Source organism: Pseudophryne corroboree, chromosome 6 (genome assembly GCF_028390025.1).
Source record: "Pseudophryne corroboree isolate aPseCor3 chromosome 6, aPseCor3.hap2, whole genome shotgun sequence".
NCBI classification, from domain to species: domain Eukaryota; kingdom Metazoa; phylum Chordata; class Amphibia; order Anura; family Myobatrachidae; genus Pseudophryne; species Pseudophryne corroboree.
This window is the reverse complement of record NC_086449.1, coordinates 779748694-779820782: the sequence shown is the minus strand read 5'-3', so window position 1 is coordinate 779820782 and position 72089 is coordinate 779748694. Positions and strand designations below refer to the sequence as shown.

The 72089-nt window shown below is 46.1% G+C and overlaps 1 long non-coding RNA gene across 1 annotated transcript; it reads left to right on the top strand.

The window, feature by feature from the left end:
- The first annotated feature begins 22014 nt into the window (after positions 1-22014).
- On the top strand, positions 22015-63967 carry LOC134935721 (uncharacterized). The gene is made up of 2 exons (XR_010180367.1): positions 22015-22406; positions 63738-63967. It is a non-coding gene; the product is annotated as an uncharacterized LOC134935721 (long non-coding RNA).
- The last annotated feature ends 8122 nt before the right edge of the window (positions 63968-72089 follow it).

The following is a 72089-nucleotide window of genomic DNA, read 5'->3' as shown; positions in this document are numbered from 1 at the left end:
GCTAGATGAGTAGGACTGGATTGGATCCGAGGATACTTGAATTGGCTGGAACCAAAGGAGACTTACCAGGCTGGTCCTGGAGCATTGCTGGACTGGCTAGAACTGAGACAGGCTGACCAGGCTGGGCCTGGAGTATTGCTGGACCGGCTGGAACCCCCTCTTCACGGGGCTGAACTGAGGCAGGAGCCCCCTCTTCACGGGGCTGAGCTGAGGCAGGAGCCCCCTCTTCACGGGGCTGAGCTGAGGCAGAAGCCCCCTCTTCACGGGGCTGAGCTGAGGCAGGAGCCCCCTCTTCACGGGGCTGAGCTGAGGCAGGAGCCCCCTCTTCACGGGGCTGAGCTGAGGCAGGAGCCCCCTCTTCACGGGGCTGAGCTGAGGCAGGAGCCCCCTCTTCACGGGGCTGAGCTGAGGCAGGAGCCCCCTCTTCACGGGGCTGAGCTGAGGCAGGAGCCCCCTCTTCACGGGGCTGGGCTGAGGCAAGAGCCCCCACTTCACGGGGCTGGGCTGAGGCAAGAGCCCCCACTTCACGAGGCTGGGCTGACGCAAGAGCCCCCACTTCACGGGGCTGGGCTGAGGCAAGAGCCCCCACTTCACGGGGCTGGGCTGAGGCAAGAGCCCCCACTTCACGGGGCTGGGCTGCACTCTGTAGACTCTCTGGCTGGGCAGCACTCTGTAGACTCTCTGGCTGGGCAGCACTCTGTAGACTCTCTGGCTGGGCAGCACTCTGTAGACTCCCTGGGGCTGGACCCTCTGAACCCCTCACTGGGGCTGGACGCTCTGAACCCCTCACTGGGGCTGGACGCTCTGAACCCCTCCCTGGGGCTGAAGGCACGGACGCCCCTCCTTGGGCTGTAGACACGGACGCCCCTCCTTGGGCTGTAGACACGGACACCCCTCCTTGGGCTGTAGACACGGACGCCCCTCCTTGGGCTGTAGACACGGACTCCTATGTGACTCTAAATGGCTTGAACATTCTTCTCTGGACACCCAACTTGGGATAAGGTCTTTTAATCACCGGACCCCAGTCATAAATTTGAGTCTCTTTCAGAGTAGCCTTCTTGATACCCCCGTCAGCAGTAGCAGGATCAGCTATTGTGGATGACTTGTAGACATGAGCACTAGGATACTGAGATTTGTCACCATTCCCTGGCTTGCGAAGAATGCAGTCTTTAACAAAATGACCGGAATTTCCACAGTAAAGACAGAGGTGTAGCTCCCTACGCCGCTGACGTTCAGCTTCAGAGAGCTTGGGCCGTGGATAGCTCTGATGAACAACTTTTCCTTGCACAGAGGAAGAGACTCTATTAACTGGATGGGACAAAACAGGATCAACAACGTTGGTAGTATTCCTGAAGAGAACAGGCATCACAGAAGAATACTAGACAAAAGTTCTTGTAACTGTAATAACATCTGGTAGAAAATCTGCAGTTGGTCAGGAGTCTTAGTGCAGAAGGTCAGAGAATCTCTGGGGAACGAATTCCGCTGCAGACACTGTGCCAATTGATGCTGAGTCGACTCCAAACCCTCCAAGCGTCCTGCAATATTGCTTAGGAGGTCCTGCGTCAGACAAACACTTTCGGCCGGGTCCATGGAGCCAGTTCCTACTGTCATGACTGTGGTTTTGTGAACCCAGTGTTAGTGCAGTCTGTGCGGGCAACTGGAGAACTATGTGAATATTAGGCTGGTCTATAGGAATCAGTGAGAAGAAGGAGCAATCCCTGACCGGGGATCGAACCCGGGCCTCAGCAGAGGAAGCCGTATACTGACCACTGGATCACCAGGGACTTTGATAGCAGGATGAATGTATAGGTGAGACTGTACTGGATATAGTGTCACAGGAGTAGGTGCTTATGTACTCGAGGTTACTGGCAAGATAGTAAGACGGACTGGTTACTGGTGAGACTGGGATGCAACTGTAATGCATGCTGGTACCGGATATAACTGGAAACGCAACTGAAAGTAGGATGATGACTGTGGCTATAACTCTAATACGAGGCTGAAGAACCCTGCGGCTGTGACGGTAGAACACTGCAGCTGTGGTTTCCAGTTGAGACTGTGAAACACTGCACCGTGCCTTTAAGATGAAACACTGCAACTGTGCCTTTAAGTGGAGATGGTGGAATACTGTACTGTGCCTTTAAGATGAAACACTGCAACTGTGCCTTTATGTGGAGATGGTGGAATACTGTACTGTGCCTTTAAGTTGAAACTCGTGGAAATACTGGATATCAATGGCAACACAAATGTAATCCAAACTGGGTAACGAACAGAGTTTTTACAGGAACTAAAATACAAGGGTTACCTTTAGGGAGCTCAGCTTCAAAGCTCACACAGAGCTGTGTGTGACACGAGGAACTGGCCCAGTTTCCAACTCAGTCTCCCGACTTATACTTCCTGGTCCTTGGTGATTGGTGAGCAGTGTCAGGTGATGCAGAGAGTCTCAGGCTGGCAGAGGATTGGACAGCTCTGGGTCAGGTGAACAGTCACTGTCATGTGAGTACTCTAGACTAGGCTGTGATGTGGAGTGAGGCCTAGCAGGCCGAGAGAACACTGAAGCCTCAACTTCTGCAAAAGATAGGATGCTGGCTTTTAGGCCTAAACTTCAGATTGCTGAATTCAAACTCACACAGGAGATCACCACAGGTGGAGCTCGTTAACTATTACCTTCCAGGCAGAGAACTCGGGAAACTCATGGTGCTGACAAGCTGTTTATCTCAGTGAGCAAAAAGGCACAGGATCCGGGACGGATGGCAGGGGTAAGTCACCAAATACGAGAACTACAGTCAGGATTGTGACAGTTACAAGGTGTTACACAGGTGAAATACACCCTACTAGTCTGCTGAACTCTCTGAATGTTCCAAAACTTTGCTTATTCTAATTTTGTTTTAAATTATAGCAGAAGTAAAACTTTTGTTTGCACAAAACGCTTCTAAATTGGACCAGTAAATGTAACTTCTTAATACTGCAGTATGTTGAAATCTAAATAGGATTATTGCTTTTTATGATTGATTTCCTGCAGCATACAATACAGTGCTGATATTGTGCAAACACAAATCTTTACATCTGTAAAGGCCTTAGTAACTCAAGATGCCAAACAGCTGAAACATAAATACCATTTTTGTCAGCACAACCTCCCGCTTATCAGATGCACACAGACCATGTTCATATCAGTAACGGGGATGAACTTTTTTTTATTTTATTTACGAGTTCATAGATTTTATTTTGTTTTCCTTAGTTATTGCTGCGAAGCAAACTGCAGGCCCCTCAGTGAGCCAGCTACATGCCAAAAAAAAAAAAGGACACAGTTGCTGCTTTAAGTCTTATTAGTTGCGGCAAGTCGTAAAAAACTGAAAGGGAGAGCAGTGCCAGGAGTTCTGCGTTTGGCACCAGGAGCCAAGAATGAGACTGAGCCAGAGAAAATACTGAATTACAAGAGCTGTATGAAGTGAACAAGATCTCAATCGTGATACACCAGTTGCTAGGTTCCCCCAGACGTTTAATAGCGCTTTTACTCAAAGGCAGCTTTTCTCCAGCTATCTTTTGCTAGTTTCCATTTGTTGTTTTGTTATTATGTTTTCCTGTTGACTAAAAGGATTATTTTTTTTATTGCTACAATTGTTGTATTTATAGGCCATCCAGGACCACACGTGTCAACTTTTAAATCTTACCCCCCTCACGGCATAACGCCACAAAGTTGCAAGACCGTGAAGAAGAATGGCATCATCGTGCCCCCATCCCACCCATTACGCTACGCATTGTTCGCAATGCAGGAGGGTGTCCTACTGTTTGGTTACAGCCAGTCAGAGCCCCCCAAAATTTGTGAGACCGTCAGAGGCAGCTTAAAAGAGGAGTCAGGGGCCTGTGTGCAGTTTGCGTGTAGGCCCCCTCCTCTCTCTTCCTCTGTAGTCAGAGGTGTTTCCATCGTGCCTGTCCAAATTTGCTGGATTATTCTCCTTATTTTGTCTTTTTCGCTGGAAGTCAACCAAGGCTGTTCCAGGAGAGTAATAAATGACCAGTTTGCAGCATTAATTATGCGGCTGACTTCAGGCCACACTTGCCTACTTTTGAAAAAGCATTTCAGGGAGATTGTGAAAGTAACACCTATCGGCTCGGACGTGTACTACTACATCTGAGAGGCGTGTCATAAAGATGACTTACATCTAAATGTAAATGAGCCCCAAAGTTAGTAAGATCTAATTGTTGAAGAAAAGACACTGATATTTTTCGGGATTTGTTTGTGTATTATGTTTTGCAAGAGGTTCCATATACTGTAAGTGGCCACGAGAAACCTTATTTAAAATGCATGTAGCCACAGGGATCATTGTGCCTTATAACCACTGATGAGCCCATTTAAATGTATGTATCTCTGATTTCTTTTGTTTCCCTAAGAATGTAGCAGCTGCATAATAGGGCTAAGGTGAAATCAGGGAGATTGCTGGTCTATTCAGGGAGTCAGGGAGTTCGCTACTATTTCAGGGAGTCTCCTGCAAAATAAGGGAGGGTAGGCAACTATGCTTCAGACTGATTAAAACACCGAGACACCATAAGCTGACTTCAGAGTGGTCCCTCCTTCAGCTTCATCCCCCGCCGCCACACTCACCTTCACTGGACTGCAGTGAGTCAACAATGCTTTTTTCCATTATAAAGTGACCGTTGGAGAAAGGACCCCAAGTGGACTCTCATTTACATCCCTGGGACATTTCTGGTAATTGGCTCTTGTACATGAGACTGGGAATCCATTCACCATAATTGGGACTCCTATTTCTTATTAACGATCACTTTTATAATAATTCACATTATTGACATCCGTTTTATATAAGAAGCTATAAAAGCATTGGAGAGATATAGATCTTTATATACTATTGGTTATATAATGAAACATTTATAATATCAATATCTATTTCTGATATTTCTTTATATTCTATGTTTTTTTCGTTAGTGTATTGTTCCATTATACCGGTGTATTAAATGTTTTATATTGTTGAATGTGTGTCTGGATCATATTTGTTCTGACACACCAGTACACAATTTATTAGAGCAATTCCACTCCTGGTTTACCATCTAGATTTAACTGATTTTTCAATTTGGGCCGCAGCAGACAAAAACACTTGTACTCGTCTTAATCTTTAAATGGAATACAGGTGTATGCATTTTATTTAATTGTACTTCTATTTTGTATTTGTTGTATTTAATTATATTTCACATGGTAAATGTGACTTGAACACGTATTACAAACAATGGGCCTAATTCAAGGTTGATTGCAAAACAACATTTTCCTCTAATGGGCAAAACCACACTGCACTGCAGGTGGGGCAGATGTAAGATGTGCACAGAGAGTTAGATTTTGGTGGGGTGTGTTCAAACGCCATTCCGGCGTCGGTCTCCTGAATGTAGACATTTTTAATGCGTCTCGGGAGATATGTTTTAAACTTTTGTAGAGAGGTAAAGTAAAGAGGTTGCCTATAGTAACCAATAAGCTTCTATCTATCAAATATCTAGAGCAGTCTTTGAAATGACAGAAGCGGATTGGTTGGCTATGGGTAACTTCCTTACTTTATCTCTCTTGAAGCTTTGACGCATCCCCCCCCCCCCCCCCTTAAGCTGTTTTATATTTTTATGTTGTGATGTTTTCAATGCAGCATTCTTGCTAAGAAAAGCGTTATTTGCAATTGTGTATAGGTATTTTAGTGGAATAATATGTAAACAAATTCACAAACATAAAAATTGTTGCAAAAAAAAGACAAATGACCCGTTCGCGCGCTGCGGTTCATCACAGCGGTGCTAACAGGTCGGTTCTGCGCATGCACAGCGGATGCAATGCGCAGGCGTGTCATTGCTCAGCAACGGGAGTCGCTGGGCAACAACCCCAGGAACGAAGGAAGCGGTTGCAGTGCGGATCGCAAGAAGATTGACAGCCGGGCGTCTACTCACCGTTTTCTGGGCGTGGAGATCCGAACATAGGCGTGTCGAGGCATTTGGAGGGCGGATGTCTGACGTCAATTCCGGGACCTTCATCGCTGGATTCATCGCACAGGGTAAGTAACTGCAGGTCTAGTCTTGTTCTGCACAAAACTTTTTTAGCATAGCAGGGCTGCACAAGCGATCACAACCCTGCTATGCTAAAATACACTCCCCCATAGGCGACGTCTAGTTGATCGCACGAGCAGCAAAAGTTTCTACGTGCAATCAACTTGGAATGACCCCCAAAGAGCAATGACGAATGCTCTGGCGCTTGATGGGTTAATCCAACAAAGGAAACATTTTATTCCACCGACTGACGTTGCATTTTATTTTTCATGGTGCGTTTCACTGGAAAGTGCCTGAGCATTTCTTTTCCATTGTGCAGGCATATGGATGTAAAAAATAAACTCTTGGACGCCTGCCATTGTGATTCTCTCAGAACTGCTTTATGCAGCATAGAACATTAGGCTGACTACAACAGAGAGTTTTCTTGCTTGTCAGACACTTGTAAAAGTAATGCGTGTGTATCTGTTGCTTAGTGATCCTTAATTGTTCACTCATTATGTATGTATAATTAATTATGTATGTATAACTGCATTATTTCAGTTATACAGACACACATCTATTCTTTCGTAAATTTGCGCTTTCATACAGGCAAGAAAACCCAACAGAGCTGGCCTGCTGTCATTTATACATAATGTCTGGGGCAGATGTATTGACCTGGTGAAGGCATAAGGAAGTGATAAACCAGTGATAAATGCAAGGTGATAAACGCACCAGCCAATCAGTTCCAGTATGTAAATTTACAGTTAGAAGCTGATTGGCTGGTGTGTTTATCACCTTGCACATATCACTGGTTTATCACTTCCTTATGCCGTCTCCAGGCTTTATACATCTACTGTTCCAATTCAGTTGGGACAATCCTGCATCACGGAACCCCTGAAAGGGGCAGGGCTTGTGTGAAATTCGGTGATGTTTCATCCCAAAGCTGCTGTTTTTGGGCTGATTGGGGTTGGGATTAGTGAGTTCATGGGTGGGGCTTATCTTGCACAAGTTTGCTTGTGTGATTGTTGGTAGTGTGTGTAGACTGAATCCCCTTCTTATTTTTTTTTACTAAGAACCTTATCTTGACTCATTTCTTATTAGCATTATGCATACACTTGTAAGCAGAGGCTACAGATGTAGGTATGTACTCAGGTAGAGATATGAATTGATAGTGCAGGTACCCATCGGGTATATAAGTATTCATAGTTTCTGCAGCTGGTACCTCTTGTTTCATTCAAATATTATATATTAATTTTATAGGCTAGTATATATATCATATAGTAAAAAAAAAATCAACATCCGCAGGGATCTTGTTAGATGAAACGCATAAGGTCTGGTTCCCCTCCCTTCGGGCTTGTTATAATTTGGATGTCACTTATATTTGGAACTTTTACTTTAGACTTTTTTATTGGGACATTCATTGGACTAATTCCTGCTGGATATATGTGCACAACTGAATCAGGAGACCTACCTTACACTCAGATAAGCCTATTTTTTGTTTTACTTTATGTGTCTTAACCACTGTTTTTATTTTGGATTAGAGTACTATTTATACTTATGCACTGTTGGGATGTTTCTTTCTACCATATGAATCCAACTTGAAAACAAGAAAAATTACAAGAACATCACTGAGGAACACTGTAAAAATACACTGACATGCTGTTACTCATCTGCTTTCTGGTACGCAGTCCAATGTACAAATGCGCCCACTAATATATCTTACACATTATTACACTATTGTGTACTTTCTTTGTCTTTTATACTTTATTGAGTAGGATTAAGGTTCCTGTGACCAATAGGATTAAGTACCAAAGGAACACCAGAAATCTACAAACCATTACCTAATCAGGTAAGCCGGTTTTTATGATATTTCTGGTATGTAAGCACTTGTCACATTTTTTTTACTAAACGTGTGTATGAATATATACACTTTCCGTCCATTTTTGGTTGCAAAAACAGCCCTCGTAGGTTTCTATGCTTGCGAAATTTGCCATGCAATGCTTCCGGAGCTTGGCCCCAAAAGTTACTGCCATCTTTAAATGGCATTAGCCATTGTAGCTTGTGAGCTACATTGCGCCAACATTTTTCAGCACAGAGAGCCGAAGGATATTTGTTTTTTATTGCCACTATATGCAGTGATAAAAATGATAATTTTTAGCACCAATTCCTGAATATTGATAAATATGCCCTGTGGAAACAGAGGAGCTAGAATTTAATACTGTCTTAGTATAATTAAAATCCAAAAAGAAGCATGTGGTTGATTTTTATAGACAGTAGCATATGTTAAAGGTATGTGGAGTAGTAAGGGACTACTACTGTATATTACCAGGGTAACGTTTTACCCACTGGGAGACTTTGAGAAGTCTCCTCTTTAGCGTCTCTTAGTGTTTGCCAACAGTGTTGCAAGTTGGAAATAAATTTACCTAAAGATTAAGGACCTGATGACTTTGTAAATTGAGGTAATAAAAACACAATAACACTTTCGGGCACAAGGCTGTCAAAAATAGTCTTACTCAGTGTTTTTGTACTTTACAAAATAAACGAAATAACATTAAAAGCCTGACAAAGCCAGGGCATTATATATCACACAATGATGGGACAGTGATGGGAAAATTGGAATGGTGCTCTGAAAGTCCTTTGAACTGAAGAACATATAGTCATTATTTAAATGAGCCTCAGAACATAAGTGAATTGTTGTTTAGAGTATGGGAAGTGGGAAGTGAAATCAATTTGTAAATGTAAGTAATTTCACAGCACACAGCGCAACATCATGTTCAGATACCAGTCCAATACATACAATGTTTTCAAGACAATTATTGAAAACCATTACACTAAGCAGAACATGATCTATAGTTAATTTATTTTGGATAAATTCTCTATTTTCCTCAGTTTGGTAATGACCTTAACATTCCGCTCACAGAACTGTGTCCAATTACTGTGTGCTGGTGAGTGCTTCCTTGAAAACGGCCGTCATGATATAATTAGAGACATTACACCTAATTGAACGTGATTGCCAGTTTTTCCAAAACACAGAGGTTTTGGCAGCACCCTGCCAGCGTATCATTTCCTACCCAGATGAGTAAATCAGCAAAATGCTTATTGCTTGAAGTGTCGCTACCGCTAACAGTGGTGCAGTGTTATCGTCTCAAAGAAAAAAGGTGACATTCCATTTTAAAGTCAATTCACCTATAGGGCCAGATGTACTAAGCATTGAAAAGGGATACATTTCACGGTGATGAAGTACCGACCAACCAGCTCCTAACTGTCACTGTAACATGGCAGTTAGGAACTGATTGGCTCGTACTTTATCGCCGTGAAATGTATCACTGTTTAAGGCTTATTACATCTCCCCCATAGAATGCATAAGTCGTTATACTACTAAAATTAAATTTCCACATCATGTTAATTTCTGAAGAGCAACAGTGCCCCCCCCCCCCCACCTTTCTTTTTCCATGATATATCATTGATATATCATGGAATTATCCATCTGCTTTTTTTAGTTTTCATCCGAGTGCAATCAGAGATTACTTTATGTGGCTCCTGTGCAGTTTGCAGATATTAGTGAGATCCCTACACATTTAGGTTTGTGTCGGATTAAGAATCACTGAACCACTGTCAGAGAATGCAATAATCCCTGCATAAGAACTCAGGTTGTAGTAAATTAAACAAACACATAAATAAGAGATAAAGTGTTCCTGGAGAGGTGGTGGGACTCCTTTCCTCCGCAACCTACCCCTCTCCTCCTACTAGGCGGAGCCAGATCCAGTGCTAAGGTGTTCGGCACCCACCTGCAAACTATAAATTTGTGCCCTACCTTCCATACTTTATAAAGGGACAATGGTCTTACAAGGAAGGGGTATGGTCACACCATAGTACCTCCAATTAAAATTACACCACACAGTAGCACAATCTTACTCGCATTACACCACATGTAGTGCCCCTGATTCATATTACACCACAAAGTAATGCCCCTTATTCACGTTACTTCACTCAATAGTGCCCCCTATACACATTATGCCATACAGTAGTAGTGCCCCTTACACATAATGCCCAGTTATAACAATTATACACACAATGCCCACAGCAGTGCCCTTTATACACATAATGCTCACAGTAGTAGTGACCCTTATTAACATCTCTGTCTCTCACATCTCAGCAGCTCACTGCCCGTGTCTCCAGCAGCTCCATGCCCTGTGTCTCTCCAGCAGCTCCATGCCCTGTGTTTCTCCAGCAGCTTCCCCGCCTTTGTGTCCCTACAGCCCCCTTTCATCTTGACTTCAGCATGCACAGAGCCTGCTCTTCTTCACTTCAGAGGCGATGACAGCATGACATCACATATACTGTGCCGTAAAAGGAAGCCACTGGGACCTGAGGAGGGGACAAATGCAGTCCGACAGACATAACATGTGTGAGTACCAGGAGGGGTGGGCCGCAGGTGGAGGAGGGCCATGGAGCCACCAGGACCTGTGGATCATCAATGTGGGTGACAAGGTGGACTTTTGTGTTGGAAATACTGTCTCGGGCCTTGGAGGAGGTGGAATTAGTTCTACCTACTGTTACAGGTGAGGGGACTCAGTTCAGTCTGGTTCCCCCAAACCTTAACCGTTGTTGACACCACAATGCCAACATTGTTGAAATGTTGACATTGAACATGTTGTCATCTGCAGAATGGGTTAGGTACTAGGGGGATGGTTAGGGGTTAAGCTACAGTAGAAGAGTGTTAGGGTTAGCGTTGGGTGGCAGGATAGATGAACGCATGGTTTTAAATTGTTTTAAATTAGTCTATAGTGGGTGGGCTCTTCTCATTTTTATGATGGGCAAGCAAATACCTCTCTAGATAATTAACAGAAGCCTCTCCAAGTGTGTCATATGATTTTGGAGAATTGAACGCTAGTGTTTCAGTTGTATGAGAGTTTTTTATTGTCTTGTGGCTTGACATCCATTCTTCGTCTGCCACCATACTAACGTTAACCTTCTACTAAAAATGAATTACAAATCTGAATTGAATTTACCTAAATAAATTTGACCTTAACTGGAAATGTCAACTCCTGTTGTATATGTCTTTATTATTTAGATAAGGTATTAATTAGATAAGTTATAGGTAGTGTAAATTTTAAGAAGGCCCATGCAAAGAACAGGTAACTGATAGGGAGTTTATGCACAGTAGAGATTGGCTGGTTGTACCTAGCGGCTTCAGGGCTGAAGTTCCCCAGCAAAACCCACAACCCCTATGAATGCCTCATATACAGTATGTTCCTATAAGTTCAGGGAAAATGTTAGAAAAAAATGACTAAAAGATTTTTGGAACAAAATTCTGCAGTGATAACAGTGGTAAGGAGATCAAGCAACTGTGGAATAAACACAGATCTGTGATGATAATAAGCCATTAGGCGGAATAGATTGCCTCACATCTACGTGGCATGGCCACAAAATAATGGGTGTATATATACCTTTAAACTTTCACAGTTTGGGACAAAATTGATGACCATAAAATACTGTAGGTAGAACGTTCCCTCAAATTGGGACAGTTGGGAGGTATGGTGAAAAGACCAAGGTTAACAGATGTCCACATTTCCTTAAGACCACTCCCATTTTTCAGGATCTGTCCTCAGGAAACGTCTGACTCCATAGTGATCGTCAGGAGCCAGATATTGTAGCTTATGTAAGGTGCACTGCATCAAACCTGCCTGCAATTCTCACTGGAGGTGACCAACCACCAGGAGCTTTTAGGTGGGGTTAAAATACATTTTCCCTAGCAGTGTTATATATAATACAGAAACATATTGTTCCATATAGACAATACAAAGAGCATTCTAGTGACCTCCATACAATACAGAGAACATCCTAATGAATACTGTACTAAATGAAAAGCATCATAGTGATACAATTCAGAGAACAACTAGTCACCAATAAACAATACAGAGACCAAACTTAGTTCTCAGGACCCAAACAGTCCACATTTTCTCCTCACAGAATCACAAGTGAAATAATCAGCTCCACCTGTAAATCTTTTGAAATGTGTCAGTGAGTAATTAATACACCTGTGCACCTGCTGTGTGACCTGCAAAACATGCACTGTGTGGGGTCCTGAGGACCGAGTTTGAGAACCACTGCTGTAATATATACACTAGATCCTAATGACCACCATATAATACAGAGCACATTTTAGTGACCTGCAAACAATAGAGACAGAATCTTTTTAAAAACCATACAATACAGAGAGCATCTTAGTGACCACCAAACAATACAAAGAGCATCCCAGTGACCAGCATAAAATACAGAGAGCATCCTCTTGTCAACTATACAATAGAGAGAAAAATAGCTCTGCAGCCCACGCTATGCAATGATAAACGAGAAATCAGAATCCACTCCAACAGTTTTATTCTAATTTACTGCGACTCCACCTGTCATTAAATGTTCACTGCAGACATATGGCATATGTAGGATTTATATAGGAGAATTTCTGTGGAATAATAATAAATGGTATTATCTCTTTGCAATGTATAGCTGGCAATAGGATTATCTTTGTAATGTATAGCTGCCAGTGGGGTTATGTTTATATAATGTATAGCCGGCAATGGGTTTGTCTCTGTGCAGTGTATGACTGCAATGGGGTTATCTCTGTGCAATATTTAGCTGCTAATAGGTTTATCTCTGTGCAATGTATAATTGACAATGGCATAATCTTTGTAAAATGTATTGCTGTCATTGGGGTTATCTCTGTGCAATGTATAGCAGGCAATGTCAATACTGTATCTCTGTGCAATGTATATCTGGCATTGTGGTTATATCTGTACAATGTATAGCTGGAAATGGGGTCAGCTCTGTGCTATTGATAGCTGACAATGGGATTATCCCTTTGCAGTAAGAGTAGGGTGCTGTAATTACCGTCAGGTCTCTGCTCTGACTCTCTTCTCAGAGCAGGTACTGGTGCATGGGGTGTAACAAGGTTTCTGACAGAGACTGCCAGCACTGGGACCAAGGAGCAGCTCCCTGACCTGAAACTGGATGCACCTGGGGGTAAATTTACTAAAATGGGAGTCCTATTTAAAATGGGATGTTGCCCATGGCAACCAATCCGATTCCAGGTATTATCTTCTAGAAGGTGCTAGATAAATGAGAAGTAGAATCCGATTGGCTGCTATGGGCAACATCCCACCTTAAATAGAACTCCCATTTTAGTAAATTTACCCCCTGGTATGACCATTGGGGTTGCTACGCCCACAGAAGAATCTAAATTTAAGCTCGGCCAATCAGCCACAGGCAGTGTTGGACTGGTGCATGAAGGGCCCATGTTTAGGGGTGTGGCCACTCTCCAGAGGCTTGGCTAATCATTAGAGGGTGCATGGTCTGGGCCCCTTGATATATTTATATAGTAAATACTGCTAGTGCATGCATGATAATGTACCAGATTAAAAACAGCAATGCACAATACAAAATACACTATAGCCCTGTGCAGTACAAGGTAACATATGTATAATGTATAATTTTAAGTGCACAGTCTAGAACTTGATAAACTTGATCACTAGAGGAGGAGGTGGGGGCCCATGCAGTGTGGTTCACTGGGGGGTTTTCCCCTGCACCCCTGTGGGCCAGTCCAGCACTGACCACAGGTATTTGAAAACTGGTGTTGCCAATGAGCTATCTAATCACATCTGGTGGATCAATCAGGACTTGCCACTGTAGGCCTGCATCATAACCTTGCACCCTCATTCCGGCTAATATTAACCAGAGTGAGTGTGGAAACAAAATAACAGGTTTGCCGGGGTAGAGGGAGGAAGGAAGACCTCCTGAAGACTACAAGCAAGAAGACCTTTGGGCGAGAGAGGAAAAGACACTGAATAGAAGAAAACAAGCCAGACAATGCAAGTAAAGGGAGAAGAACCCTTGTAAAGAAGAACCAGTGCTGCTGGCCAGGATGGGTCAACAGCAGAAGATCAAAGAGAAAGACGCAATGAGGAATTCCTGGTGCCAGAGGGATACTTTTGCAGAAGAGTTTATCCTTGCCCTGTCCTGCCACGATAACTACGCCAGACAGGGTAATAAGGCTCCATTGTGGAGCAACACTGGTCTCTGCTGGGAAGGGCCAATGGGCCTACTTCAGATCAGTTACTCAGACATGTGGGGGGACACCCAGCACAGGGCTAGACCGCCCCGCATGTCTGCCCCCCCCCCCCTGGCACAAGTACAAAAGCTGCGGCGATGCTTTTGTACTTGACGAGTAGCTCCCTACCTGCGCAGCTCCTGCACGCTGGCAGGGAGCTACCATCGCTATCTGGGTTGCAGCGGCAGCGTGTGTGCGTGTGACGTCACGCAGCCGCCGTGGCTTGCCCCCCGAACGCCTGCATTGCCTGGACTGTGTCCCCAAAACGGCGGCCAAGTGCCGCCAGCCCGCCGCCTCCCACCTATCGACCGCCTCTGAGTCGATCATTCGCCTGAGATGGCCATCGGCTGTCTGGCATGCGCTGGCGCACTGCGGCGCCGGTGTATGCGCAGTTCAGACCTGATCGGCTGCTGTGCGAAAACGCACAGCAGCGATCAGGTCTGAATTAGGACCAATGTCCTTCGGTGCCTGCTGAAGTCAGCCAGAGCAAGTGAGACCCCAGAGGAGCACCTGTATATATAATACCCCACAAGTCCACCAGCAGTTTGTCTTCATTGTTATTTAAGGGCAAGGTCATAGGACATACAGACTGTATAGTCAGACACCATGTATGTGACACTAATAGGCATTATGCCCTGTTCAATGTCCTCAGGGCTTTATATAATGGGGTTATAGGCCCTGGCATAGTAGCAGGCAGTAGCCCCTTACTTTAGGTTGTGTTAGGCTACCACACAGATCACTGGTCTCATAGAGAGCACTAACCCATGAGCACTTGTGCCTCAGGCCCCACTCTCTACTTTAAAGTAATGAAGTGAAGTAATGGCTCGACAGATTAAATAGGCCCCGGCCTTGTTTACATGCATCTATGTAGTAGGCATTAGTACTGCAGTGCTACACTTTGAGGCACAGTCAGGATGTGCCCCTTTTTTAATGGAATAAGTTCCTCTACAAGCACTGCTAGTATACTTTAACACAACGTCCTAGAACTTGTATCACCAGGCTAATCCTTTCCATCTACATAATAGCCCAGGGAGACACTTATCTGTCCACAGGACCTTCCGCAGTTTCCCTGAGTACCGGAAACAATTTCATTTCATAGAAAAAAGGACTGATTATGCCTGTTTGAAATAATCTCATAACTAGTATAGCCCCGTCATTCCATGGGTATAGGGTCTCCCCACCTCCCCCTACACTAGTAGTGTCTGCGCCATTTTTCGGCAGACTTTCGCCCCTTACGCTCCTCTGTCCTTTCCAGCAGTCCCTTCGCCACATTCCCCCACTGTGGGAGCAATTAGTATTGGAGCCATCGGCTGGCTACCAGAAGAGCCTCCACTGGCTTTGGTCGGCTCCCACAGGAGCGGGCCATTAGAGAAGGGGGACGACTTACTCCCACTCGAGCCTTCCCATGCACGTATTGCACATGTCAGAGACGAGATAAGATTCTAATCCTATGATTTTAAAAAGTATTGTTACACAATAAATATAATTTTTAATTTTGAGTTATAATAATTGTACATTTTTCTCCAGACCTTATGAATGAAGTGGAAAAATGTGCGCATATTTTTCATCATCAGTAAATGATGTCCACTTATCCGGTGAACGAAGTCGAAGTCCCAGCTCAAAATCTTCAGCCAACGGTAAATTGACCAGAGGTTTCACTCCGTGCAGCCAATGGTGAAAAAAACAATAGTTCAATGTGTCCAGCCAATGGTAACTCCACCGACAGCGCAAAATGTTCAGCCAACATTGAATCAGTGAAATGATCAAGCATAAGAAAATCACAGTAGGTCAAATGGATACGATGGACCTCGTCATCTGAAAGAACAGTGCTATTGAAGAACTTCTGAAAATAAAATAGGACATTTAGCAGAGACAGGAAATAGACAATGGAGCATTTTACATCATTCGTTGAACAAAATTGATTTATTTGAAGGCAAATAAAAGACTCCCTGTTACCTACTTCCAAGGGCAGCAACAGCTATTGTTCTCTTCTTCCCAATGCTGCAGCAATATTACCCTATATGCATGAGTCTGAGACGCATGCAATGCAGTCGAAATTACGGTTGCATACAGAGCTCGGAAGCTCCAAGTGACTATCTGCTGGTATGCTGTGTTGTACGCATCTACTGCCTTCAGGCCATGAGAGCAGCCATCATTGCTAGAAATGGTGCTTACTCCTACCCCATTCTAGGTGCAGAAGATGCGACAGAAAGTGGCATGCACAATATATACGCATGGCTCAGAATAAGGCGTAACTATGGCTACATGCTATATACACACACCAACGGAATGCTACTCTTATATGCAAGCACCCAGTTGTCATCGGTGAGAGGCAACCGAGATGAATATGACTTGGAACCGCTCATGGCTGCTCTAAGTGCATAAGTCGGCCGCGGTGCATGAGCGGTTTGGGAAAAACCGCTAGATACAGCCGCATTCAGCCTTGCAGGTGACTTAGAATCAGACCCATAATGCCTTCACCTGCCTATAAAATTCTTGACTATATCTATTACATTGGCCAAGGGGTTCAGTAGGATTTACCGGCAGTAGGGATGCCAGCCGTTAGTATACCGACAATGGCATCCCGTCCGCCAGTATGCCGACAGCGGGGCGAGCGCAAAGAGTCCTCTTGCGGGCTCACTGCACACGCCATGCTGCGGGTTCTGTAGCTCGCTGCGCTTGCCACAGGTTCTATTCCCCCTCTATGGGTGTTGTGGACACCTACGAGTGGGAATAGTCCTGCTGCGCCAGTATTACCGCTGCCGGAATTGCCAGCTGTCAGAATTCCGGCGTCGGTATCCTGAACACCGGGATCCCGACAGCCGGCAAACTGAATGTATACCTGGCCAAGATCAGGGAGCAAAGGTTACCAGAATGATGAGTCAGCGTTAGAGGTTGCCTGGCAACGCCAGCGTCATCATGTCAGCCAGGCAGGTTTGGAAACAGCACTTTTATTTTAAAAAGCAGCTGGTGAGCTACATTCTCATCCATCTCACTAACACAAACCAAAAGAAAAAACAATATATTATAAAATGTAAGGTATAGGTTATATATATTTTAAACCTTTTGAAAGGCAATTATTTTAATAATAAAAATGTACGTAATATATTTCTAATAATAATCACGATAATAATATTATATGAAAATACTGTACATGCACCTACTCGTGTCCATATACAGTACAGGAGTAGCAGGAGGAGGGGCCCAGTGTTATGGATCTTTGGGTGCAACAGGCCGATTATTTAAATCCACCCCAGAGGGTCGAGTCTTTGTTGTGTATTACTGGACACTAAGGCGTGGACATTAAGGTGTGTACACACTGTGAGATAAATCTGTAAGATTTTGACTATATAGTCAAATCTTAAGGAAAGTTAGTGGAAATCTCAAGGTGTTAGGCAGCTTGCGATACCAATTCATAGGCAAACGCAGGGGGGGTTTCCGGTTGCCTGGAAACCCCCTCCTCTTGACAAGTGGCTCAAATTATGACAATAGCAATGGTATATAATATGATTACTAAAGCTGCAACCACATCCTGCAGTGTAAGGGACAGAGCGGAGCTGCTAAACATGCCCAGTGGTAGCAGCTTCTTCTGCCAAGTTATCTGTGTGTGTGGATCTGAGCACTCAATCAGTGCACTAGACCAGAGAGCAGCTGCCAGAAAGAAGAGACAGGAGCCTTACCATAAGGTGGGAGAATCTGTGCTTAGAAAGTGCAGTGCTGGTTCTGTTTGCGTATTTATTTATTATAGTATGTTTAACCTTTTTCTGACCACTTATTTATATTATTTAAATGTGTTTGATACAGCCTATACTATAGAACATCTTTAGTGTTAAATATTAATACTTTATTCCATGTTCCGCAGATTGGGAGACTGTGGATTGCATTTGGAAACCCTCATCCAGAAATCCTGCGTTTGCCACTGAATTCGATCCTGATGCGCGCTCCTGTGGGATCGGTATCGTAAGGCTAGATAGACTGTGCAGGCAAGTCAATCTTGACTACCTAGTGTACTATCTAGTACAAAGTATAGTCAAAATTGGCACTTAGTCAAAATCATACATAGACAAAATCTCAAGTACAGATAGTCAAAATCTGTCCTATCTGTGCTCTGGGGGAGTTCAAGGGAAATCGCATAGTCAAAATCGGGCATAGCAAGGATCTCACCGTGTGTACACGCCTTTACCCAGTGAAGGTAAGACCAGGTGGCTTGGTTGGTTTGCAGCCGCCACTTCTCACCAGCAGGAGTTTTATTCTTCCAATCTGCAGGATAGGAGACACCCCACACCCCACTAACCATGTCTGTGCATATTATTCTTCAATTTTATGGCAGGGTGAAGTGTGCACCATCATTTTAAAAAGTTATCTCCTATAGCAGTTTATATATACTACTACCAAAACCTATTTACAGCAAGAACTTGATAAATGGTTTGGGCAGCCTGAGGCACAACATTTCTGCAACGTCTTGTTAGTGAAAGGGAACCTTTGTACACCAGGGTCAGTCTCTGAGGAGTTTTTGTTTTAATTTGTTGGTGCAATAATTTCTTACAATGTTTTTCCTCACATATATGGGGTAGATGTACGAAGCCTTGGAGAGAGAGTGGAGGGAGATAAACTTCCAACCAATCAGATCCTACTTGTCATTGTTCAAACACAATCTGTAACATGGCAGTTAGGAGCCAATTGGTCGATACTTTCTCTCTCTCCACTTTATCACTCTGCCAGGCTTAGTACATCTCGCCCATAAGAAGTAATGTCTCGAGCAGTGAAAAGAGTGGAGAAGTGGACCAGCTAAGACGTTGCCCAAAGCAACCAATCAGGATTGAGGAAGCATTTAAGTACATTCTATAAAATGGTCGGCAGCTGCTGATTGGTTACCATGGGCAACCTCTGCACTGCTCCACTTCTTGATAAATACAGCAACCCTATGGTTTCCGCTGTTCTTGGTTAAAGAACTCTTTATTTAGAGTTTCTTTTTTGGTTGAGTATTTACTATTCTATTTAGGGGGAGATGTACTAAGCAGTGATAAGAGTGGAGAAGTGAGCCACTGCATCAGCTGCTCTGTATACTTTTATATTAAGCAAATTATAAATGTAACATCAATGCTGATTGGTTGCAGCTTCTCCACTGGCTCACTTCTCTACTTTTATCACTGCTTAGTACATCTCCCCCTTAGTCTCAATGAGTGGAAAGTAATGAAGTCCGAGTTCGGAGGCCGTGCGGGATGCCGGTCGAACTCGGACATTTGTTTAAAGGGGCAATCATGCACAAGGCTAAACCGTGCCTTTACATGATTGCCCCTTTTATAAAAAATTTAAAGTTTGGCTGGCATCCCGCATAGCCGCCGAATTCGGAGTTCATTACCTCTCGCTCAATATCAGGGATTATTTTCTTATGTGCTTTATAATCCTTACCTACAATTGCAGTTTTTTTATTGGGGGCACATACTGTAAATCAATCACATTTTCATGAAGTATGCTTAGTAAATTAAATTAGGTATTTGTTAGAGCCTATTTGCAAACAGATTTTTAACCCCTTCCCCCCCATAAACGTGGAGAGCAGGAAAATAATTGGACAAATGTACCAGGTGAATCTAATTTAGCATGATACAGCGATAGACAGCAGTGTCTACAGTAGCAGGTTTACTACTCTTACCACCTGAGTTGCGTTTTATAGGCCGTGTTACAGCTCCGAGAAATTTGCTGCGAAGGGGACAAACCTTCAGGAACAAACACTTTGTTAGCGATTTGTCTGATTCCTGTATAAAGAGACCACCATTGCTGGATCTGCTCAGTAACAGCTGTGCACACCCAGGGAATTCATCTTGCCTCTAATCTTAACTGTTTTTCCGTTATAAAACCTTTTAAACGATTTCACCACTTGTATCTTGACTTTCTCTCCACTGCCTGAAGCTTGTCTAACTGGGCTGACAAGGAAGCTGCTGAACCATTACATCTCCCGCTGCTTCTCTCTGTGGGTTAAGTTTGACTAAATAGTCCAGATGACTTTTACATTTGGAAAACATTTTTATTTTCACTGTATGGCGCTGATTTTCAGGAGCGCAGTTACATTAAACACTGAATTGGTTCACAAGGAATTTTTAAATTAGTAAGTCATGCAATGTGGAAACAGTACACCAACATCGGTTATGAGAGTTATTTGTTCTCTCTCTCTCTCTCTATCTATCTATATATATATATATATTACGCACGCACGCACACACACACACACACACACACACACACACACACACACACACACACACACACACACACACACATCTGTCTGTATTACAGATGACATTTACAAAGACTGCTCCAGACAGTATTTTTTTTACTGTGAACCAAGAGACTCAAGGTAAGATTTTAAACACATAATTCACCATCAGGGCTGGATTAAAGTAGGGGCAATAGGGGTGGTCATCCCAGGGCCCCCACACCCTGTCCCCTACTGAATCAGATCTAGGACCCCGTTGCTTTACCACCGTCTCTCCTATCGATGGCAAAACCATTCGACAATGGTCTTAAACCATCAATGATTAGGAATCATCGATGGTTGATGGCCATCCCTAATATAATACACAGTCAGTCTCAAGGGAACTCAATTCCCATGAAACACTCACTGTCAGAGACCATTGCGATACTGTGAGTCACAGTATCCCAGGGAGCCGCGGGCGGAGAAGACTGAGGCGCTGACGGAGCTGCTGAGTGAGACACCATGTTATTTTGTGCCTCAGACAAGTTCAGCAGCGGCGGTGGTGGCAGCTTTTCCTTGCAAATTTTCTCCAGGTTGTCAAACTGCAAAAACAAAACAAAAGAGTCAATAATTAAAGCACATTGTTTTTATACCTTATGTGACATATTTATACCACCAGACAGGCGCATGAATGTATACCTGGCGCCCAGAAGCAAAGTAGGCAATGGGGCACAACACCCCCCTTGATTGATGGAGTAGAACAGGAAGGAATGTGCCAGTAATTCCATACCTCCCAACATGACCCTCTCCAGGAGGGACAGAATGCTCTGTTCCTGGACTTTTCTCTTAATTTATGATTGCCAGCACCTGTGCTGAAACACCTTTCTTATCCATTAACCTGTTCAACACAGGTGCCAGCAATCTTAAATTAAGAGAAAAGTCCAGAAGCAGAGCATTGTGTCCCTCCTGGAGAGGGACATGTTGGGAGGTATGTAATTCTGCCACTTTTGTATAATCTCCAGCCACCCCGCCACCCCCCCCCCCCCACCAGTTGTCTTCCAGAACCAGCCCCCTTCTGTATCCCCCTAGCCTGTAAGCCTGTAGCCCACAGACACTTACCATCTTTGGAGTCTTGTGGGCTGCTGCCCTCTTCTTTTCACGCCAGCATCTCCTCTATCATTGGTGCGACGCGTGTGACATCATGACGTCACACGCGCCGGGTCACAACAAGGCAAAAAACTTAATTGTACTTACAGGCAGCCGCCGGCAAGTGATAGGTCCAGCTAAAATCGCTGCCTGCGCCAATGCAGTGACCAGAAGTGCGCAGGCATAGGTAATAGATGGATCTCTCTGTGCCCCCCTCACACAGAGCCGGCGCTAGCCGCTCAGCAAAGGGATGCAGTGCAGGGAGGCGCCAAATTGAAGAGGCGCTCAGCCTCTCTCTGCTCTGCATCCCTGCTGCTGCCAGCTGCCGCTGCGCCTGTCACACTGGATGACAAGTAGCGGCGCTGGCAGCAATAGTGCGGCTCACCCCCCTTCTCCTCCCCAGAAAGCCTGCAGGCAGTGTGTGTGTGGCCTCAGCCTACACACAGCGCCGTTGCCACTGACATCCGGAGTTGCCTCGCGGGTTGGGGGCGTGGCCTAATAGCGGGACCCGTGGCCACGCCCCTTTGTAGGAAAAAACTTTTTAAAAAAAGTATTTTGCTGTACAGAGCAGGGTAAGTGTAGTCCCTGAGCCCCTCAGCCATGGTCAATTCGAGGGGGGAGTGTGATCACTGTGATCACAATCCGCCCACCCACCCATATAGGAACAATAACATTAGCAGCAGCCACTCTGCCCCACTGCAGCACAGCACACTGTGCAGCATGTGCTGTGCTGCCAACACGAGAGCTGCTGCTGCTGCCCAGTAAGGTGGGAGGGGGTTAGGAGTGCAGGGGACCAGGGCCCTTCCATCAGTGCCAGGCCCAAGTAATTAGTACCCGCTCCCTCCCCCTCTCTGGGTCACTGACAACATCCTACAGAGCCACTGGAGTAACGGAGCCTGTGAGAAACCGGAGAAGAAGGGAGAGGAGGAGCAGCGCCTGAGCCGGGACCTCCTGCAGGTACCGGGGCCGCATTGTGGAGGGAATGAAGGCTGTACCTGGCATAGGGGGTCATTCAGAGATGAACGCAGATCGGTGCATACGCAGCCGTATCTGCGTTCACCTCTGCACATGCTCAAGGCCGCCCAGCCGGACACTACTGTGTAGTGTAATGCGACTAATGGACACTACTGTGCAGTGTAATGTGACTGACGGACACTACTATGCAGTGTAATGTGACTGACGGACACTACTGTGCGGCATAATGTGACTGACGGACACTACTGTGCGGTGTAATGTGACTGACGGACACTACTGTGTGGTGTAATGTGACTGACGGATACTACTGTGCGGTGTAATGTGACTGACGGACACTACTGTGCGGTGTAATGTGACTAATGGACACTACTGTGCGGTGTAATGTGACTAGCGAACACTACTGTGCAGTGTGATGTGAATTGATACTGTTCTGTAGCCCCTATATTTTTGGCTCTTCCCCCTGCTGGGGGAAGTGGCATGTGTAAAAGGGTGCTCTACCTGGCGCAAAGTGTAAAAGGGAACTCTACCTGGCTCAGTGTGTAAAAGGGTGCTCTATCTGGAATAATGTGTGAGTGGCTCTACCTGGTGCAATATGTAAAATGGGGCTGTATCTGGCGTAATGAATATAAGGGGCACTACTTGTCGGAATGTATAGAAGTGGTACTATTGTGTGGTGTAATTTTGAATAATAGAGACTACTGTGCATCATAATTATTTTACGTTCCTATATTATAGGTAATTTTTTTATGACCGTATATTTATGGATCTTGAGGGGGGTGGGCACCAAAATGTCTAGTTACAGCTCTGAGGATCAGTCACATATGTATTTGTAGAAAGGCGCAAAATTGATAGGTTGCAGGAGGGCGCCGAACACCCTAGCACCGGCCCTGCCCTCACACCTGGCACTCGGTGGCCAATGAGTCCATGGCCTTCGGGAGTTCCGCCACTGCCACCAAATGTTTTTAAATAAACCTGCAATGAAAATCTTAGGCGTGATATGACTCCTGGCTTTAAGTAATAGGCTGATGCTCTACAGAACTGTAGAATATATTAAAGGAAGGTATCAGTGACATACCGTCAGGGTGGGCAGGTAAAGCAGAGCCTCAGCTGTCATACTCCAGTGTACACCGGCGTTTTGACTACAAAAATTATTACAATAATACAAAGAAGATATTTCTAACTTATAAATATCATCTTTATAGTATTTATATCATCTTTGTATAATTCTATAATCAAAACTCACCACCAAATCATATAGTGTGTGTGTGTGTGTGTGTGTGTGTGTGTGTGTGTGTGTGTGTGTGTGTGTGTGTGTGTGTACATTTGGCTCTGATACTAGCCGGTGCCTCCCTATCAATTGACCCCACTGCACGTCACTGCTAATAATGGATATCAATTTTAGAGAGTAGAGACGGGCAGGAATATGTTACAATTATGTGTGCCAGTATTGCCAATAGTGATTTTAAATCTCCCAATAATGTTGATGGAGCATTGGGGCTAGCAAAGGATTTAGGAGATGGACAAAAGGTAAAATGCATTTGTTAACATTTTGGCTGCAGTTAAAAAAACTTCTACCTGTTAGAGTGTGTAGCAGCAACATGTAAGTATGGGAGCTTTATTAGAGTGCTCTTATTAAACCATTACCATCATTTTTTTCACCACGTTTTACAGGTTGAGGGTCCCTTATCCAAAATTCAAAATCCCACATTTCTCTGACGTCCTAGTGGATGCTGGGAACTCAGAAAGGACCATGGGGAATAGCGGCTCCGCAGGAGACTGGGCACAACTAAAGAAAGCTTTTAGGTCACCTGGTGTGCACTGGCTCCTCCCACTATGACCCTCCTCCAAGCCTCAGTTAGATTTTGTGCCCGGCCGAGGTTGGATGCACACTAGGGGCTCTCCTGAGCTTCTAAAAAGAAAGTATATAATTAGGTTTTTTTATTTTACAGTGAGACCTGCTGGCAACAGGCTCACTGCAGCGAGGGACTAAGGGGAGAAGAAGCGAACCTACCTGCTTGCAGCTAGCTTGGGCTTCTTAGGCTACTGGACACCATTAGCTCCACAGGGATCGACCGCATGGAACTGGCCTTGGTGTTCGGTCCCGGAGCCGCGCCGCCGTCCCCCTTACAGAGCCAGAAGCAAGAAGAGGTCCGGAAAATCGGCGGCAGAAGACATCAGTCTTCACCAAGGTAGCGCACAGCACTGCAGCTGTGCGCCATTGCTCCTCATACACACTTCACACTCCGGTCACTGAGGGTGCAGGGCGCTAGGGGGGGGCGCCCTGAGCAGCAATAAAAACACCTTGGCTGGCAAAAATACCACAATATATAGCCCCAGAGGCTATATATGTGATAATTACCCCTGCCAGAATCCATAAAAAAGCGGGAGAATAGTCCGCGAAAAAGGGGCGGAGCTATCTCCTTCAGCACACTGGCGCCATTTCTCCCTCACAGCTCCGCTGGAAGGAAGCTCCCTGGCTCTCCCCTGCAGTCTACACTACAGAAAAGGGTAAAAAAAGAGAGGGGGGGCACTAAATTTAGGCGCAGTATATATAACAGCAGCTATAGGGGACATAATTCAGTTATACCCCTTTTACACTCGCAGGAAAATCCCGGGATATTGCACGTGAACGCGCATCATCCCGGGATTCTTCTCAGTGTAAATGGGTACATGGACAATTTCCCGGGACGAGCATCCCGGGATTTCATCCCAGGTCAAAAGCAGGGTTGGACCCGGGACCGTCCCGGGAAGCTGTGTAGTGTAAAAGGGTCCGTCCCGGGATTCACTATCCCGGGACTGTTAAAAGGACTTGGATTGGAGCTTTCTTGGGCTCAGAAAAGCTGATGTCATCTTTTCTGAGCCCAAGGCCATTTCTAATGACCTACTAATGCATTTGCAGGGATATCCCGGGATCAGTGTAAATGGGGCTGTCCCGGGTCGATCCCAGGTCTTAATGCAGTGTGAAAGGGGTCAGTCCCGGGAATGCATCCCGGGAAGCATCCCGGGAGTGACCCGGGAGTGCGAGTGTAAAAGTGGTATTAGTCCCTGCATTATATAGCGCTCTGGTGTGTGCTGGCATACTCTCACTCTGTCTCCCCAAAGGGCTTTTGTGGGTCCTGTCCTCTGTTAGAGCATTCCCTGTGTGTGTGCGGTGTGTCGGTACGGCTGTGTCGACATGTTTGATGAGGATAATGATGTGGAGGCGGAGCAGATGCCTATAGAAGGGATGTCACCCCCTGCGGGGCAGACACCTGAGTGGATGGACTTATGGAAGGAATTGCGTGCACGTGTCGACTCCTTACGCAAAAAATTTGACGACATGCCAAATGCGGGACAGCCGGCTTCTCAGCTCGTGCCTGTCCAGGAGTCTCAAAGGCCATCGGGGGCTCTAAAACGCCCGCTACCTCAGATGGCAGACGCGGATGTCGACACGGATACTGACACCAGTGTCGACGACGATGAGTCTAGTCTAATGTCCACTAAGGCCATTCGTTGCATGATTGAAGCAATGAAAGAGGTGTTACAAATTTCTGATATAAACCCAGGTACCACTAAAAAGGGTATTATGTTTGGGGAGAAAAAACTACCCGTAGTTTTTCCCCCATCAGAAGAATTAAATGAAGTGTGTGAAGAAGCGTGGGCTTTCCCTGATAAAAGATTGGTAATCTCTAAGAAGTTACTAATGACGTTCCCTTTCCCGCCAGAGGATAGGTCACGTTGGGAGACACCCCCTAGGGTGGATAAAGCGCTCACACGTTTGTCTAAAAAGGTGGCACTACCGTCTCCGGATACGGCCGCCCTCAAGGAACCTGCTGATAGAAAGCAGGAGGCGATCCTGAAGTCTGTATATACACACTCAGGCATTATACTTAGACCAGCTATTGCGTCAGCATGGATGTGCAGTGCTGCCGCTGCGTGGTCAGATTCCCTGTCAGAAAATATTGACACCCTAGACAGGGACACTATTCTGCTAACCATAGAGCATATAAAAGACTCAGTCTTATACATGAGAGATGCACAGAGGGAGATCTGCCGGCTGGCATCTAAAATAAGTGCATTGTCCATTTCTGCTAGGAGAGGCGTATGGACTCGCCAGTGGACAGGGGATGCAGATTCAAAAAGGCACATGGAAGTTTTGCCTTATAAGGGTGAGGAGTTATTTGGGGATGGTCTCTCGGACCTAGTTTCCACAGCAACTGCTGGGAAGTCAGCATTTTTACCCCATGTTCCCTCACAGCCTAAAAAGGCGCCGTTTTATCAGGTACAGTCCTTTCGGACTCAGAAAAACAGGCGTGGAAAAGGCGGGTCCTTTCTGTCCAGAGGCAGAGGTAGGGGAAAAAGGCTGCAACAAACAGCAGGTTCCCAGGAGCAAAAGTCCTCCCCCGCTTCTTCCAAGTCCGCCGCATGACGGTGGGGCTCCACAGGCGGAGCCAGGTACGGTGGGGGGCCGCCTCAAAAATTTCAGCGATCAGTGGGCTCGCTCACAGGTGGATCCCTGGATCCTGCAAATAGTATCTCAAGGGTACAAACTGGAATTCGAGGCGTCTCCACCCCACCGGTTCCTAAAATCTGCCTTGCCGATTACTCCTTCAGACAGGGAGGCTGTGCTAGCGGCAATTCACAAGCTGTATTCCCAGCAGGTGATAATCAAGGTGCCCCTACTTCAACAAGGACGGGGTTACTATTCCACACTGTTTGTGGTACCGAAACCGGACGGTTCGGTGAGACCCATTTTAAATTTGAAATCCTTGAACACATACATAAAAAAATCCAAGTTCAAGATGGAATCGCTCAGGGCGGTTATTGCAAGCCTGGACGAGGGGGATTACATGGTATCCCTGGACATCAAGGATGCTTACCTGCATGTCCCCATTTACTATCCTCACCAGGAGTACCTCAGATTTGTGGTACAGGATTGCCATTACCAATTCCAGACGCTGCCGTTTGGACTCTCCACGGCACCGAGGGTGTTTACCAAGGTAATGGCGGAAATGATGATACTCCTTCGAAGAAAGGGAGTTTTAATTATCCCGTACTTGGACGATCTCCTAATAAAGGCGAGGTCCAAGGAGCAGTTGTTGGTGGGAGTAGCACTATCTCAGGAGGTGCTACACCAGCACGGTTGGATTCTGAATATTCCAAAATCACAGCTGGTTCCGACGACACGTCTACTGTTCCTGGGGATGATTCTGGATACAGTCCAGAAAAAAGTGTTTCTCCCGGAGGAGAAAGCCAAGGAGCTGTCATCTCTAGTCAGAGACCTCCTGGAACCAAAACAGGTATCGGTGCATCACTGCACGCGGGTCCTGGGAAAGATGGTGGCTTCTTACGAAGCAATTCCTTTCGGCAGGTTCCATGCCAGAATCTTTCAGTGGGACCTGTTGGACCAATGGTCCGGATCGCATCTTCAGATGCATCGCCTAATAACCCTGTCTCCAAGAACCAGGGTGTCTCTGCTGTGGTGGCTGCAGAGTGCTCATCTTCTAGAGGGCCGCAGATTCGGCATACAGGACTGGGTCCTGGTGACCACGGATGCCAGCCTTCGAGGCTGGGGGGCCGTCACACAGGGAAGAAACTTCCAGGGACTATGGTCGAGTCAGGAGACTTCCCTACACATAAATATTCTGGAACTAAGGGCCATTTACAATGCCCTAAGTCAGGCAAAATCCCTGCTTCTACACCAGCCGGTACTGATCCAGTCAGACAACATCACGGCAGTCGCCCATGTAAATCGACAGGGCGGCACAAGAAGCAGGATGGCAATGGCAGAAGCCACAAGGATTCTCCGATGGGCGGAAAATCACGTACTAGCACTGTCAGCAGTGTTCATTCCGGGAGTGGACAACTGGGAAGCAGACTTTCTCAGCAGGCACGACCTCCACCCGGGAGAGTGGGGACTTCATCCAGAAGTCTTCACGCTGATTGTAAATCGATGGGAACGGCCACAGGTGGACATGATGGCGTCCCGCCTAAACAAAAAACTAGAGAGATATTGCGCCAGGTCAAGGGACCCTCAGACGATAGCTGTGGACGCTCTAGTGACACCGTGGGTGTACCAGTCAGTTTATGTGTTCCCTCCTCTGCCTCTCATACCAAGGGTACTGAGAATAATAAGAAAACGAGGAGTAAGAACAATACTCGTGGTTCCGGATTGGCCAAGACGAGCGTGGTACCCGGAACTTCAAGAGATGATCTCAGAGGACCCATGGCCTCTGCCGCTCAGACAGGACCTGCTGCAGCAGGGGCCCTGTCTGTTCCAAGACTTACCGCGGCTGCGTTTGACGGCATGGCGGTTGAACGCCGGATCCTGAAGGAAAAGGGCATTCCGGAGGAAGTCATTCCTACGCTGATTAAAGCCAGGAAAGATGTAACTGCAAAGCATTATCACCGCATATGGCGGAAGTATGTTGCTTGGTGTGAGGCCAAAAAGGCCCCAACAGAGGAATTTCAACTAGGTCGATTTCTGCATTTCCTACAAGCAGGAGTGACTATGGGCCTGAAATTAGGCTCCATTAAGGTACAGATCTCGGCTCTGTCGATTTTCTTCCAGAAAGAACTAGCTTCACTACCTGAAGTTCAGACGTTTGGGAAAGGAGTGCTGCATATTCAGCCCCCGTTTGTGCCTCCAGTGGCACCTTGGGATCTCAACGTGGTGTTGAGTTTCTTAAAATCACATTGGTTTGAGCCACTTAAAACCGTGGATCTAAAATATCTCACGTGGAAAGTGGTCATGTTATTGCCCTTTTCTTCAGCCAGGCGTGTGTCAGAATTGGCAGCTTTGTCATGTAAAAGCCCTTATCTGATTTTCCATATGGATAGGGCGGAATTGAGGACTCGTCCCCAGTTTCTCCTTAAGGTGGTATCAGCTTTTCACTTGAACCAACCTATTGTGGTGCCTGCGGCTACTAGGGACTTGGAGGATTCCAAGTTACTGGACGTAGTCAGGGCTTTGAAAATTTATGTTTCCAGGACGGCTAGAGTCAGGAAAACTGACTCGCTATTTATCCTGTATGCACCCAACAAACTGGGTGCTCCTGCTTCTAAGCAGACTATTGCTCGCTGGATTTGTAGCACAATTCAGCTGGCGCATTCTGCGGCTGGACTGCCGCATCCTAAATCAGTAAAAGCCCATTCCACAAGGAAGGTGGGCTCATCTTGGGCGGCTGCCCGAGGGGTCTCGGCTTTACAACTTTGCCGAGCTGCTACTTGGTCAGGGGCAAACACGTTTGCAAAATTCTACAAATTTGATACCCTGGCTGAGGAGGACCTTGAGTTCTCTCATTCGGTGCTGCAGAGTCATCCGCACTCTCCCGCCCGTTTGGGAGCTTTGGTATAATCCCCATGGTCCTTTCGGAGTTCCCAGCATCCACTAGGACGTCAGAGAAAATAAGATTTTACTCACCGGTAAATCTATTTCTCGTAGTCCGTAGTGGATGCTGGGCGCCCATCCCAAGTGCGGATTGTCTGCAATACTTGTACATAGTTATTGTTAACTAAAGGGTTATTGTTGAGCCATCTGTTGAGAGGCTCAGTTGTTTTCATACTGTTAAACTGGGTATAGTATCACGAGTTATACGGTGTGATTGGTGTGGCTGGTAGGAGTCTTACCCGGGATTCAAAATCCTTCCTTATTATGTCAGCTCGTCCGGGCACAGTGTCCTAACTGAGGCTTGGAGGAGGGTCATAGTGGGAGGAGCCAGTGCACACCAGGTGACCTAAAAGCTTTCTTTAGTTGTGCCCAGTCTCCTGCGGAGCCGCTATTCCCCATGGTCCTTTCGGAGTTCCCAGCATCCACTACGGACTACGAGAAATAGATTTACCGGTGAGTAAAATCTTATTTTTTGGGTCCTCTAATGAGGGTGGTCTTCTGTATGCCGGCGGTCGGGCTCCCGGCACTCAGTATACCGGCGCCGGGAGCCCGACAGCCGGCATACCGACACTTATTTTCCCTCGTGGGGGTCCACGACCCCCATAGAGGGAGAATAAAATAGTGTGGCGCGCGTAGCGCGCCACCGTGCCCGTAGCGTGGCGAGCGCAGCGAGCCCGCAAGGGGCTCATTTGCGCTCGCCACGCTGTCGGTAAGCCGGCGGTCGGGCTCCCGGCGCCGGGATGCTGGTCGCCGGGAGCCCGACCGCCGGCCAGCCGTAGTGAACCCCTCTAATGAGATAATGACATATATATATATATATATATATTATATTATGTGTATATAGTGATATATTATATAGATATATAATACTATATATATATATATATATATATATATATATATAAAAAAGAAGTTCCTTAATGTGCTCTTATTGTAAAATTATAAAACTATAGATTTAAAGTCAATTATTTTATGTAATGTAATTTGTTTTTTTTATGCAACACTACTCTCTTTGGGCAGCTTCAACACAGGAAAATGATCCCTTGCCGATAAGGATCAAAAGGAAGATAGATACACAGAATATATATCCCTATGGAGCGCTCTTATTTGTCAATATATTCAATTTGTTTTTAAGTTTTGTATAGATATAAAATGAGGATGACTTTATCTGTGTCACAACTGAGGGCCTGAGCTGACGGGAGGCAGCCTCAGTTGTAGGGGCTGAGATGTACCGGAACCTGGGAGGTTGTATCAGACCCCTGGACATGTAAGTAACATGAATAATAACTGCCCGAAGGCGTGACCACGACAACTTGGATAAAAGTCAATGATGTTTATTATGACAACTCCGCAACACAGCAGCAGTAAAAGAAAACGTAAAAGTCAGCAAAGAATAAATACAGTTCCTGGGTACTACAGGATGGCAGGAGCCACAGGGCACTGGTAGTGTGAGATAGTTCTTATGATCTTCTAGATGGAAAGTCCTTACCAGGCCCGACTGTAGCAATGGAGATAACCCAGGATTGTGCCAGCTGGTGTTCCAGGAAAAGCTGGGTTGCTGAAGATAAAACAGCTGCTGTGGATACTGGCTGGAACCAGACTGTTGTTAGCACGGAGTGGATACTGGCTGGAACCAGTTAAATAATAAATGAACTTGGGAGCGATGAAATATGAACTGAAATGTAGAACTTGAGAGCGGAGAAATAATAATACCGGTGGAGAGTGGTAAAGTGTAGAAAGGACACCGGCCCTTTAAGGGAAGCTGTACTCTGCTGGAAGCTGAGCTGGAAGCAGGTAATGTTGTAGCTGGAAACAGATGAATCCACAATGGATTGGAGAGTCAGGCTACACCGCAGGTGGAATGCTGGTGCGGGTCTCTATGGTGGAAGTCTTGAGACAGGAGCTGGAACCTGGAAGACAATCACAGGAGAGAGACAAACAGGAACTAGGTTTGACAACCAAAGCACTGACGCCTTCCTTGCTCAGGCACAGTGTATTTATACCTGCAGCAAGGAAGGGATTGGCTAGGCAATTATGCAGATTATCAATACTGAGAACAGATTGGTGGAAATGATCAGCTGACAGAATCCAAGATGGCTGCGCCCATGCAGACACTTGGAGGGAAGTTTGGTTTGTAATCCATGTGGTAATGAAAACAGTAATGGCGGCGCCGGCCACCGGAGACAGGAGGCGCCAGGCTGACAGATGCACATCCAACCACGCGGACACAGCGGAGGCCGCGGCTGACGTAATCGCCACTCAGACACTCTGCATGCAGAAGTTCAGGGACGGCGGCGGAGGCCGCGGGAGACGCCATGCCAGGTGTAATATGGCGTCCACTGTGACAGCGTCCCAGAGTGACAGGAGAGGATACAGGAATGTACACATCAGGATAACAGATGGAATCCGGTCCTGGAGCGCTGAGCCAGCCTTAGGAGGCATCTGATGGGTAAGAAATGGCGTCCAGATACCCGGATCTTGACAGCACCCCCCCCTTTAGGAGTGGCCCCAGGACACTTCTTTGGCTTTTGAGGAAACTTGGAATGGAATCTCCGGACCAAGGCAGGAGCATGGACATCAGAAGCATTGGTCCATGAACGTTCCTCAGGACCATAACCTTTCCAGTCAATAAGATATTGTAGTTGACCGTAACGGTGACGTGAGTCCAGGATCTTGGCCACTTCATACTCAACGCCTCGTTGAGTTTGGACTTTCGGAGTTGGAGGAAGTGAGGAATGAAACCGATTCAAGATCAGCGGTTTCAACAGGGAAACATGGAATGTCCTGGGTATTTTTAAGAAGGGAGGCAACTGGAGTCTGTAAGCAACAGGATTGATGACTTGTTCAATCTTGAAAGGACCGATATAGCGAGGTGCAAACTTCATACTGGGAACTCTTAACCTCAAATTCTTCGTGGATAACCATACCCGATCACCCACCTTGAGAGCAGGAACTGCTCGACGCTTCTTATCCGCAAACTTCTTGTACCTGAACGATGCCTTGAGCAGAGCTGATCGTACGCTCTTCCAGATATTGGCAAACTGATGCAAGGTGATATCCACTGCGGGAACAGAAGTTGCTGGAAGCGGTTGGAACTCAGGGACTTTAGGGTGGAATCCAAAGTTAGTGAAGAATGGTGTTGAAGCAGATGAAGAATGATACTGGTTGTTATGACAGAACTCGGCCCAGGGAAGTAATTGAACCCAGTCATCTTGAGAGGAGGACACATAGATGCAGAGGAAGGCCTCCAAGTCCTGATTCACCCTCTCGGTTTGACCATTGGTCTGAGGATGGTAAGCCGTGGAAAACTTTAGCTTGACTTGGAGGACTTGACATAAACTTCGCCAGAATTTGGCTGTGAATTGAACTCCTCGATCTGAGATAATTTCTTCAGGAAGACCGTGGAGTCGGAAGATCTCTTGTATGAATACTTGAGCCAACTTGGAAGCTGACGGAAGACCGGTGAGAGGAATGAAGTGTGCCATCTTGGTGAACCGGTCAACTACCACCCAGATGGTATTGAACTTGTTGCACATGGGTAAGTCTGTAATGAAATCCATCGACAAGTGGGTCCATGGTCGACGGGGAACGGATAGTGGAACCAGTTGCCCCGCAGGCGACTGGCGGGATACTTTATGTTGGGCACACTTTGGGCAAGATGCAATAAACTCCAAGACGTCCTTTTTTTAGAGTTGGCCACCAATAGGACCTAGAGATAAACTCCAGGGTTTTTTGGATACCTGTATGTCCGGCAAAACGGGAAGCATGGGCCCAATGCATGAGCTTCTTCCTTAGCATCGGCTTCACAAAACTTTTCCCTGATGGGGGCGTAGAGTCCATCCCTACCGTGGAGAATGCCAACGGATTTATAATAGGATGCTTGTCTGAAGACTCTGACTCATTTTCTTGCTCCCATGAGCGGGAAAGGGCATCGGCCTTGCGATTCTGAGAGCCCGGACAGAACTGGAGTTTAAAGTCGAACCTGGAAAAGAAAAGTGCCCATCTGGCCTGACGAGGGTTGAGACATTGTGCGCCCTTCAGGTATAAAAGGTTCTTGTGGTCTGTAAGTATGGTGATTGAATGAGAAGCTCCCTCCAACAGATACCTCCACTCTTCTAGAGCGAGCTTGATGGCTAGCAACTCCTGGTCGCCAATGGCATAGTTGCGCTCAGCTGGGGAGAACTTCCGGGAGAAGACACTGCAAGGGTGTAAATGGCCATCTTTAGCCCTCTGAGATAACACCGCTCCTACTCCAACGGAGGAGGCATCCACCTCTAAGATGAAAGGAGAGTCGATGTCAGGCTGTTTCAGAACAGGCGCAGAGATGAACCTTTGTTTTAAAAGATGAAATGCTTGCATGGCTTCTTCAGACCACTTGGACGGGTTAGCACCCTTCTTAGTGAAAGCAGTAATAGGCGCCACAATGGTGGAAAAGTCTCGTATAAACTTTCGGTAATAGTTGGCGAACCCTAAGAACCTCTGGACCCCTTTGAGGGTTAAGGGTACCGGCCAATTTTGGATTGCTTGTAGTTTCTCAGGATCCATCTCTAGTCCGGAACCGGACACAATGTACCCTAGAAACGGAATGGACTTGACTTCAAAGACGCATTTTTCTAATTTGCAATAGAGATGATTGACACGGAGACGGGACAGAACCTCTTTAACCCAAAAACGATGTTCCTCTAAATCGTTGGCAAAAATGAGGATATCGTCTAGATAGACCACGACATGACGGTATAGAATGTCTCTGAAGATCTCATTGACAAAATGCTGGAAGACAGCTGGAGCATTGCTCAATCCGAAGGGCATGACGAGGTACTCATAATGTCCGTCACGGGTGTTAAAGGCGGTCTTCCACTCGTCTCCCTCACGGATCCGGATGAGATTGTATGCACCTCGCAAGTCCAGCTTTGTAAAGATGGTAGCTCCGCTAACTCTGTCAAAGAGCTCAGTAATCAGGGGTAAAGGATAACGGTTCTTGATGGTAATGTCGTTCAAACCTCTGTAGTCGATGCACGGCCGCAGACCACCATCTTTCTTTTTTACAAAAAAGAAGCCTGCGCCGGCTGGAGAAGAAGAAGGTCGAATGAACCCCTTTGCTAGGTTCTCTTTAATATATTCCTCCATAGAATGCGTCTCAGGCAGAGACAACGGATAAGTTCGGCCTCGAGGTGGAACCTTCCCTGGAACGAGATCAATCGGACAGTCCCATTCTCTATGAGGAGGAAGGATATCAGCAGAAGCTTTACTGAACACATCCGTGAAATCTTGATATGGAGGAGGTGGAACATCAGACGACCTGGGGGAGGAAGAACAGACAGGCAATACTTTAAACAAACATGTCTCAGCACAGGAGGAACCCCATGCCAGGATTTGCGTAGTCGTCCAATCAATTGTAGGATTGTGAAGACGGAGCCATGGAAGGCCCAGGACCACAGGATGTGTGGCTCTTGGAATCACTAAAAAAGAAATAAGTTCGGAATGAAGAACTCCCACTCTCAGACGAACTGGTAGAGTCCTTAAAGAAATAACTGCATCAAAAATTTTGCTGCCATCCACGGCAGTTAAAGAAATGGACGAAGGAAGTCTCTCGGTGGGTAGGGACCACCGTTTAACATAGGCTTCGGTAATAAAGTTCCCAGCTGCTCCGGAATCAAGGAGGGCAATGACGTTCCGATAACGTTGAGCAACTTGAAGCGAGACTGGGAGATTACAATCTTGAGGAGATGGAGAGGAGATCATTACTCCTAGCCGGCCCTCTCCTTGGCGAGCTAGGATTTGGAGTTTCCCGGACGTTTGGGACAGGCATTAATGGTGTGAGACGGAGCTGCACAATAGAGACAGAGAAACTCGGAGAGACGTCTTCGGCGCTCAGCAGGAGTTAAACGGGAACGGCCAAATTGCATGGGCTCATCTTTAGATGGTGACAGTTGACGAGGAGGAGGAGCAGAAGATTTTGGAGCAGATGATCTTCCACGCTCAGTTGCTCTCTCTCTGAAACGTAAATCAACTTTCGTGCAGAGTGAGATTAGCTCATCTAACTTAGAAGGTAAGTCTCTGGTAGCTAACTCATCTTTAATACGCTCAGATAAGCCATGCCAGAATGCAGCATACAGGGCCTCGTCGTTCCATGCCAGTTCGGATGCCAGGATCTGGAACTGTATCAGATATTGTCCTACAGTACGTGACCCCTGGCGTAAACGGAGAATCTCGGATGAAGCTGAGGTTACCCGGCCTGGCTCGTCGAAGATGCGCCTGAATGTTGACACGAAGGCAGTGTAGGAAGATAGCAGGGTGTCGGACCTCTCCCATAACGGTGATGCCCAATCAAGGGCTGAGCCACTGAGAAGAGAAATAATGTAGGCAATTTTTGTACGGTCACTGGGAAAATTGCCAGGTTGTAGCTCAAACTGAATCTCACACTGGTTGAGAAATCCCCTGCAGAATCTTGGAGATCCGTCAAATTTTGCTGGCGTTGGAAGATGAAGACGTGGAGCAGAAATGGGTAAGGTGGGTGGGGTTATAGCTGGAGTCACTGTGATTGACGCACCAGACGCGCCTGATCCACGGAGAGTTGTCTGAATCCCATCCAGCCGAGTAGAGAGATCCTGGAGACAGCGGATGATGTGGCCCTGTGCAGCCTCCTGATGTTCTAGTCGGGCTGCCAGTTCTTGCATCGGCCTGGCCGCTTGATCCTGGTCTCCGGCTGGATTCATTAGGTCAGTGCTTACTGTCACAACTGAGGGCCTGAGCTGACGGGAGGCAGCCTCAGTTGTAGGGGCTGAGATGTACCGGAACCTGGGAGGTTGTATCAGACCCCTGGACATGTAAGTAACATGAATAATAACTGCCCGAAGGCGTGACCACGACAACTTGGATAAAAGTCAATGATGTTTATTATGACAACTCCGCAACACAGCAGCAGTAAAAGAAAACGTAAAAGTCAGCAAAGAATAAATACAGTTCCTGGGTACTACAGGATGGCAGGAGCCACAGGGCACTGGTAGTGTGAGATAGTTCTTATGATCTTCTAGATGGAAAGTCCTTACCAGGCCCGACTGTAGCAATGGAGATAACCCAGGATTGTGCCAGCTGGTGTTCCAGGAAAAGCTGGGTTGCTGAAGATAAAACAGCTGCTGTGGATACTGGCTGGAACCAGACTGTTGTTAGCACGGAGTGGATACTGGCTGGAACCAGTTAAATAATAAATGAACTTGGGAGCGATGAAATATGAACTGAAATGTAGAACTTGAGAGCGGAGAAATAATAATACCGGTGGAGAGTGGTAAAGTGTAGAAAGGACACCGGCCCTTTAAGGGAAGCTGTACTCTGCTGGAAGCTGAGCTGGAAGCAGGTAATGTTGTAGCTGGAAACAGATGAATCCACAATGGATTGGAGAGTCAGGCTACACCGCAGGTGGAATGCTGGTGCGGGTCTCTATGGTGGAAGTCTTGAGACAGGAGCTGGAACCTGGAAGACAATCACAGGAGAGAGACAAACAGGAACTAGGTTTGACAACCAAAGCACTGACGCCTTCCTTGCTCAGGCACAGTGTATTTATACCTGCAGCAAGGAAGGGATTGGCTAGGCAATTATGCAGATTATCAATACTGAGAACAGATTGGTGGAAATGATCAGCTGACAGAATCCAAGATGGCTGCGCCCATGCAGACACTTGGAGGGAAGTTTGGTTTGTAATCCATGTGGTAATGAAAACAGTAATGGCGGCGCCGGCCACCGGAGACAGGAGGCGCCAGGCTGACAGATGCACATCCAACCACGCGGACACAGCGGAGGCCGCGGCTGACGTAATCGCCACTCAGACACTCTGCATGCAGAAGTTCAGGGACGGCGGCGGAGGCCGCGGGAGACGCCATGCCAGGTGTAATATGGCGTCCACTGTGACAGCGTCCCAGAGTGACAGGAGAGGATACAGGAATGTACACATCAGGATAACAGATGGAATCCGGTCCTGGAGCACTGAGCCAGCCTTAGGAGGCATCTGATGGGTAAGAAATGGCGTCCAGATACCCGGATCGTGACAATCTGTACCTCATAGATGTATACACCCAGATGTTAAAAGAACACACATCTTTTTATTAATATAAAAAAATAAATAAAAAAAAAATACATTTCTGTACTTATTTCTTTTATAAAACAATATTGATCATTAAGTAAACATATGTTTGTTCAATTTCTGTTCATACAATAAAAATATTAAATTCTGTTTGTTTTCATTTAACGCGTTTCGTCTTATAGCGACTTTTTCAGGGGTGTTTATTTGAGCAACAATAATTTTCTTAACGTAATGCCCAAGTGATTTTGGGATGAATTTTCCTTCTTAAATGGTAACCCAATAAATGTAGTCATCAGTGAAGCCAATTATTTTACTGGAAACATATTTGAAATGAACTTAATTGAATTCCACAGCTTAACGAGAAAGTCTTAATTGGTTTCCACAACTTAATAACAGATATGACTGGATAGGACTATTTTTTAAACTCGGAGCGCTTATATTAGTGTCAAAACAGCTTTTGATTGCTATCAGAATTTATTTTCCAACAGCAGTCCTATACGTCTGTATGCATGGGAATCTATCTATCTATCTATCTATCTATCTATCTATCTATCTATCTATCTATCTATCTATCTATCTCAGGGACGTGCAGTCAGGGGAGGCAGTGCCTCCCCTGTCATAATGATTAAAATAATACAAAGAAGATACTAACACATTCTACTTTGTATTATTTTAGTCATTTTTACTTGAGAATGCCTCTAAATCTCTATGGGAGGCAGCGAGAGCGCTGCCTCCCAGTGACAATGATAAAGTGTCTGAAGAGGGGAATGGGCAGGGGGCGGAGCCAAATCACGGGCTGGAAAAGCCCATTGAAAAACGAATGTACTGCGGCACCACCAGACCTGCCTCATTGACAGGGGCTGTGCCTTTAGCTCACATCAAGGCACACCCCTGTCAAATCATTGGACAGCGGCAGGGGGTAGGCTGGGACTGATGGGCAGAGAGTCAGATGCCCCTATTCCGATTGGCCGCATGTCCCCGCTGCTCACAGCCGCTTCTACCGTTCCAAGATCTGACAAGTGGGAGCCTCTGTGTGCTGCGCTGTGTCCCCCCTTTACCCCCGCATACCTCGCTGCGCTCCCGCCCCCCCCTCCCGCTCCCCAGCCTCGGCCCCCTCGCTCTCTTAGTGTTCCCTGTGCTCAACGGCCTGCCTTCTCTCCTGGCCCCCATGCTGACTGCTGAGCTCCCGCTGCCCCCCCCTCGCACCCGCGGCCCCCCCCCGCGCGCGCACCCACGGCCTGCAGTGTACAGACTGAGGGAGTGCCGGGTCAGGAGCCTGCAGCAGTGCCAGAAGAAGAAATCATGTAAGTGGCTGCCTATGAACTACACTACACTACACTACATTACACTACAGTACACTATACTACACTACATTATACTACACTACAGTACACTATACTACACTACATTACACTACACTACAGTACACTATACTACATTACATTACACTGCATTACACTACAGAACACTACAGTACACCCTAAGGATAAAGGGGGGGATGTAAAGTGCTCTACCTGCCGTAATGTGTAAAAAAAGGGTACGCTGTCTGCCGTAATGTGTAAAAAAGGGGACGCTGTCTGCCGTAATGTGTAAAAAGGGGGGCGCTGTCTGCCGTAATGTGTAATAAGGGGACGCTGTCTGCTGTAATGTGTAAAAAAGGGGATGCTGTCTGCCGTAATGTGTAATAAGGGGACGCTGTCTGCCGTAATGTGTAATAAGGGGACTTTGTCTGCCGAAACGTGTAATAAGGGGATGCTGTCTGCCGTAATGTGTAATAAGGGGACGCTGTCTGCTGTAATGTGTAAAAAAGGGGACGCTGTCTGCCGTAATGTGTAATAAGGGGACGCTGTCTGCCGTAATGTGTAATAAGGGGACTTTGTCTGCCGTAATGTGTAATAAGGGGGGCGCTGTCTGCCGTAATGTGTAAAAAGGGAACGCTGTCTGCCGTAATGTGTAAAAAAGGGGACGCTGTCTGCCGTAAAGTGTAAAAAGGGAACGCTGTCTGCCGTTATGTTTAAAAAAGGGGACGCTGTCTGCCATAATATGAAAAAAGGGATCTCTACCTTTCGTAATGTGTACCTGCCGTAATGTGTAAAAGGGAGCTCTGCCTGGTGTAATTTGTGTAAGTGGTGCTACTGTGCTGCGTAATTTGACTAATGGAAGCCCTGGACAACAAAATTGTATTCATGTCCTCCTCCCACTCCCTTCCCAGTCCCAAACACTAATTTTTTTTTTCTATTAAAATGTACAATAGATCACAAGTATGATGAGCAGGCAGGCAGCGGGCATTGACGGCATCGGACTGAGATGCAAATTAGTGGCGGAGGGCTGGGTCAGTTGATGGTGGGCGAGTTTGTAAGCCATTGGTGGTGGCAGCAGGCATCGGCGCAGGGGTAGTAGCGGGCATTGGCTCAGCGGCGGTAGGGGTCATCGGCAGGATTCGGCGGACATTATGGGTGTAGTGCCTCACCAGCCACTGACCTCACCGCACGCCACTGATATATCTATCATTATCTCAGTAGGGGACCCAAATATGTGTGATTTTGAATTTCGGATAAGGAACACTCAACCTGTATTCTCCAGCTATCATGTATCATACTCAGATGAGTCTATGCGTTTCACAATCTTTCTTCCCGCACTTTAACTGTCATTCAAATCCTTCAGGAAAAAGAGAAACCTATATAAGTAATATAGAATAAGAAACATAGTAAAATGCATTTGGATTACTGCTTAAAGAATATATTTAGCTTTGCTAATTATTTTTCCGGAAAATATAATGTAACTTACTTATTGGTTCTATTTTCTAGACAGAAACATTTAAATAGGGAAGATCACAGCAAATAAACACTGCCCAAAGTCCCTACCGCAGGAAAATATAATTAAGAAGGAACAGAAAAATTACCTTTGCACTTGCACAAATGTATTAAATTGTATTACACTCTCTCAGAGATACACGTAGTCTAACCTTAATTCTCAATGCCTCCTCTCCTTTTCTTTCTGTAAAATTGGACTGTCCTGACTACATTTGTCCTGTTGTAAACTTTTGACTCTTCTAGTACTCCCAGGTCTTAACAAAGACATAACCCCTGTAGCACTCGCTAAAGGGGTTATGTCCTTGTTTTAGTATTTAACAGATAGCAGTAAGCTAAGCTCACCACTGTGTCACTGTACAGCTTACGCAATCTAGAGGCAAAGCCTTCCAGACATTGTCAAGTCCCCCGCCGTGTGAAAGTGTAATGCGTTTGTTCTCTCAACAACCCATCACTGGCAGTTGTAGGCTGCATGGAGTCCTTTGATAAAGCTGCAAACCAGCAGTGAAACGCATCAGTTCATTAGGCTTTGGAGAAAGTCCCAGTATTCTATGGGATGAAACGCGTTGACGTTTTAACCACTATCCCCGACTGATCCGCACATCACAGAATGCCATCCTTACTTTGGACGCTATTCTAAAGATCTAACCGCAGATTGCACACGTCAGCAGTCCAGATACTGTAACAACTTTTCAGTCTCCAGACCAGTCTGGCCCATCAATATTTATCTAGTGACCCACACGCCTTGGGATCCAGTGGCTTCCAGCTGTACCAGGTGTTGCACATGTGAGTCATCCAGGAGACAGTACCCAGCATTTGGCTGTGCATACTAGCTGCTTTCCTTTAACATCCTATAAAAGCTTGTTGCAATTGCATAGGACATTCCCACTACCCATCTGCTCGGTTGTGAGTATACAATATCTAAGTGGGTTGATTTATAAAAGCTACTAGTGAGCCAGGATGCCGGCTACCTGGATTCATAAAACTGTCTCTGTATTAAACAGCTATATACAGGACTTCGCCAACCTAATTGCAATCTATATTTCTTATTATATTGACTGCTCCATTATGGCAGGATCATTTAAAGGGGACAAAGCAGAATTATTCTAAACAGGCACAAAATATATTTTACATTCCTGTATGTGTGTTTTTATGCTTTTTATTTTCATTTCCTTGTTTGTAATGACTTAATAAATTGTTTTGTGGAAAGTGCAGGTCTCCTGAGTCTTCATAGGTGGAGAGCACATAAAAACTCCAAACAGATAGATTTCTTATTGAAGTCTTATTGAAGATTTACTAAAGATCTTTTTATATGTAAAAAAATTTCATAAGATCATACCAGTACACTGGTTACATTTTTCTTCCTTCTTCCTAATAGAAGTATTAGAGAGTCTTTTCACTAACTCCCTACTACTTGCAGCTTTATTAAGGAGAATCATATATCTATATCTTTATTAAGGAGAATTATATATATATATATATATATATATATATATATATATATATATATATATATATATATATACATACATACACACACACACAGAGTAAAAACCACAGCACTCACCGCACCAGAAGCGGGGCTCAGCTATGCACTTACCACTCACAGGGTGGGGTGCATGTAACACTGCACTCTCCACCACAGAAGCGGGGTACACAGCTATACTTACCACTCACAGGGCGGGGTGCATGTAGCCCATGACCACATCGCTCTAATAAATACAAACAGAGAACCCAGCACTCACCAAAGTAAACTCACTTATCCTCAACAATTCAATAAATAAATGATGGGGGTTTAGTTGGTGGATTGGCCAATGCACGGAAGCCTGTATACCGATTCAAGGTACCCCACCTTCATACAGGTCCTACACTATCACAGAGTCTTAAAACCTGACTACCACACTGCTGCATCATCTGCCTGCTAGATGTAATGTGTACCTGCCACAGACTATATGGCTTTTAAAGGCACACTAGTCACCTATTGCACTGGCTCAAAGATGATTGCTAAAAAACAGCTGAGACAGGTTCAGGATAATAAAGTCCACACAGGGGTGCATGAGAAAGCTAGTGGCCACGGTTAATAAGAGCTAACCATAGATTAACCCCTTCATATACACACAGAGTAAAAACCACAGCACTCACCGCACCAGAAGCGGGGCTCAGCTATGCACTTACCACTCACAGGGTGGGGTGCATGTAACACTGCACTCTCCACCACAGAAGCGGGGTGCACAGCCGTACTTACCACTCACAGGGCGGGGTGCATGTAGCCCATGACCACATCGCTCTAATAAATACAAACAGAGAACCCAGCACTCACCAAAGTAAACTCACTTATCCTCAACAATTCAATAAATAAATGATGGGGGTTTAGTTGGTGGATTGGCCAATGCACGGAAGCCTGTATACCGATTCAAGGTACCCCACCTTCATACAGGTCCTACACTATCACAGAGTCTTAAAACCTGACTACCACACTGCTGCATCATCTGCCTGCTAGATGTAATGTGTACCTGCCACAGACTATATGGCTTTTAAAGGCACACTAGTCACCTATTGCACTGGCTCAAAGATGATTGCTAAAAAACAGCTGAGACAGGTTCAGGATAATAAAGTCCACACAGGGGTGCATGAGAAAGCTAGTGGCCACGGTTAATAAGAGCTAACCATAGATTAACCCCTTCATATACACACAGAGTAAAAACCACAGCACTCACCGCACCAGAAGCGGGGCTCAGCTATGCACTTACCACTCACAGGGTGGGGTGCATGTAACACTGCACTCTCCACCACAGAAGCGGGGTACACAGCTGTACTTACCACTCACAGGGCGGGGTGCATGTAGCCCATGACCACATCGCTCTAATAAATACAAACAGAGAACCCAGCACTCACCAAAGTAAACTCACTTATCCTCAACAATTCAATAAATAAATGATGGGGGTTTAGTTGGTGGATTGGCCAATGCACGGAAGCCTGTATACCGATTCAAGGTACCCCACCTTCATACAGGTCCTACACTATCACAGAGTCTTAAAACCTGACTACCACACTGCTGCATCATCTGCCTGCTAGATGTAATGTGTACCTGCCACAGACTATATGGCTTTTAAAGGCACACTAGTCACCTATTGCACTGGCTCAAAGATGATTGCTAAAAAACAGCTGAGACAGGTTCAGGATAATAAAGTCCACACAGGGGTGCATGAGAAAGCTAGTGGCCACGGTTAATAAGAGCTAACCATAGATTAACCCCTTCATATACACACAGAGTAAAAACCACAGCACTCACCGCACCAGAAGCGGGGCTCAGCTATGCACTTACCACTCATATATATATATATTTAATTGTCTATTAGCGCCGGGAGGGTTAGTGATAAATCACTACCATCTTTGTAATTCCACTGCTGATTTGGACCATCGCTAATTTGGGCACCAAAAGAACTGCCCCACTAATTCAGTGAATACTTTCCCTAAGCTGGATTGCTGTCCCCACAGGGCTTATGCCTGTTGATTTGAAATTATCCAACACCTCATTTTGTGAGACTGCAGTTTATAATTGTTATCAACTGACAATTTGTTGTTTTTAAGGCCGTTTATGCAATACATGCATGCAAGGGCGCCAGAATGTTTTGTGGTTGGGGGAGGGGGCATAGAAAAAATAAGATTTTACTCACCGGTAAATCTATTTCTCGTAGTCCGTAGTGGATGCTGGGAACTCCGTAAGGACCATGGGGAATAGACGGGCTCCGCAGGAGACTGGGCACTCTAAAAGAAAGATTAGGTACTATCTGGTGTGCACTGGCTCCTCCCACTATGACCCTCCTCCAGACCTCAGTTAGGATACTGTGCCCGGAAGAGCTGACACAATAAGGAAGGATTTTGAATCCCGGGTAAGACTCATACCAGCCACACCAATCACACCGTATAACTCGTGATACTACACCCAGTTAACAGTATGAAATATAACTGAGCCTCTCAACAGATGGCTCAACAATAACCCTTAGTTAGGCAATAACTACATACAAGTATTGCAGACAATCCGCACTTGGGATGGGCTACCAAAGCTCCCAAACGGGCGGGAGAGTGCGGATGACTCTGCAGCACCGAATGAGAGAACTCAAGGTCCTCCTCAGCCAGGGTATCAATTTTGTAGAATTTAGCAAACGTGTTTGCCCCTGACCAAGTTGCAGCTCGGCAAAATTGTAAAGCCGAGACCCCTCGGGCAGCCGCCCAAGATGAGCCCACTTTCCTCGTGGAATGGGCTTTTACTGATTTAGGATGCGGCAATCCAGCCGCAGAATGCTCCAGCTGAATTGTGCTACAAATTCAGCGAGCAATAGTCTGCTTAGAAGCAGGAGCACCTATTTTGTTGGGTGCCTACAGGATAAAAAGCGAGTCAGTTTTCCTGACTCCAGGCGTCCTGGAAATATAAATTTTTAAGGCCCTGACTACGTCCAGTAACTTGGAATCTTCCAAGTCCCTAGTAGCCGCAGGCACTACAATAGGTTGGTTCAAGTGAAAAGCTGATACCACCTTAGGGAGAAACTGGGGACGAGTCCTCAATTCTGCCCTATCCATATGGAAAATCAGATAAGGGCTTTTACATGACAAAGCCGCCAATTCTGACACACGCCTGGCCGAAGCCAAGGCCAATAACATGACCACTTTCCACGTGAGATATTTCAAATCCACAGTTTTAAGTGGCTCAAACCAATGTGATTTTAAGAAACTCAACACCACGTTGAGATCCCAAGGTGCCACAGGAGGCACAAAAGGGGGCTGAATATGTAGCACTCCCTTTACAAATGTCTGAACTCCAGGCAGTGAAGCCAGTTCTTTCTGGAAGAAAATCGACAGAGCCGAAATCTGGACCTTAATGGAACCCAATTTTAGGCCCATAGTCACCCCTGAAAGTAGGAAGTGCAGAAAACGACCCAGCTGAAATTCCTCTGTTGGGGCCTTCCTGGCCTCACACCACGCAACATATTTTTTGCCAAATACGGTGATAATGGTTTGCGGTTACTTCTTTCCTGGCTTTTATCAGCGTAGGAATGACTTCTTCTGGAATGCCCTTTTCCTTTAGGATCCGGAATTCAACCGCCATGCCGTCAAACGCAGTCACGGTAAGTCTTGGAACAGACAGGGCCCCTGCTGTAGCAGATCCTGTCTGAGCGGTAGAGGCCATGGGTCCTCTGATATCATTTCTTGAAGTTCTGGGTACCAAGCTCTTCTTGGCCCATCCGGAACTACGAGTATCGTTCTTACTCCTCGTTTTCTTATTATTCTCAGTACCTTTGGTATGAGAGGCAGAGGAGGGAATACATAAACCGACTGGTACACCCACGGTGTCACTAGAGCGTCCACAGCTATTGCCTGAGGGTCCCTTGACCTGGCGCAATATCTAGTTTTTTGTTTAGGCGGGACGCCATCATGTCCACCTGTGGCCTTTCCCAACGGTTTACCAACAGTTGGAAGACTTCTGGATGAAGTCCCCACTCTCCCACTCTCCCGGGTGTAGGTCGTGTCTGCTGAGGAAGTCTGCTTCCCAGTTGTCCACTCCCGGAATGAACACTGCTGACAGTGCTAAGATGTGATTTTCCGCCCATCAGAGAATCCTTGTGGCTTCTGCCATCGCCATCCTGCTTCTTGTGCCGCCCTGTCGGTTTACATGGGCGACTGCCATGATGTTGTCTGATTGGATCAGTACCGGCTGGTTTTGAAGCAGAGGCCTTGCCAGACTTAGGGCATTGTAAATGGCCCTCAGTTCCAGAATATTTATGTGTAGGGACGACTCCTGACTTGACCAAAGTCCTTGGAAATTTCTTCCCTGTGTGACTGCCCCCCAGCCTCGAAGGCTGGCATCCGTGGTTACCAGGACCCAGTCCTGTATGCCGAATCTGCGGCCCTCTTGAAGATGAGCACTCTGCAGCCACCACAGTAGAGATACCCTGGTCCTTGGAGACAGGGTTATCAGCCGATGCATCTGAAGATGCGATCCCGACCACTTGTCCAAGAGGTCCCACTGAAAGGTTCTTGCATGGAACCTGCCGAATGGAATTTTGCTTCGTAAGAAGCTACCATTTTTCCCAGGACTCGTGTGCAGTGATGCACCGATACCTGTTTTGGTTTCAGGAGGTCTCTGACTAGAGATGACAGCTCCTTGGCTTTCTCCTGCGGGAGAAACACTTTTTTCTGTTCTGTGTCCAGAACCATCCCCAGGAACAGTAGGCGTGTGGTAGGAACCAGCTGTGACTTTGGAATGTATAGAATCCATCCGTGCTGTTGTAGCACTCCCGAGATAGTGCTACTCCGACCAACAACTGCTCCTTGGACCTCGCCTTTATAAGGAGATCGTCCAAGTACGGGATAATTAAAACTCCCTTTTTTCGAAGGAGTATCATCATTTCTGCCATTACCTTGGTAAAGACCCTCGGTGCCGTGGACAGTCCAAACGGCAGTGTTTGGAATTGGTAATGGCAATCCTGTACCACAAATCTGAGGTACTCCTGGTGAGGATGGTAAATGGGGACATGTAGGTAAGCATCCTTGATGTCCAGGGATACCATGTAATCCCCCTCCTCCAGGCTTGCAATAACCGCCCTGAGCGATTCCATCTTGAACTTGAATTTTTTTATGTATGTGTTCAAGGATTTCAAATTTAAAATGGGTCTCACCGAACCGTCCGGTTTCGGTACCACAAACAGTGTGGAATACTAACCCCGTCCTTGTTGAAGTAGGGGCACCTTGACTATCACCTGCTGGGAATACAGCTTGTGAATTGCCTCTAGCACAGCCTCCCTGCCTGAGGGAGTTGTCGGCAAGGCAGATTTGAGGAAACGGCGGGGGGGAGACGCCTCGAATTCCAGCTTGTACCCCTGAGATACTACTTGAAGGATCCAGGGATCCACCTGTGAGCGAGCCCACTGATCGCTGAAATTTTTTAGGCGGCCCCCCACCGTACCTGGCTACGCCTGTGGAGCCCCCGCGTCATGCGGTGGACTCAGAGGAAGCGGGGGAAGAATTTTGATTCTGGGAACTGGCTGACTGGTGCAGCTCTTTCCCTCTTCCCTCGTCTCTGTGCAGAAAGGAAGCGCCTTTGACCCGCTTGCTTTTCTGAAGCCGAAAGGACTGTACCTGATAATACAGTGCTTTCTTAGGCTGTGAGGAAACCTGAGGTAAAATTTTTTCTTCCCAGCTGTTGCTGTGGATACGAGGTCCCAGAGACCATCCCCAAACAATTCCTCACCCTTATAAGGCTCTATATGCCTTTTAAAGTCAGCATCACCTGTCCAGTGTCGGGTCTCTAATACCCTCCTGACAGAATGGACATTGCATTAATTCTGGATGCCAGCCGGCAAAATATCCCTCTGTGCATCCCTCATATATAAGACGACGTCTTATGTTCGCAAAATAGTATCCCTGTTTGACAGGGTTACAGACCACGCTGCAGCAGCACTATCTGCAGGTCTCAGTCTAGTACCTGAGTGTGTAAATACAGACTTCAGGATAGCCTCCTGCTTTTTATCAGCAGGTACCTTCAAAGTGGCCGTATCCTAAGACGGCAGTGCCACCTTTTTTGACAAACGTGTGAGCGCCTTATCCACCCTAGAGGATATCTCCCAGCGTAACTTATCCTCTGGCGGGAAAGGGTAAGCCATCAGTAACTTTTTAGAAATTACCAGTTTCTTATCGGGGGAACCCACGCTTTTTCACACTTCATTCACTCATTTGATGGGGGAACAAAACACTGCCTGCTTTTTCTCCCCAAACATAAAACCCTTTTTTAGTGGTACTTGGGTTAATGTCAGAAATGTGTAACACATTTTTTATTGCCGGGATCATGTAACGGATGTTCCTAGTGGATTGTGTATATGTCTCAACCTCGTCGACACTGGAGTCAGACTCCGTGTCGACATCTGTGTCTGCCATCTGAGGGAGCGGGCGTTTTTGAGCCCCTGATGGCCTTTGAGACGCCTGGGCAGGCGCGGGTTGAGAAGCCGGCTGTCCCATAGCTGTTACGTCATCCAGCCTTTTATGTAAGGAGTTGACACTGTCGGTTTATACCTTCCACCTATCCATCCACTCTGGTGTCGGCCCCACAGGGGGCGACATCACATTTATCGGCATCTGCTCTGCCATCACATAAGCCTCCTCATCAAACGTGTCGACACAGCCGTACAGACACACCGCACACACACACACACACACACACACACACACACACACACACACACACACACACACACACACACACACACACACACACACACACACACACACACGGAATGCTCTGACTGAGGACAGGACCCCACACAGCCCTTTGGGGAGACAGAGAGAGAGTATGCCAGCACACACCAGAGCGCTATATAATTTTGGGATTAACACTATATTGAGTGAATTTTTCCCAATAGCTGCTTGTATATACAATATTGCGCCTAAATTTTGTGCCCCCCCTCTCTTTTTAACCCTTTGAGCCTGAAAACTACAGGGGAGAGCCTGGGGAGCTGTCTTCCAGCTGCACTGAGAAGAGAAAATGGCGCCAGTGTGCTGAGGGAGAAGCCCCGCCCCTTTTTCAACTGACTTTCTCCCGCTTTTTCTGGAATACTGGCAGGGGTAATTTTACATCTATATAGCCTCTAGGACTATATATGATGTAGATTTGCCAGCCAAGGTGTCATATATTGCCCTCAGGGCGCCCCCCCCAGCGCCCTGCACCCATCAGTGACCGGAGTGTGAGGTGTGCATGAGGAGCAATGGCGCACAGCTTCAGTGCTGTGCGCTACCTTGGTGAAGACCGAAGTCTTCTGCCGCCGATTTTCCGGACCTCTTCTTGCTTCTGGCTCTGTAAGGGGGACAGCGGCGCGGCTCCGGGAACAAACACCAAGGCCAGTTCCATGCGGTCGATCCCTCTGGAGCTAATGGTGTCCAGTAGCCTAAGAAGCCCAAGCTAGCTGCAAGCAGGTAGGTTCGCTTCTTCTCCCCTTAGTCCCTCGATGCAGTGAGCCTGTTGCCAGCAGGTCTCACTGTAAAATAAAAAACCTAAAATAAACTTTCTTTCTAGGAGCTCAGGAGAGCCCCTAGTGTGCATCCAGCTCGGCCGGGCACAGAAATCCAACTGAGGTCTGGAGGAGGGTCATAGTGGGAGGAGCCAGTGCACACCAGATAGTACCTAATCTTTCTTTTAGAGTGCCCAGTCTCCTGCGGAGCCCGTCTATTCCCCATGGTCCTTACGGAGTTCCCAGCATCCACTAGGACGTCAGAGAAATACATTTTGGTACTCCCAATGATTATCCATTACCCCCCTTCCCCGTGTGGGGAGTGCTTACCATGGGAACCCCGCCGAGACTCCTACTTTAAAAAGTGTGCTCTGTGCTGCCGCAGCATGCTGCCTCCTGTCCTGTCTTGCTTGGCTCTTCACTGGGGTGTGGTTCATCAAATCGACAGTGTCTAGGTCGACAATGTTTAGGTCGACCACTATAGGTCGACAGTCACTAGGTCGACATGGATGGAAGGTCGACAGGGTTTCTATGTCGACATGTGCTAGGTCGACAGGTCTAAAGGTCGACATGAGGATTTTTTTTTTTGTGTCGTTTTCTTTGTAGAGTGACCGGGATCCCAAATTAGTGCACCGCGTCCCCTCGCATGGCTCGCTTCGCTCGCCATGCTTCGGGCATGGTGCCTTCGCTCCGTTACCGCTTCGCTCGGCACACTTTACCGTTCCAATCGTAGTCCACGTGGATCGTTAAGTATGAATAAATTCAAAAAAAGAAAAAAAATGTGAAAAACTCATGTCGACCTATAGTGGTCGACCTAAACATTGTCGACCTAGACACTGTCGATCTTCAGACCGGATCCCCTTCACTGATGCATTACTGGGAGGAGGCGTGGCCATGCTGAGCCGACTAGGACAGGACAGGGGGCAGCACGCTGCGGTAGCACAGAGCACACTTTTTAAAGTAGGAGTCTCGGCGGGGATCCTGTAGTAAGCGCTCCCCCTTCCCAGCGCCTGCGCCTTTGACATGCATGTTATATAGTATTGAATGTGTCCGTATTAAATTATGAATATGTTTATACCTGAAGCCACCTCCATGCATTTTGATAATTTATCTAGAGCGCTGATATTATTCTGCAACAGTGTGGAGGAAGCCACAGAGGAGTTAAATACCAACTGCATAGTCATTCATTTTACTTCAATACCCCAAAAAATATGCAGCTGTTCATAAGGATCATTGTTAAATGGGGCCCTAAGTGCCATCACCTTTTTTTACGGAAACCGGAAGTTCTACGGTCATTGCTGCTATAGTGTAACACTGTAACCTGAAACTTGTATCACCAGACTCCTACCTTCCAGCTAGTTGATAGACCAGGGCAGTGCTATTTTTGTAGGAAAATAGGTTCAGGAAGTGTGGACGGGACAGAGGTGTGCGGTGATGTGGGTGGAGCTACCAATTGGTATTTAAACTTTTTTATTTAAACAAATAATGCCTTGAGTACTGCCATATATATACAAAATGCCCCCAAATAGTGCCAGCTACACAATGCCCCCAGTAGTGCCAGAAACACAATGCCCCCAGCAGTGCCAGTTATACAATGTCTCCAATAGTGTCAGATATACAATGTCTCCAGCAGTGCCAGATACACAATGTCCCCAGCAGTGCCAGTTACAAAATGCCCACAGTAGTGCCAGTTACACAATGGCCCCCAGTAGTAGCAGATACACTCATGCCCCCAGCAGTGCCAGTTACACAAGTACTATTTAAAAAAAAAAAAATAGGTTCAGGAAGTACGGGTCTGGAGGCGGGACTATTAAAAACATTATAGAGAGACAGATGATATATAGTTTTTAGAAAAGAAGGCACTCAAAATCGGCTTTAAAATAAAACTTATTTTATGGAAAATACATTTTGGCCCAGGACAGGTTCAGGAACCCAGTCCCCGATGATGTCATATTTATTGAGAGGTTCAGGAATTAATTTCCTGCTGGTTCCTGCTGAAAAATAGCACTGGACCATGGAAACACTTACCTGGCCACAGGACCATCAGTAAGCTGACGTTAAATTTAGGTGAGTACATTTTTCATAGCACCGCTAACTTTTTTTCACGGAAATTAAAGGCACTGATTTTAATTCATATAATATTTTACTTCATTTGAAATACTAAAGAATTGTCTGTGGATGAAATTGTCTGCGGAAAACACTGAAAAGATGCACGGCATCCATGATCTGACAGCCTCCTTTCCATGGGGGTCATTCCGAGTTGTTCGCTAGCAGAAAATGTTCACTGCATGCATATGCGGCGCAATGCGCACGCGCGACGTACTTTCACAACGGCCAATGTAGTTTCACACAAGGTCTAGCGAAGCTTTTCAGTCGCACTGCTGGCCGCAGAGTGATTGACATTAAGTGGGCATTTCTGGGTGTCAACTGGTCTGACCGTTTTCAGGGAGTGTTCGGAAAAACGCAGGCGTGCCAGGAAAAACGCAGGCGTGGCTGGACGAACGCAGGGCGTGTTCGTGACGTCAAAACAGGAACTGAATAGTCTGAAGTGATCGCAAGCGCTGAGTAGGTTTGAAACTACTCTGAAACTGCACAACATTATTTTGTAGCCGCTGTGCGATCCTTTCGTTCGCACTTCGGCTGAGCTAAAATACACTCCCAGTGGGCGGCGGCCTATTGTTTGCACGGCTGCAAAAAATAGCTAGCGAGCGATCAACTCGGAATGACCCCCCATGTCACAGTTTGTATTTTCCGTGATTTAGTCAGATTCCCTTTTCCGTCTTTCTCAAAGTACCAACCACTGTCGTCAGAAACGTCCATCAACATTTTTCTGTGGCTAGATCTGAATGAGGCACAGTGCTGAGTGCAGCTTTCCAAAATAAGGGGGGAAACGGAGAAAGGCTTTTAGTTTGCAGGCTGGTATGTTGAAAACTTAGAAACTGCAGGTCAGCTGGGACACACTAAAAGAGAGTGAAATAACAGCAATAGGCACAGCTAATGGCAGGCGTCTTGTAAGCATAATCTGGGAAACAAGTCAAGTCAATGCAGAAGGCAGAGAGCAGGCCAGGCGGCGTCTAAGTTCATTCAGAAAAAAAAAATAAAGTCAAGCAGGTACTCAGGAAGCTCCAGCTGGAAAACTCTGCAGAAACAGAGATATTGGTCGTCTGTCTGCAGTTCTGCAGGTGAACAGCCTGCTCTGTAGTTAGTTATACTGCAGAGTAATCTGATCTATGTAAAGACATGAACAGACACATTAACTGTATGATGGATCTGGTCAGATGCATAACATCTCCAGCACTCCCTGCTTGTAATAGCTCCTCTGAGGTGTCTGAGGCAGCTTCTCTGTGTGGGCTTATCCAATGTATGGAAGAAAAAAACGGTTAAAAAAAATCAAATAATAATAGTAAAGGTCATTTAAAGGTATACCAACTGCAGAATTTTTTTTTAAAGTTATTTTTAATCATTCCTATATACTTTGCCTGCCAGGTGTCTGTACTCTTCATCTGGAAAAACTAATTTACTCTAGAAAAGCACATATCTTTATGTCCATTTACTTTATTTTACCGGTGATGTTTAAATAACTTTTACCTGGTTAAGTATTTGCATACTTGCCTACCTGACCCTCTCCATGAGGGAGAAAATGCTCTGTTCCTGGACTTTCCTGGTAATGTATGATTGCCATCACCTGTGGTGAGATAGGTAATTGATAAGAAAGGTGTTTCACCACAGGTGATGGCAATCATACATTACCAGGAAAGTCCAGGAACAGAGCATTTTCTCCCTCATGGAGAGGGTCAGGTAGGCAAGTATGAGTATATGTTAACCCAGTGGTTTCCAAACTTTTTTGAATCACGGAGCCCTAGAATATCAGAATTTTTTTCACGGCACCCCTAGGCCAAAAATTTCTTATTGAGAAATTTAGAAAGAAATATTACATTAAGTAGATCGCGTTTATAATATGTCATCCTTAGGGTCAGTTGTGTGGTGAGGGACAAGATTTGCTTCTGTTTGGCCACATATTTTATGACTGGCAGCCACCAGCACTGGTTTTGCCTATTATATTGACCATGAATAATTTGAATTGGTCCTGGACCACCAACCCAGGGCACCCCTGCAAGTGTCCTGAGACATCCCAGGGAGCCACGGCACACAGTTTGGGAACCTCTGTGTTAACCTATAAAATAACAGCATTTTCGTCACTGTAGTGTATCAAGGAACAGATAATGACATGTTCTATCACTAGGGGGCACTGTAGGAGAGTTGATCTGGGTCTTACTGGACCCAGATTATCTCTTACGTATGATAATAATACACTAGTGATACACAGTAGAGGTCGATTTTGTTTGTGACGTGTGGGATTCACAACCTCTATTAGATTGGTTTCCCCATCTATCTAAGTAGTGATCTGATTGAGATTTACATGTGAATTAGGTGACATAGGGGCCTATGTGGGTAATTCAGACCTGATTGCTGGGCTACGTTTTTTGCTGCCTTGCGATCAGATAGTCGCCGCCTACAGGGGGAGGGTGAATTCGCTGTGCAAGTGTGCGTTCGGATGTGTAGCAGAGCTGCACAAACTGATTTTGTGAAGTCTCTGCTCAGCCCAGGACTTACTCAGCCGCTGCGATTGCTTCTTGCAATTGCTTCTTGCAATTGCTTTTCTTCGGAACCGGTGCTGACGTCATACACCCTCCCTTCAAACGCTTTGACACTCCTGCGTTTGTCCGGACACTCCCTGGAAATGGTCAGTTGCCACCCACAAACGCCCTCTTCATGTCAATCACCTGTGTGTTCGGATTTTTCACACCATCCCGTCGCTGACCGGTGATCCCCGTTGCTGCGGTCCGTCGCGCCTGCGCATTGTGGTGCATACGCAGTTCAGATCTGATTGCACAGCAGCGATCAGGTCTGAATTACCCCCTATTTACTAAGCCTTGGATGGAGATAAAGTACCAGCCAATCAGTGCCATGTCACAGGCTGGCTTTGAAAAATGGCAGTTAGGAGCTGATTGACTGGTATTTTATCTCCGTCCACTTTATCTCCATCCAGGGCTTAGTAAATAGACCCCTAAGAATATTGTATTAAAGGGCCTAATGTGTCCCAATGGAGCATTCCCCAGAAGTGAATCTTACACCCCCACGATGCTGATTATGCCAAATTTCTGGCAATATGATCTGCATGTCACAGGAGAATCATCAGCCCAGGACAGGAGATGTTTTCCAATCTTCTATTGCCCGGTATTGGTGAGACTGTGCCCGCTGTAGCCTCAGATTACTGTGTTTAGCTGGCAGGAGTGGAACCCAGTCTGCTGCTGCTATAGCCACGGGCTTAGCCAGAACTTTTTTGTCCCACAGCGACTCCAAGTCATATTATGACACATTGTAGTACTCTCAGTTAACGATATGCCACATTGTAGTGCAGCCAGTCCACGTTGCACCACACAGTGCTCCCAGTTTACATTATGCCATGCAGTGTGCGGTATTCAATTGATTATTGCACCCGATCTCTCATCTAAAGTGATGGGAGATCGCAGGGGTGATATCCAATTGTATCTAGTTTTCGCAATCGTTTGGGCGCCCAAATGGGTCACTTTATGACCATTTCAATTTGACACCCCCTGGGGGGTGTGAGCTGAAATGCACACGCTGGCATCCATTACACCCGAATGGAGCGTCAATTGAATAGCTCCGTTTGAGCGCAATCTACTGGCTGCTGGTGGAAAAACAATTGAATTCCGCCCAGTGTCTCCAGAACAAATTATGCCACAATGAAGTGCCCCCAATTAACATTATGCCACATTGTACTGCCCCCAGTTTATATTATGCCACAATATGTTGCCCCCAGTTCCAATTATGCCACATTAAAGTGTCCTAGTCATTTTATGCCATGGTATAGTGCTTTCAGTTCATACTGTGCCACATTACAGTGCCCCAGTTCATATTATGTTTATTAAAGTGTCCTCCAGTTCATGTTATATTCATTAAAGTGCCCTCCAGTTCATGTTATATTCATTAAAGTGCCCTTCAGTTCATATTATGTTCATTAAAGTGCCCTCCAGTTCATATTATGTTCATTAAAGTGCCCTCCAGTTCATATTATGTTCATTAAAGTGCCCTTCAGTTCATATTATGTTCATTAAAGTGCCCTTCGGTTCATATTATGTTCATTAAAGTGCCCTCCAGTTCATGTTATGCCACATTACAGTGCCCCCCAGTACATTAAACATGCACTACCCCCCATTACCATTATATCTATAGCATCCACTACGTACACCGCTCCCTGGAAAAGGAACGTCACCCTATTAGGCAGCCTGGGCTTCTGATTGAGCGACTGATACATTTCTGTGGTCTGGATGGCACAGTTCTAAGTTGGTTCAAATCATTTCTCACAGGCAGGTCACAGAGAGTATCATCTGGATTATACTCATCACCACCAGTGCCATTGCCATGTGGTGTCCCACAAGGTTCTATACTATCCCCCATGCTTTTTGCAGTATACATGCTTCCATTGGGCGAAATAATCAGGCCCCATGGCCTGGTCTACCACTGCTATGCAGATGATACACAACTGTACTTGTCCTTTGCTCCGGGCACTGATAACCCAATAGCAACCCTAAATGGCTGTCTAGCTGAACTACTGGAGTGGATGAGCGCCAGTTGGCTGCGACTGAACCCGGATAAAACAGAGGTCCTTATGATACGACCGCAACATCAAAGGACAAGACTGCAGCATAGCCAACCAACTGGACTTACACTCGGGGATTCAGAATTACAGACCAGTGATCGTGTGCGGAATCTTGGCGTTGTCCTGGATGGTGGCTTGACACTTAAACATCAGATATCAGCCACAATCAAATCCTCATTCTTTCACCTGAGGAACATAGCCAGAATCAAGCACTTAATTCCCTCAGATGATATGCCAAAAGTCATACATGCATTTGTATCATCTCGTTTAGACTACTGTAATGCCCTCTACCTTGGTCTACCAGCAAAAGAATTGCAGCGCTTACAGCTGGTGCAAAACACAGCTGCCAGGCTATTAACCAACCAGCCCCGTTCTAGCCACATAACACCCATCCTCTACTCCCTTCACTGGCTGCCTGTACGATGGCGAATCATCTTCAAGATTGGCTTACTGAGTTTCAAAGCATTACATGACCAAGGCCCAAGGTACCTGAAACAGCTTCTGACCCCATACTGCCCCACTCGATTACTGCGATCTGTAGATGAAGGACTTTTAGCAGTACCTAGAATCTACTGTAATTCATCTGGGGGTCGAGCTTTTAGTCATGCGGCTCCGACTCTATGGAACTCACTTCCCCGCACAGTGCGAGAGGCCCCAACTATAGAATCCTTCAAAAGTAGACTCAAGACTTTTCTGTTTACTCAAGCATTTCCATAATGTCCCTTTTAGTATCTTCATGCTTCTGTATTTTATGAAAATGTACTTCATTATTTTCTGTACTATATTATGCTATGTATCTGTTAAGCGCCTTGGGTCCTATTGGAGAAAGAGCGCTATATAAATAAAATTATTATTATTATTATTATTATCCTATGTGGAAGTGTGGTGACATATTATATCAAAATTAGCTCACTTACTTCATAAAGGTTGTGATCAAGGTGAATCCTGCCCTCCATGATGGTGAAACACAGGAGAGGAATCATATTGGAGTGGAGCTTTATTGAGAAGGAGAGACCCCCACCTAAATGAGCACCGAAGAGTCCACTTTATCAGGCCAGACAACGGGCTGGACCCAACAGCTTAGGCAACACCGGAAACTTGGTAGACAACTATATGACCATGGTCCGGGGTTGCCGTAATTCTTGCAGCCTCCTAACTCTATGGACCCCATAACGAAGGCACTACCTGCATCCACTATAGATATGCCCATGGTTGTAGCCCATCCACTTCAAGGTTTGATGTGCTATGAATTTAGAGATGTTCTGCAGCATACTGTACTCTAGTTATAATGAACTGTTCTATTGAACCACTCTCTCCATTCAAGTCTGAATTCTCTCATTAACAAAGTATTTCCATTCAGAGAGCTGCTGCTCACTGGATGTTTTTGTGTTATACATGATTCCCTGGAGACTGTTGTGTGTGAAAATCCCTTTTTCTGACACACTCAAACCACCCGCTCTAGCACCAGCAATCATTCCATGGTTAAAGTCACTTAGATCCCTTTTTTTGCCATTATAGTATTTGGTCTAAACAACAACTGAACCTCTTGACAACGTCTTCATGCTTTCACGTTTTCAGTTTCTGCCATGTTCACTAGTTGTTAGTTTTTGTTTCACCTTCTTTTTCTAGGTCATATTTCTACTTTTATTGAGTTGTGTCCATTGTTGGTAAGTGCAACGATTATATTCTAGTGATGTCACAACATACTTACCAACTCTCCCGTGACATCTGGGACAGTCCAAAATTTAAGGGCCCTTTACCGGATTCCTAACGGAGTTGGACTGAGTGGTGATTAGATGGCGCATTTTGCATTAAATCGTGCCATCATAAAACTGCCCCTTTCAAGTCATGGCTATTAACAGTGCTGCGAATCGTGGCTTTTAACAGTGGGGTTGAGGCCAACATGAAGTGAAGCTCATCGGACATGGCTGCCCCTTACAGGACTCTCCCGGAATGGGCTCAGACAAAATCGGTAAGTATGTGTCACAATGGGCCATCTTTATACCACCCTTTATTAATGACCCAGACACCATTTTTCCTTCAGTTTGCCCGTAGCTAGTAGACTGAACCATCTCAAACCAGGTAGGGCAGGAACTGAAGCAACAAGCTAGTAATCCTGGGCTCCAATCTATGAGCCTGTCCTTTCCAAAACAGTCTACTTTGATCTTCATCAGTAGATTCCTGGCATGGAGAGGACTCATAAACTGTTCATCTAGCTAGCGGCTTCTTAAATGGGCCAATGTCATTGTATCCCCAGCTAGAGTACTGTTATCTATAGCACACCACATATATGGCTGAGGCAGCTAACAGTGTGTTCGTTGTGTCTGTGTATTCCAACTATTATATACAGTATATTGGTGTATTTAATATTATTTATTTTCTTGGCTACCAGTTGCATGTCTCATAATGGTCTATACCTCCTTCTCTATGCAAAAGGGGGAGGAGTCTCTGTGCAAAGGTTATGTGAGTGATAACCAGCAGGTTTGTCCTGACTCCTGGGAACTTGGAAATTTTAGGCCTGATTCAGAGGTTATGCTAATTAATTTGCAGCTGCGAATGTGTATTATGCAAAAATATGCTAATGCTGCAGCCACCTGGAAAGATATTAAGACTAGTATATCTAATTATATTTAGATGCCGACCAGTGTCCTCCCAAATCGCTGCGGTTGTCCCCACTGCTCTGCCCACTACCGGTAGCTATGCCTGTATAGCAGCACAGCTGAGCAGCATATTGGGAAGAAAATGTCTATGAGCCAATTTAATGTTTGTACACACATGCTTAGCAAGTGCGATTCTCTAGGCTACGGAACTGCTAATGTTAAGTGAAGCTGCCACCCTGAAATGAAAAGAGACGCAAACCGGAGCCATCGCAAACTTATTCGCAACTGCGTACACATGCCCAGACCATACACAAGAATAAGGAACATCGACCGTAAGGAGAGGTCTATGTCTACGCAGACTGGCCGCGGCAGTAACGACGCTGGTGCCATGTATCTCTGCATACACGATCGCAGCTGAAGGCACATCCACGACCCAAAAAACGGCCATGACACATCTGCATTTTTGCCGCCACTCCCACATTTACTCCCCCATGACGGTCCCTTCCTGTCAATCACTCAGCAAGCGTGAGCGCAAAAGTACCTTGGTGCGTGCACAGTGTGAACGCAGCACATGCGCAGTCTGCTGATAATCGCTCCGTTGCAGAAGCATCAGCCATTGCATACAAACATGAATTAGACCCTGTGTTCAGTGATGCATATGGGGCCAGATGTAATGAAGTCCGCGTTGGCTGGAGGTTCGGTTTCCCGTCTTAACCCGGAGGTTTTTTTAGAGTGGCAATCATTTAAAGGGCAAAACCATACCTTGTAAATGATTGCCGCTTTAAAAAAAAATCTGAGTTCGGCCGGGAACCTGCATCTCCGGCCAACTCGGATTTCACATTACATCCGGTCAGGCCCTGGCATACGCGTGCACACTGCTAAAGGAGGCGCGCGGACACTGGCGACGGGGGGGGGGGTCCGCGAGTCAAGGGGGGTAGACTCGTGCCACGCCTACATTTCCATGGAGACAGGCAGGAGGGCGGGGGAGCTTCCACAGCAGAGAGCCAGAGGATGCGCTGCACGTGGCCTTCCCGGCACTCTGAATGACAGTTCCGGCTCACCAACCCATCGGCAGTCCCGCCCTGCATCCGGACCCTGGTCTACTAGGACTAGTGAAAGGGAGAGTCACACAGTCCTTTGATAAATAACTCTTTCTCTATTAAAACTAGTGATGAGCGGGTTCGGTTCCTCGGAATCCGAACCCCCCGAACTTCACCCATTTTACACGGTTCCGAGGCAGACTCGGATCCTCCCGTCTTGCTCGCTTAACCCGAGCGCGCCCGAACGTCATCAATCCGCTGTCGGATTCTCGAGAGATTCGTATTCTATATAAGGAGCCGCGCGTCGCCGCCATTTTCACTCTGCATTGGAGATGATAGGGAGAGGACGTGCAGCGTTCTCTCAGTTTCTGTGTTCAGTGTGCTGCAAATATCTGTGCTCAGTGTGCTGCAAATATCTGTGCTCAGTATGCTTGCAAATATCTGTGCTCAGTGTGCTGAAAATATCTACGTTCTCTGCCTGAAAAACGCTCCATATCTGTGCTGCATTGTAGTATATAGTAGGAGGACAGTGCAGAATTTTGCTGACCAGTGACTACCAATATTATATAGCAGTACGGTACAGTAGTCCACTGCTCTACCTACCTCTGTGTCGTCAAGTATACTATCCATCCATACCTGTGGTGCATTTTAGTTGTGCGCAGTATATATAGTAGGAGGACAGTGCAGAATTTTGCTGACCACCAGTATATAATATATAGCAGTACGGTACAGTAGGCCACTGCTCTACCTACCTCTGTGTTGTCAAGTATACTATCCATCCATACCTGAGGTGCATTTTAGTTGTGCACAGTATATATAGTAGGAGGACAGTGCAGAATTTTGCTGACCACCAGTATATAATATATAGCAGTACGGTACAGTAGTCCACTGCTCTACCTACCTCTGTGTCGTCAAGTATACTATCCATCCATACCTGTGGTGCATTTTAGTTGTGCGCAGTATATATAGTAGGAGGACAGTGCAGAATTTTGCTGACCACCAGTATATAATATATAGCAGTACGGTACAGAAGGCCACTGCTCTACCTACCTCTGTGTCGTCAAGTATACTATCCATCCATACCTGTGGTGCATTTTAGTTGTGCGCAGTATATATAGTAGGAGGACAGTGCAAATTTTTGCTGACCACCAGTATATAATATATAGCAGTACGGTACAGTAGTCCACTGCTCTACCCCTGTGTTGTCAAGTATACTACAAAAGTTCAGTAAAATTACCCAAAAATCAAAATTAAAAGCGTTTGATGAGAAGCGTTAACTTGCCAATATGCCATTTACGACATGGAGTGGCAAGGAACGGCTGAGGCCCTGGCCTATGTTCATGGCTAGTGGTTCAGATTCACATGAGGATGGAAGCACTCATCCTCTCGCTAGAAAACTGCAGTGTCACTCCTAGATGGGCCAGGTGTTTGTGTTGGCCACTTGGGTCGCTTAGCTTAGCCATCCAGTGACCTTGGTGCACCTTTTTTTTTCTTTGCATCATGTGCTGTTTGGGGACTATTTTTTAAATCTGCCATCCTGTCTGACACTGCAGTGCCACTCCTAGATGGGCCAGGTGTTTGTGTCGGCCACTTGTGTCGCTTAGCTTAGCCATCCAGCGACCGTGGTGCACCTCTTTTTTTCTTTGCATCATGTGCAGTTTGGGGACTATTTTTTAAATCTGCCATCCTGTCTGACACTGCAGTGCCACTCCTGGATGGGCCAGGTGTTTGTGTCGGCCACTTGGGTCGCTTAGCTTAGACATCCAGCGACCTGGGTGCACCTCTTTTTTTCTTTGCATCATGTGCTGTTTGGGGACTATTTTTTAAATCTGCCATCCTGTCTGACACTGCAGTGCCACTCCTAGATGGGCCAGGTGTTTGTGTCGGCCACTTGGGTCGTTTAGCTTAGTCACACAGCTACCTCATTGCACCTCTTTTTTTCTTTGCATCATGTGCTGTTTGGGGACTATTTTTTAAATCTGCCATCCTGTCTGACACTGCAGTGCCACTCCTAGATGGGCCAGGTGTTTGTGTCGGCCACTTGGGTCGCTTAGCTTAGTCACACAGCTACCTCATTGCACCTCTTTTTTTCTTTGCATCATGTGCTGTTTGGGGACTATTTTTTAAATCTGCCATCCTTTCTGACACTGCAGTGCCACTCCTAGATGGGCCAGGTGTTTGTGTCGGCCACTTGGGTTGCTTAGCTTAGCCATCCAGCGACCTTGGTGCACCTCTTTTTTTCTTTGCATCATGTGCTGTTTGGGGACTATTTTTTAAAATCTGCCATCCTGTCTGACACTGCAGTGCCACTCATAGATGGGCCAGGTGTTTGTGTCGGCCACTTGGGTCGCTTAGCTTAGCCACACAGCTACCTCATTGCACCTCTTTTTTTCTTTGCATCATGTGCTGTTTGGGGACTATTTTTTAAATCCGCCATCCTGTCTGACACTGCAGTGCCACTCCTAGATGGGCCAGGTGTTTGTGTCGGCCACTTGGGTCGCTTAGCTTAGTCACACAGCTACCTCATTGCACCTCTTTTTTTCTTTGCATCATGTGCTGTTTGGGGACTATTTTTTAAATCTGCCATCCTGTCTGACACTGCAGTGCCGCTCCCAGATGGGCCAGGTGTTTGTGTCGGCCACTTGGGTCGCTTAGCTTAGTCACACAGCTACCTCATTGCACCTCTTTTTTTCTTTGCATCATGTGCTGTTTGGGGACTATTTTTTAAATCTGCCATCCTGTCTGACACTGCAGTGCCACTCCTAGATGGGCCAGGTGTTTGTGTCGGCCACTTGGGTCGCTTAGCTTAGCTATCCAGCGACCTCGGTGCAAATTTTAGGACTAAAAATAATATTGTGAGGTGTGAGGTGTTCAGAATAGACTGGAAATGAGTGGAAATTATGGTTATTGAGGTTAATAATACTATGGGATCAAAATGACCCCAAATTCTATGATTTAAGCTGTTTTTGAGGGGTTTTTGTAAAAAAAACACCCGAATCCAAAACACACCCGAATCCGACAAAAAATTTTCAGGGAGGTTTTGCTAAAACGCGTCCGAATCCAAAACACGGCCGCGGAACCGAATCCAAAACCAAAACACAAAACCCGAAAAATTTCCGGTGCACATCACTAATTAAAACATGGGGGACAACATTAGCCACCATTATGCAACACTAACTGATTACAGTGCATGCTCCACCGACTCTAGAGTTCTGAAATATTGCCAAATGAAAGCTCCGAAGTACAGTTGTCTCGGGACTTTTTTACCCCAGCGACACTGAAAATCAGATGAAAATTTTACAATGAAATCATTCAACAGGTAATAATGAAAAGACACTCTATGGTGACCACCTGCACTACCCTTCCTTGCACACCTCCATCAGAAAACAAAAAAGGAAGGTTTTACTGGTCTATTGAACAGCAGGATCCTGTTCTTATAAAACACCTCTTAATTACTTCCTAAATCTTACTACGGGAGGTGAGGGTACCGTGTGAGCTAGCGCCATTGTTTTGTTCAAGCGTGTTTTGTTAATTTGATTTAGCAGAAAGTTGACTGCACTTTATATGGCTGTGGCTACAGCAGACTAAGCCATCAGAACTAACAGCTACGTTTCCTGAGATTGCCTTAAATTGAGCCAAGGTGCCATGTTAAATGTCAGTAAATGCGTGGTCTTTATTTGAAAGGTCTTAATCATGGAACGTAGATGAAACATTTCCTCTTGTTTCTTTATAGGCAGAACCAACTACACCAAATTGAAAGTTACTTTTAGGGAAGAAAAAGAACGATGAAAGAAGAAATTGCGGGATGTTGGAACTATTAATGCTGTGTTGGAACGTTTAATGTATTTTTTTACATTTTCAAAAATGTCATTTAATTACATCTTATTCTTTTGACATTAACTTCATGTTGTTGATCAGGAAAATGGTAATAAAAATGGTCCTGAGACGGACGCCATGCCAATATTCACGCAAACAGTCGATGTTTCTCAACTGTGCAGGCATTCCATGGTGTGTGCGCACAAAGGCGCAGCAGTTAGGGTTAGGCTGTGGGGGAGGGAGGGTTAGGGTTACACTGTGGGGAGTGGGGGTTAGGGTTAGGCACCGCTGGGGATGGTTACTGTAGGGTTAGGCTGCGGTGGTGGTGGTGGTGGTGGGGGGGGGTGGGGTTAGGTTCAGGATGCGGAATCTCTAATGAAAAAACTGCTGGAACTGAGCTGAGGTAAACTGCAGGGGGTGTGTGTTAGGGTTAGGCTGGGGCAGGGAGGGTTAGGCTTTCGGGAGAGGTAGTTAAGGTTAGGCACCAACGATTAGGACTAGGCTTGGGGGAGGGGGTTAGGCACCACCGTGGAGGGTTAGGGTTAGGCTGCGGGGGGGTTAGGGTTAGGCTGTGTAGAGGGGGGTTAGGGAAGGCTGCGGAGAGTGGGGGATAGGCACCACCAGGGATGGTTAGGGTTAGGCTGCAGGGGGACGGGAGGTTAGGCTGTGTAGAGGGGAGATAGGGAAGGCTGCGGGGAGGGGGGGGGGGGGGTTAGGCACCACCAGGGATGGTTAGGATAAGGCTGCAGGGGGACGGGGGGTTAGGCTGTGTAGAGGGAGGTAAGGAAAGGCTGCGAGGAGGGGGGTTAGGCTGTGTAGAGGGGGTAAGGAAAGGCTGCGGGGAGGGGGGGGGGGGTTAGGCACCACCAGGGATGGTTAGGGTTAGGCTGCAGGGGGACGGGAGGTTAGGCTGTGTAGAGGGGAGATAGGGAAGGCTGCGGGGAGGGGGGGGGGGGGGGTTAGGCACCACCAGGGATGGTTAGGGTTAGGCTGCAGGGGGACGGGAGGTTAGGCTGTGTAGAGGGGAGATAGGGAAGGCTGCGGGGAGGGGGGGGGGGTTAGGCACCACCAGGCATGGTTAGGGTTAGGCTGCAGGAGGACGGGAGGTTAGGCTGTGTAGAGGGGAGATAGGGAAGGCTGCGGGGAGGGGGGGGGGGTTAGGCACCACCAGGGATGGTTAGGATAAGGCTGCAGGGGGACGGGGGGTTAGGCTGTGTAGAGGGAGGTAAGGAAAGGCTGCGAGGAGGGGGGTTAGGCTGTGTAGAGGGGGTAAGGAAAGGCTGCGGGGAGGGGGGGGGGGGTTAGGCACCACCAGGGATGGTTAGGGTTAGGCTGCGGGGGGACGGGGGGTTAGGGATTAGGTGTAGCATAGTTACGTACTAGGCATCGGGATCCTGAGCGTTGGGATGCTGCTGCCGCCAGTATTTTGTTTTCTGGTATACCAAGCACCCGGGATCCCGATACCATCCCATTCAGAAGATGAATATAAACTTTAGCTTATTTATAAAGTACGTATACATACAGAAGGTATCAGAATGCCCCAGACACGCAGACACCACTCCATATTCCCTCTAATTCCCTATTGCAGGCATTCCTCAAGGCACACTAACAGTGCAGGTTTTAGTGATATCCAGGCTTCAGCACAGGTGAATTAATTAGTAGCTCAGTTATTTTGATTTAACCATCTGTGCTGCAGCCTGGATATCACTAAAACCTGCACTGTTAGTGTGCCTTGAGGACCGTGGTTGGGAATGCCTGGTCTGAACACTCCAGGCCTTCCTCCCCCACACAACTCCAGGTATAATAATTAGGCAATTTTACCCAGCCCAGACATTAAACAGCAATCCCACAGGAACCTCAGCTCCACAATTAATTATAAGCCCCCAAACATCCACAATATTGAATAGATGGTCCAGTCAAAGCACCTTAAATTGACAGACCATACCATTACCCCCACCAATATATGAAGATCTCCCAACCACTGTTAAATGGCTAGTCTTCACCACTAAGGTAATAGCGGTTGCCCACATTCCGTAAAGACCCTCCATTACCTTGTATTCTGCACCCCTGCCATCACCACCCAAAGGTTCTCCACACACCAGTGTTTCCTAAACTCAGTCCTTAAGACACACTAACACTCAAGGTTTTAAGGACAGCCATGCTTGAGCACAGGTGTTACAGGTTGAGTATCCCTTATCCAAAATGCTTGGGACTGGAGGTATTTTGGATATGGGATTTTTCCGTATTTTGGAATAATTGCATACCATAATGAGATATCATGGTGATGGGACCTAAATCTAAGCACAGAATGCATTTATGTTTCATATACACCTTATACACACAGCCTGAAGGTCATTTTAGCCAATATTTTTAATGACTTTGTGCATTAAACAAAGTGTATCTACATTCACACAATTCATTTATGTTACATATACACCTTATACACACAGCCGGAAGGTCATTGTAGCCAATATTTTTAATGACTTTGTGCATTAAACAAAGTGTATCTACATTCACACAATTCATTTATGTTTCATATACACCTTATACACACAGCCTGAGGGTCATTTTAGTCAATGTTTTTTATAACTTTGTGTATTAAACAAAGTTTGTGTACATTGAGCCATCAAAAACAAAGGTTTCACTATCTCACTCCCACTAAAAAAATTCCATATTTCGGAATATTCCGTATTTCGGAATATTTGGATATGGGATACTCAACCTGTACTTAAATAGTATCTCAATCATTTTTATTTAACCACCTGTGCTCAGGTATATATATATATCTTTAGAACCTGGACTGTCTTGAGGACCGAGTTTGAGAAGCACTGCTCTACACCCACCAAAGCTGACATTAACTCTCATTGCAAGAACCTGCAGATAATTTATCATTTATGCAAGACAAAAGAAAAACAAAATGGCACTAAATTTATTTTTAATCTTATCTAAATGTACATATATGCAGTTGCATAGGCGTATCTATAAATGTGCAAGGTGTGTGGTACACATGGGCCCCTGGGTCCAGGGGGGCCCACATACCGCACACCCTGCACCCACATAATTATATTTATCTCTCCAGAGTCCCACAGTGGCCGGCGCTGCAGACATAAATCACTGGGAAAATGGCTGCTATGGCCATTTTCCCTGTGATTTGAGTATGTGCAATAGAGATGTCCCCGGGAACAAGGCTCAGGCACCATGTTCTCAGAGACCTGTGCATGCACTAGAGACCATGGCATGCAGCCAGAGACTACTTGCTGCCAGTGCAGTTGTATGCTACACATTAAATGAGCAGAAAAGCGTCTCAGACATGTTCCCCAGTGCCCACGACAGAGCGTGTTCTTCTCACAGAATGACAAGTAATCAGTAGCACATGTGGAACTATTACAAGGAGGCAGTCACTGTTTAACCACACCAAATAGGATATCTGGAAAAACATGCTCTGCTATGATCCACTTTATCGCCAGTGAACATACTGGAAAACAAAGTATTTAGGGTCTGAGATTACGGAATCAACATGATTTTGGTGAGTTCAGTTTTTCAATCAACACTTATAAGTAGTGATGAGCGGGTTCGGTTTCCGAGAAACCGAACCCCCCCGAGCTTTACCTTTTTTACACGGGTCCGAGCAGACTCGGATCCTCCCGCCTTGCTCGGCTAACCCGAGCGCGCCCGAACATCATCATCCCGCTGTCGGATTCTCGCGAGATTCGGATTCTATAAGCAGCCGCGCGTCGCCGCCATTTTCACACGTGCACTGGAGATGATAGGGAGAGGACGTGGCTGGCGTCTTCTCCGTTTAGTAGAAGACAGTTGATTTGATTGCTTGTGCTTGTTTATTACTATAATTGTAGGGAGGATTGGGGAGCAGCTGTTAGGAGGAGTACAGTGCAGAGTTTAGTTTTTTTTATCCATTCTCTGCCTGAAAAAAACGCTCCATACCATATCTGTGCTCAGTGTGCTGCATGATATATCTGTGCTGAGTGCTCACACTGCTTAATTGTGGGGACTGGGGAGCAGCTATAGCAGGAGTACAGTGCAGAGTTTTGCTGACAGTGACCACCGGTATACGTTTGTCTGCCTGAAAAACACTCCATATCTGTGCTCACAGTGTGCTGCTTTATTGTGGGGACTGGGGACCACCAGTATAATTAATATTATATATAGGAGGACAGAGCCGGCCCTAACCAATAGGATGCCCTAGGCAAGATTTTGGCTGGTGCCCCCTAGCACCACTGCTGGTTCTGCCTCTGACCTTGCACTTCTTTCCCAGAACCATCACCCCTCAGCCATAGCAGTCCTTATTTTGGTGTTTGTACTCCCTATATTTTAAATAGGAACAGTTCGCACATTTGGCGCACAGCCCAAAAAGGGGTGTGTTTTTGCTGGCAAGGGGCATGGCCACACAATAGTAACCCCAATTCCAAATATGCCACACAGTACTGCACTTTATTCACATTTGATCATGCGATAGTTTCCATAATTCATATTACATCCCACAGTAGTATCACTTTACCTTATAAACGTTACTCCTCACAGTAGAGCCCCTTATTCACATTACATCACACTGAATTGCTCCTTATTCACATTACACTACACCCTATTGTTCTTTATTCACATTAGACGACACAGTAGTGCCCTTTCTATATGCAACACCACATAGAAGAGCAACTTATATACATAATGCCACACAGTAATGCCCCTAACACATATGAGACACATTATTAATGTCCTTCTAAACATAATGTGCTTACACATTATGACAACCTTTATTAATGCCCTTTTACACATAATTTCCCTTACACATATGCCGCACATTATTAATGCCCTAATACACACAATGACACACATAGTGCCCCCTACACATTTGCTGCACATTGTTAGTGCCCCTATACACATAATGACACATACAGTAGTACCCTGTTACACATACTGTATGCCACACATTATTAATGCCCTTATACACATAATGACACACATAGTGCCCCTTATACATATGTTGCACATTATTAATGCATTTTTACATGACACACATAATGCTTCTTAAACATATTCCGAACACTACTGCACAACCAACCCACTCACATGCACACAGCACTCACACTGCCGCTAACACTGTGACCTCTGCCTCTGCTTGGATATAGATGTGTCCTCATAAATCTTGCCTCAATGCTAACGTCGGGCAAATTTTTTAATGCATCTTATTTGCATTGTTATGTGGCTAGGATGCACAAGCAGCTTCTGCTGATTAAAATGATATACAGCATGCCTTTATACTGTGTGAGACTGTGGCTGTATCTGCATATGAAATGCTACACACAGAATATAGGCATGCCGCATATCATTTTAATCAGCAGAAGCTGCTGATGCCCCTGGGCATATCAAATGCCCTAGGCAATTGCCTAGTTTGCCTATAGCTATGGCCGGCTCTGTAGGAGGAGTACAGTGCAGAGTGCACTGCTGTACCTACCTCTGTGTCGTCATCCATTAAGTATACTATCCATCTACATTCCTATACCTGTGGTGCATTTTAGTTTAGCAGTTTGCTGACAGTGTCCACCAGATCCAGTATATACTGTATATAGCAGTACGGTAGGCCACTGCTGTGTACCTACCTCTGTGTCGTCACTCGTCATCCATAAAGTATACTAGTATCCATCCATCTACATTGTATACCTGTGGTGCCTTTTTTTTAGACTAGTTTAGCAGTTCGCTGACAGTGTCCACCAGGTCCAGTATACTGTATATAGCAGTACGGTAGGCCACTGCTGTGTACCTACCTCTGTGTCGTCACTCGTCATCCATAAAGTATACTAGTATCCATCCATCTACATTGTATACCTGTGGTGCCTTTTTTTTAGACTAGTTTAGCAGTTCGCTGACAGTGTCCACCAGGTCCAGTATACTGTATATAGCAGTACGGTAGGCCACTGCTGTGTACCTACCTCTGTGTCGTCACTCGTCATCCATAAAGTATACTAGTATCCATCCATCTACATTGTATACCTGTGGTGCCTTTTTTTTAGACTAGTTTAGCAGTTCGCTGACAGTGTCCACCAGGTCCAGTATACTGTATATAGCAGTACGGTAGGCCACTGCTGTGTACCTACCTCTGTGTCGTCACTCGTCATCCATACAGTATACTAGTATGCATCATGTGCTGATTGGGGAGTATTTTTTGGAAGGGCCATCCTGTCTTGATTGACACTGCAGTGCCACTCCTAGATGGGCCAGGTGTTTGTGTCGGCCACTTATGTCGCTTAGCTTAGTCACACAGCCACCTTGGTGCGCCTCTTTTTTTCTTTGCATCATGTGCTGTTTGGGGAGTATTTTTTGGAAGGGCCATCCTGTCTTGATTGACACTGCAGTGCCACTCCTAGATGGGCCAGGTGTTTGTGTCGGCCACTTGTGTCGCTTAGCTTAGTCACACAGCCACCTTGGTGCGCCTCTTTTTTTCTTTGCATCATGTGCTGTTTGGGGAGTATTTTTTGGAAGGGCCATCCTGCCTGACACTGCAGTGCCACTCCTAGATGGGCCAGGTGTTTGTGTCGGCCACTTGGGTCGCTTAGCTTAGTCACACAGCGACCTTGTGCGCCTCTTTTTTTCTTTGCATCATGTGCTGTTTGGGGAGTATTTTTTTGGAAGGGCCATCCTGTCTTGATTGACACTGCAGTGCCACTCCTAGATGGGCCAGGTGGTTGTGTCGGCCACTTATGTCGCTTAGCTTAGTCACACAGCCACCTTGGTGCGCCTCTTTTTTTCTTTGCATCATGTGCTGTTTGGGGAGTATTTTTTGGAAGGGCCATCCTGCCTGACACTGCAGTGCCACTCCTAGATGGGCCAGGTGTTTGTGTCGGCCACTTGGGTCGCTTAGCTTAGTCACACAGCGACCTTGGTGCGCCTCTTTTTTTCTTTGCATCATGTGCTGTTTGGGGAGTATTTTTTGGAAGGGCCATCCTGCCTGACACTGCAGTGCCACTCCTAGATGGGCCAGGTGTTTGTGTAGGCCACATGGGTCGCTTAGCTTAGCCATCCAGCGACCTCGGGGCAAATTTTAGGACTAAAAATAATATTGTGAGGTGTGAGGTGTTCAGAATAGACTGAAAATTAGTGGAAATTATGGTTATTGAGGTTAATAATACTATGGGATCAAAATGACCCCCAAATTCTATGATTTAAGCTGTTTTTGAGGTTTTTTTGAAAAAAACACCCGAATCCAAAACACACCCGAATCCGACAAAAAATTTTCGGTAAGGTTTTGCCAAAACGCGTCCGAATCCAAAACATGGCCGCGGAACCGAACCCAAAACCAAAACACAAAACCCGAAAAATTTCCGGTGCACATAACTACTTATAAGGTAGAATCGGCCTTATTACTTTAAATTTGAAGCCGATAATGAAGCCGATTTTGTAATCTCAGAACCTATTACGTAACTCCCACAGGGCATGATTCTGGGGCATATGCAAGTCCGAAAACAGGTCGCAGTTATCCTTGGACTGTGCACGCACCGCACCAAGCAAAGGTACTTTGATGGAGGATATCAGAGCCGACGGTACAATCCATGTGGAGCGTCATTTGTGCCTTACTCAGTGCCGGATTAAGCCTTTGGGGGGTGGGGTGGGGTGGGGGGGTGCCCGGGGCACTTAAGACGGGGGGGCCCCGATGGAAGGTCGGGGTGTATATTACATTGTGCAAACCTCCCAACATGTCCCATTCCAGAAGGGACAAAATGCTCTCTACCTGGACTTCCCACTTAATATATGATTGGCATCACCTGTGTTGAACTATTTATTTGATAAGAATGGTATTTCAACACAGGTGATTGCAAACATAAATTAAGAAGTGAGTCCAGGTAGAGAGCATTTTGTCCTCCCCTGGAATGGGTCATGGTGGGAGGTATAGATTGTGTATATTAAATTTAAACCAATGGTGTATATTAGTTTTAAACTCATAGTTTAATAATGCCTGGGTACTGTTTATATCTCCACCTAATTGAAAGACATCTATTTTATAAAATTTTATTGTAGTGTAACAAAGACAACTTAACCTTAAAATACACATAGAAAAATAAAAGAATTCTTCTTGTCACATGCAAGAATAGCAGCAGCCTCTGTACTACTTACACACTGGGACATGACTCAGGAGAACTCTGTGTGTTTCTCTACCTCTAGACCCAAATGGTTTAGTTGCATAACAGTTTACACAAGATTGAGGCACCCAAGCAGGGTCGGAAAGCTCTATCAGTAGCTCATGAAACATGATACTCCT